The sequence below is a fragment of the Pleurodeles waltl genome, chromosome 3_1, assembly GCF_031143425.1.
Source record: "Pleurodeles waltl isolate 20211129_DDA chromosome 3_1, aPleWal1.hap1.20221129, whole genome shotgun sequence".
NCBI classification, from domain to species: Eukaryota; Metazoa; Chordata; class Amphibia; order Caudata; family Salamandridae; genus Pleurodeles; species Pleurodeles waltl.
This window is the reverse complement of record NC_090440.1, coordinates 567,055,431-567,127,519: the sequence shown is the minus strand read 5'-3', so window position 1 is coordinate 567,127,519 and position 72,089 is coordinate 567,055,431.

The window sequence follows — 72,089 nt, the reverse complement described above, 5'->3', positions numbered from 1 at the left end:
GTTTTAAAAAAATCAAATTATTAAAGGAATGTTTTGAATACCTTTCTCTGAATCCATGGAAAACAGTAGTCCTAGCAATTATAATTTCACGATTGGACTACTGCAACAGCTTTTATTTAGGAATTAATAAATGCCTGTTACATAAACTTCAAGTGGTTCAAAAGACTGCGGTCAGATTAGTTCTGGAACTTCCATGTAATCGTTCAGTTTCTCAGAGACTTAAGAAGCTGCACTGGCTTTCGGCCATAAACTAATTATTTTAAAGAATTTGATTTTGATCTTCAAAGCCTTCCATCATTTAGGCCCTCTATATATTTCAGATTGTTTTAAACATTACAAGTCTTCAAGGACCTTAAGATCTTCTTAACTTTATTTGTTAGTCACTCCTGTTATCAGATGCAAAACAAAGAAAGGCAAATGTTTCTCTGTACTGAGTTCCAAAATCTGGAATCAGCTCCCTGCTTCATTTGGATTAATTAATAGTGAAAAAGAATTCAGGAAACATATTAAAACGTGGCTTTTCTCTTCACCTGATGATTCTTACAGGCATTTGACTGATTGATTTCAATGTTCACTTCCTTTCTCTCGGGCCTTAATATTCCATCCTTCTGTGTGGGTGCTGGTCTACTATTTTTGCTTCTGAGCTAGCACCAGGATGCTCAGTCTTCAGTGACAGCGAGCTTTATTAATACTTCTTATCATATCCGTGGCCTCCCTTCTGTGGTGACTGTGACTTTCACAAAACGTCTCCTGGCATCTGTCATGGAGTCCACTACCACCTTAGGAAGGTTGTGCAGCAAGATAGCCATCCTGCTTCAGCCCCTAGTGAACCCTGCATGGTAAACTCTGGTAAAGCTGTAGCAGCCCAGTAAGTGCATTTCTTATAGAAATAGCACCATTAGGCCCATTTCTTTAGCTTGACATAATATTACTCCCCTCTGGAGCCTATTGTTTAGCCTGTGAGGTGAAGACCTGGGGGTCCCAGTCATGGTGTGTCACACAGTAACCAAACAGCGTCCGCTACTTGCATGCCCCCTGTTCCTTGTGTCAGAACCCTGCCTCCCTCAACTCACCCACACTTCTAAACATAACGCATCTGCTACCCACATAACTCCTTAGCCACTAAACCCACACAAGAAAAATTTAATCAATAGTTCTAATAATGTTCTACTGCAAAAGGAGGAAGAGTTCCCTGCCACTGCCATTGTTGTTCAACATCACATCTCTCTAACCTGTTTTACTCAACCATAGGGCCTCTCTCACCGCCCTCTTGAACATGGTCTGTCAGATCCTCTGGAGCACTGGTTAGCATGTAGCCCCAGTGTAGTGAATCCTAGTTTGTTTTAATGGGAAACAGGAGTGAGCTTAGCCTTTGGCTTGCAGACTTGTGGCCCTGTCACCTAGTGACTTTTACCCTACTTAGCTTGCTCTGTTTTAGCACATTTATTTAATTATATCTTTTAAGATGGCTGCCTGGCTTCTAGTTAGGCCAATGTTTTAGTTTTACCTTATCAGTGCCACCGCGCTAAGGCATCAATAATAATCGACAAAGATAAACAAACTGTAGGTGTTCACATTTGGTACTTTCCCTCTTCATGCCATCAAGGGAATTGTTTACATAAATTATCATCCCAAGCATGTCTTGTTATCTATTGTTTGGGAACAGACCTATGTCAGGGGTCCGAGTAGATCTGTATAAATGCACCTCACTTAGACAGATAGTCAGAGGGATTCTGACCAGATGCCAACGCTGCTATTGATGCTTCACGTCGCCTTGACGCTGACCCAGTCTTCGTGTCCCTACGGAGTCTGAGTTAGAGACCTCATTCCAAGGTAATGAGAGTTGGGGGACCCTTCTCATGGATATGGAATTGGCAGATTATATTTATCACACCTAATTCTCTTTTAAAATAGAGATTAGGTTCACATTATTAGGTTATTAGGACATATTTCACACTTCATGTCATTGCAAGATGGTGGGGGTCTTTGTATTAATGACTCTTGTCTTTACCATTTTTTTTCTTGCACTGTTCATTATCCCAATCATAGCAGCCCATGCAACTTATTGCAGATTGCAGTTTTGCTAATGAAAACCTATTGAAACTTTACTGTACGTTCTTCATTGCCTGTGTTTGATTGAGCCATGTTGTTAATGTAAAAAAGAGGTAATCTCCGTTTAACCACAACACTACCACAACACTCCCTAGATGTCACACTTTGAGTCCATGCGCAAAGGCTGCCACAAATCACCTTTTAATGTTTGGGTTTTTGGTGAGGTGCTGCTTGTGAGCCGGGATGTTTGGGATGACAGTTGCAACTTGTTGTAGGACTGGCATAGTCGCCTACAAACAGACGTACTATCATCCTTAAACCAGCAGCCTTGCCTAGAGCAAGAGTCAAACTATGACATGGTGCCACCAACAATGGTGTTTAGGCACTAATTTACGGATACCCTGACAATACCTGTCTCACATTCTACAGGTACCCTAAGTACCATTATACGGAGACATCCGTGGTCTTGGGGAAGATCCTCCTCAGCTGAACACGGAGCACCTAATTAGGCTGTAGGTTGTTCGAGCTTGAACTCTAAAAAGGACTTTGCTCCTCATTTAGTGTTCCATCTCTTTACCCATTTCACAATATGGCTAACGCCATAGACATTCCTAAAAATGCTAGACAAGCATTAACACTACACCCAGTAGCGCATGGCTTAACACAGATGAGGGCGGGGATGTCACATTAATAGTGGGAGCTAGTGAAGCTTACCAAACAGAAACATTCTATTCTTGGGTCACCTTTCCTGAGGAAGACTAAAGATCATTCACATTCCACGCATACAGAATTGCAAACGTACCAAGTATACCAGTATCCTGAGATTCCGATTACTTATCAAGAACATCAGAACTGGTTTAATGGCGCCCTACCACACGTAATACAACCCGTGAGATTAGGTCCCTTAGGTACTGAAGGACCAACGTGGCCTATGTTTGCCACATACACACCTCACCCAGGTATACAAAAAATACAGGCAGCAGACCTGCGAAACTTATCCCTTGAGCTAGTAACGCTTTATAGACTACTTGTTCAGTTGGTAATGCAAACTTTAAACACTACACCATTGTGTCCAGCACCACCAGCACCTGCTGGATATCAATTGGCTACTGGGATTAATCCACAAACAGTACATACTATCATTGATAAGTTACCCACAGAACAAGAGAAAATCCTGTTCTGGATAGCCCAGAAAACAAATCAGCTGGAAGCTGTGTTTCCCCATCCGGGACCACAGGAGAAACATAGAATTCTCACAATGTGCTTGCCATTCGGGTTGGTTCCCTCAGTGGATGACTGCACCACATGGGTTACAGTCTTCACTGCAATCTATACTACCTCACATGGTACTCTGACACTTGCCAATTTACCGAAAGTATTTAAACAAATTCAGAATGAGCTCGGGGCTGCTCCAACCCTACATTTGAGGATGAAATTAATGCTTAACTTCGACGCAGTCTCCTCAATAATACTCAGTAACATTAAAGGGGAAGCGGTAGCACTGGCTACACGCCACCGCCTCTGAGAGATTCCACATTTGGACCAGGAGAAACAGCTACCAAAAATTATTTCCGACACTTATTCCAGTATAGAATGGGATAGTTTGGGAGCCAAGCCGAAGAAGCTTGAAAAACAGAGTACCACCCCTAAGGAAGGTACTAAACAAGCACAGGAGGGTTCTAAGCAGCGCTGGGATAAGCAAAAACAATTTAAAGATAGACAAAATCAGAGGGCAGATTCTCCACACCTGGAGAACTCCGGCAGGAGATATACACTCAGAAATAGAGAAAATATAAAACTCCTGACAGATATACTGATTCATGTCCCAGGACGCACCGGATAGAACTAGCGAGAGAGGGGGCCGTCCTGATCGACGTCCTGAATACGTGAAACAGAAGAAAGACTCGCCACAGTCTTCAGACAAAAAATGAAGATAAGTCCCCACAACAAAAGCCACAGTTTAAAAAGAAAAAGGTGGCAGCACTGTCAGTTAAAATGTCAGTGCACTTGAGAACATTGCTGAAGAACAAGACAGGGCTCAAAAAAGGTTTAGCAGGAGAGGGACAAATCAAATAATTATTCCACGAAACCAATAATCACTCTTGGTTGAGAGGGATACATCTATTATCCTTATTTATTATATTTATAAATGTCCACACACATCTCAAGGTCAGAGGAAGACATGCTCTCTATAAACAAATGTCACTACAATGAAACTATATACACATGTCTATGCATATTTACAAAAATCACAAACATATAAAACACATGGAACATATGGTATACAAACAAATTATATGTGCCCTACTCCAACGATTTATAGAATAGTCACAACATAAAATACAATGAACAAGGTGATCAACAAATATATGGTGACCAAGGGTCTTGCACCCAGCTGTATACTGCCTTAATTTTCTTTTTACAAGGAAGCAAGTAGTGCTATATAACTTTTTTTTAACAATGAATTAATTGTTTGCTCAGACTCCTTGGACCCATTAGGAATATGTCGACGCGTTTCGGCCTAACCACTTAAGGCCTCATCAGGACTGTTGGAGAACACTGGCACCACTCTAAAAATTGAGAAAGCACACATTATACGCCACTCTTGACATTCATCTATTCCACCACCTAACACCAAATGTGCCAGGTATTCAAGTCAGAATACCTCTATTAGTCCCCTATTTAAGATTTCATATTATTTTAGATTTTTAGAACAAGACAGGGACAGTGACATTGTTAGACAGCGCAGCAGAGGTCACGATATGTCACCAGAGTCTGAAAGATCATCTGGATGTGACAGCAACTAGTAATTTCATTGCAGTTGAGACTACGGACGGCTGCATTCTCCCACCGACAGGGTTTATGAATTAAATATCCAAATTGAGAGAGACGTGGAGCGCACCATTGGTGAGATATTCTGGGATGAACTTAGTTGTGCTATCCTGCTGGCCGTAAGGGACTGGTCACCCGAGCACGTCCATAATCTCCCACATGGGGAATATGTCATTTTGCCTTCTTTGTATGATCTTCTTCTAGAAGCGGTAAAACAAGCCTATGCTGTCAATTGGGCTTTAGAGCAGGCACCTGCGTTGTAACGCAATCATGTTGGTTGGGATAAGGACTCTCTTGTCATGTAACACCTATCAGGTCTACGGCAAAGCCTCAGCCACAGTATCCTGTTAAACATGAAGCAAAAGCTCTGGTGAGGGAGATCCTCACTCAGCTCGAGTACTAGGGAGTAATTGAGACCTGTGTCTCTGCAATGAATAACCCATCATTCTTGTTGCAAAGCCAGACCATTCATATATAATAGTCTTATATTACAGACACTTAAACAGTCATACATGTACATTCGCTATACAAAATTCACATAGCACAGCACTGATTAATAACATAGTGCGTAAAAAATACAAAGCAACCTTGGATATTTTCAACAAAAAAAATTCTGCCAAAACTTAGCACATGAAAGTCATGACCTGAGTGCATTCTCATTTGGCTCACAGAAACAGTCTTTACTTGGTTTCTTTAATTTTGGCAGAACTTACATTCCTGACTATGCACAACGTATCAAGCTACTTTATGACTTAATACACCCTGATTTTTCTAGCAGACACTTGACAGTTGAACACACATGCATTCTTAGGGAATTGCAACAGGACATGCTAGAAGCAAAACACTTGCACACCCGTGACAACAAGACAAATTTGGCCATCAGAATAATTGCTGGTGCCATTGGGTTCACTTATGTCACCTTTAACGAGGGCGGCACAGTGCCCATAGCATATAAATCACATTTATACTCCACTGCAGAACAACGTTTTGCACCTACAGAAAAAATTCTAACTGCAGTTCAGATGGCTGTCATTAAGGAAAGACCACTTGCCCAAGGGAAACGCATTATTGTCGTTACCCCGGTGCCAGCCTTAGATGCTGTGACCAAAGCAAGTGTTCCTAATGCTAAAGCATTACATCCACGTTGGATTCAGTGGGCAACCTCCCTGACTGCCACCGATGTTGACTACATCTTTGATCCAAAACTCCTGACACAAGAATTTCTCCAATACGAACAGGAGTACCCCGCTCCTCTAGATAATTTGCCACTTGACAGATACCATACTGTCATATCCACGGATGGTTCAGCATAACCAGCTGTAGGTACCAAACATCAATACTCGGCCGCTTGCGCAGCTGTGAGTGGAAGGAGTTAGCTGAACTCAAAGCCCTTTTATTAGTGCTCGAACGTAGAGAGCCAGGATTACTGACCTTAATTGTCTGTGACTCATACTACTGCGTCCAGTCCCACAATGATTATCTTAATTGTTGGCGATCGAACGGGTTTAGAGACTCCAAAGGGACCACCATAAAACACAGAACTCTGTGGAGGAGGGTGGCTGATCTTAAGGATAAGCTACTTTGTGCCCATGTAGTACATACATTGGGCCACCAACATGTAGGAGTACACGTTATTGGCAATACATTGGCTGATGAAGCAGCTAAATCTGCAGTAGCTATGGCTTCTGTGGCTGCAGTGACTCGTTCTCAGACGAGATTGGATAATGAAATTCTGACTGCCGTGAAAGGTTTGACTGAAGGCAAGCCTCTTCCAAAAGCATACCCTATAAAATATTCTTACCACATCAGTGCACGGAATGTTGCTTATGCAACAATTCCTGGGGTTGGAGATCGAGCGATATCTAACCAAGACCAAAGATTAGATCTAATAAAGGCAGCGCATGAGGGTGTCGCTTCTGCTCATGCCGGTATTTCGGCCACAGTAACACTCTTACAGACACGCTTCTGGTGGCCCGGTCTATACAAACAAACAAAACAATATGTCTTTTGTTGGGCTCCAACATCAAACGCCCACCTCAGACATCCCTCTTAGTGTCCAATAGGCCACTACAATGTGTGTAAAAACAACAAGTGATGGACGGAATGCTGAACATTGTCAAACATTCACCCCCAGTACAGTGATCTGGGCCTAAATCCATTGTTTTTTTGCTGCCCATGCCATTCCCGTTTGGACCCAGCCATATGCAAATCAGTCTTGACCCTGATCCCCATGGGAACAGTCCAGCCCGAACTGCTAGGCCAGGTCTTCCCTGGACTGGAAACAAGCATCCTGGGACCGGTTTCGGGGTTTCACCCCTCATCAGCCAGGCTAGCTTGAATCCAGTGGCATGGGAAGCACGGGACCCACGTCTGGGCATACCCTTCCCACTTAGGGCGACAAATGCAAAAACAACAAGTGATGGACGGAATGCTGAATATTGTCAAACATTCACCCCCAGTACAGTGATCTGGGCCTAAATCCATCGTTTTTTTGCTGCCCATGCCATTCCAGTTTGGACCCAGCCATATGCAAATCAGTCTTGACCCTGTTCCCCGTGGGAACAGTCCAGCCCGAACTGCTAGGCCAGGTCTTCCCTGGCATGGTGAGCAAAAGAACGATGGATTAAACCCAGATCTGTGACTGGGGGTGAGTGTTTGCATTGTTCAGCACTCCGTCCATCATCCTTTTGTGTTGCTAAAGTTGCCCTAAGTGGGAAGGGTATGCCCAGACGTGGGTCCCTTGCTCACTGTGCCACTGGATTCAAGCTAGCCTGGCTGATGAAGAGTGAAACCCTGAAACCGGTCCCAGGATGCTTGTTTTTGGTCCAGGGAGGACCTGGCTTGGCAGTTCGGGCTGGACTGTTCCCATGAGGGAACAGGGTCAAGACTGATTTGCATATGGCTGGGTCCAAACTGGGGTGGCATGGTGAGCAAAAGAATGATGGATTAAACCCAGATCTGTGACTCGGGGTGAGTGTTTGCATTGTTCAGCACTCCGACCATCATCCTTTTGTGTTGCTAAAGTTGCCCTTAGTGGGAAGGGTATGCCCAGACGTGGGTCCCTTGCTCACTGTGCCACTGGATTCAAGCTAGCCTGGCTGATGAAGGGTGAAACCCTGAAACCGGTCCCAGGATGCTTGTTTTTGGTCCAGGGAGGACCTGGCTTGGCAGTTTGGGCTGGACTGTTGCCAGGAGGGAACAGGGTCAAGACTGATTTGCATATGGCTGGGTCCAAACTGGGGCGGGATGGTGAGCAAAAGAACGAGGGATTAAACCCAGATCAGTGTTTGCATTGTTCAGCACTCCAACCATCATCCTTTTGTACTACAATGTGTGTACCTGGAGCACTGTGGTCCCCTTCAACCTCATGGTGCATACAAATACATCTTAGTTGCTGCAGATTCTTGTTCTAGATTTCTGTGGGTATGGCCACAGCGGTCGGCTGACGCTCCAACTGTTATAAAAGACTTGCTGATCTTTATCTATACATATGCGGTTGCAGCATTCCATTCAGACCAGGGCCCTGCCTTTGACTCTAAGGCATTCAGGGACACCATGAGGACGATGGGTGTTGAACTCCATTGCTCCTCACCATACCACCTGAGGGAAATTCAGTCATGTAGAGGAGGAACCGTGATCTAAAGCAGTCCTTAACAGCTAGAGTATTAAGTTCTGGCTGCAGTTGGCTACATCACCTAGATGGGGTCCTGAGAGCACTGAATAATCTGCCAAGACGGTCCTTGGGGTGTTCCACTCCCTATGAGGTTCTCTTTGGGATACTTATGTATGTCCCAGATCTTGATGGCCCTGGTTTAGTGGCAGCAGATACACCTTTTGACATAAATGAATGTCTCACTGTCTTACTGGAGCTTCAGCAATTTTGTGATGATAAATCATCAACCAGTGCTGCCACCTTAGGAATAAAGGATTTACCAAATACTTCCACTGACTGGATTCCTAAAGTCGGGGATCTGGTTTGTGAGAAGATTGCTGTGAAAAAAGAATTCGGGCCATCCTATAGAGCACCGGTCCCAGTCCAGGGAGTATAAGGTACCAGAACTGTCATCCTACCACTGCTACCTGGTTCCAAAGCTAACAGATTAATTTCCATTGACGACGTCAAACTTCACCATGTGGTCAATCCTGCACAGTAGACCCAGAGGTCCCTTGGGCAGTTCCCGGTCCCCTCTCACTATCCAACAGGACATACCTCTTCAAAGCAGAAATAACAACATTACTTCTGACTATACAAGAATGTCAAAGGATGCTACAAATACCTCCTCGACCGTGGAAGGGCGGAAAATCAGCTCTTGCTGATTCTTGTTACTAGAACGACAACACCTGTCCAACATTTGGCTGTTTTCTACACCAACACAACACAGACTGATGGCACCATCTACTGTGAGCTTCCACGTGAAGTGAGCCAGGAGGGTTGGATTTGTTGTAGGACTGGCATAGTCTCCTACAAACATAAGTACTGTCATCCTTAAACCAGCAGTCTTGCCTTGAGTAAGAGTCAAACTACGACACCATTCGCAATCCTCAAGGGGGTCCATGACCAGTCTCCCCTCCAGAGTCTGCATAGGATGAGCCTTTATCCTTACCACAATGCTTCCTTGAGCCTTGTTGTCTCCATTTGGAGTTGCACAGTGGCAGGGGGTGGCCTGTGCTATGGCCTGAGTTACCCCACTCATCATGGGAGCTCTGAAGACTCTGGGGAGTGACGTCTGCTTTTCCAGCCAGTTGCAGGCAGACTTGGGGTGTCAAAGAAAAAGGCCTTTCTTTGAAATAATACCTTTAGTCTAGCAGAAATAGCAACATGTATTGCAACTGTAAGCTTATGAGCTTCTGTTTTACCTCCAGGAAGGATTTGCTTTGAGTCTGCACTTTGTTGGTATAGGTATTATTGAGGAACTTTCACATTAACACAGTGCAGGTTTGTTTGCAGTCTTGCCTGTTGTAGGATCACATCACTGCCGGCTTAACTGAGTACTCTAATAATGACTTGGTGAGGTGGAGCCCCGGGAGGAGGTCTGAGCATCAGTGCTCGGTGGCCCTTTTTTAGGATAAAGCAAGGGGACAGATCCACCACCCCAATCCAGGGTCTGAACCAGTCAGTGAAGAAGCCCTCTGGCCTTCTGCGGCCACCGGCAATCTCGCAATCCAGAGGTTATTACGATGTGACCTTCCCTCTCCACCTTCCGCCCTCCTTGTTGTTCCACAGCCATTTGATTTCCTTGAGAGCGGGGCTCACCTCCTGCTCCAGGGTCAAAATTCGGGTCTCCACCTCACTTGTGTAGACCAAGAGGTTCTGCAGGTCCTGCCAGAGGAGGGACAGCTCCACCCCTACTACCCCAATCTTTTCTGTAAGAACTTTATGTAAGTCTTTAATTGCCTGGAGTATCACAGCTGGAGAAATGTGTTCATTGGGCTGCATGGGAGCTCCCTACACCAACCCAGCCCCCTGCCCATCAGAGGGAGGAGTGGGCCTTAGCAAATGTATCTATTTCTCTTGGCTGAGGGACTGGTGCCCTATCCTCCACCATGGTGTGGGAAACAGTGCAACAGAGGAATGTGCGCTGCAGAAGGTCCAGGAGCCACCACCAGCCCTCCACAGGCCTCTCTCAATCCGGTGGGCCCAGGATATGCCTGGTTGCCCCACAACTCAGGGCAGCAGATGAAGAGAGAGGTCGGCCCGCTCACAGTCCACCTGCAGAGAAAGCGATGTTCATGATGTCTGTGGGCCACCGCCTGTCTCATGGCCCATACTGAGATCTACAATGGCCCCCTCGCTGCCCTTTCAGTGGGTCCTAGGTGTGAAAGAAATGCACCTCCTTCAGAGAATCTTTCTTAGTGTGGCACTTCCTTTCATATGGTCCAGGCCATTTTTGCCCTGTGTGCTTTTCACTGTTCCGTCACAATCACTTATTGTGAGAGGGACAAAGGGCCACCTGCCAGCTCTCTGTCCTGTACAGGCCCTTATTTAGGAGATCTCTCCTCCCTGCTCCAGGTCTTGTTGGGCCCAGACCTCACAGGGTCCCTCTCTGGCTCGGCTGGTAGGGAGGCAGGACTCCCCCACTCACCTTCAGTGTTCCTCCTGGGGTATGCCTGCTGTCTCTGCCTCATCCCTGCACCCTGTCCCAGTTCACGGGTCTGCCTGAGGCCTCTACTCACTGCTCTGGATCCCATGAGTAGTGGCCGGATGGTCTCCTGTGCCTCTGTCCTGTGTCAATTCATCCCAGGTAACCTCCTTGATTTCAGTAGTCCTGCACCTCTAGCCCCCTCCACGGCCCCTCAGTGCAGTTTTTGGGACCCAGTCGGGCTCGGATGTAACTTGGCCTGTTGGTATTTTGCAGGTTTAGGGTAGGATATTCAAAGGATATAAATGGCAGTGCAGAGCCTGCTCAGCCTGCTGCCACCATATCAGCTTCAAGCCACTTCCCCACTCATCAAATTTTCAGATGCCCACCTCCGTGCTCCACCAAAGGCACTGTGTTTGTTTCACTCATTCAGCAATGTTTTGTTGTTTTCATTAAATTCCCAAAGTGGAAAAAAGTAATTTACCAGATGTGGAGTGGCCTCTATTTGAAGGGTCCAGTGCAAGTTTTTCCTCCTTAGATGTAGCATGTCCCACCATGAATATGGCTATGCTATCAGGTAAATCATTACACCGGCTGAGCCAAAGTAGCGTCCACTGGTGTAATTCCCCCTAGACGGGCAATAAACTTCCCTTACGGCCCCACCTTCTTCCCAACCTCTCTCCTTCCAAACAACACTTTGGAGGCATTGTTGACTATACACGACTGCAGTACTTTATTTAACACAAAAGGTTAATGCTTAACAACACATGACATGATGGTTTATCACACGCCCCATGCAAATGGTCCTTTTCACTATTATCTGTTGAGCTCTTCGGGGTCTCAGTGTGTGGCAGCTGCTAGGCTTCCCTTGCTCCAAGTTCTTGTGGGTGGTCCTGATTTTTGCCTGGGCCGCAAGTGCTGTGCACACCTGCTGCTGCCCCTCTTTTCTACCAAGACATGTCTGCCCCTCACAGCCCCTGCCGTCAGGCATCCCAGAGGCACTGTGGGGTACTTTTTCCACTTTAAAACACTTTGGCCCTCATTACAACATTGGCGGTAAAAGCCGCTTATGGCCGTGCAGAAGACCGCCAACACACCGCTGCGGCTGCGGAATTCCGTCACAGCTATTAGGACCCACAGCTCGGAACCCGCCAAAATTCAGACACCCACACAAGTCCGCCACACCAAAGGTCAGTGATAAACTGCCGATGACAAAACCTCCACCGTCACGCCAACAGGAATACGCCCACACTATTATGACCCACGAATCCACCTGGCGGTCTTTCAACTGCAGTATTCATTTGGCAGAACACACTGCCGCGCTCAAAATACACACACATTTACAAAAAACTGCCACATTGGACAAATCGAAATACACACACCTGATACACATACACACACCACTCCCACACACCCATTACAATATAAAAAACACACCGAAATCACCCACAAACCCCTACGACCAAAATACGAAAGAAGGCCAGAGAGAGACACTACAAACTACTACCAATCATCCACAGGCACACAATACCATCACCCACATAACTTCCACACACCTCACACAACACACCACTAAATATCACCCCACACATCACTACACACACCAACCCACACATCACCCACACCACCCCATGGCACGGCAAAGACACCCCAGGTTCTCTGAGGAGGAGCTCAGGGTCATGGTGGAGGAAATCGTCCGGGTAGAGCCACAGCTATTCGGATCACAGGTGCAGCCCACCTCCATAGCTAGGAAGATGGAGCTATGGCGAAGAATCGTGGACAGGGTTAACACAGTGGGACAGCACCCAAGAAATAGGGATGACATCAGGAAGAGGTGGAACGACCTACGGGGGAAGGTGCGTTCCGTGGTCTCAAGACACCACCTTGCCGTTCAGCGCACTGGCGGCGGACCCCCACCTCCTCCCCCACAACTAACAACATGGGAGGAGCAAGTCTTGGCAATTCTGCATCCTGAGGGCCTCGCAGGAGTGGATGGAGGAATGGACTCTGGTAAGGCAAATCTTAACTATTACATCCCCCACCTTACCTGCATGCCATCACATACCCCCACCCGCGCCCTCACCCCCATCACTCCAACTCCTCACAAATGTCCCAATATCACAAACCACACATCCCAACACCAAGCCCTCCATGCAACAACAAAGCATGGACACCTATCACCAAAGCATGGCCACTGCACATACCCATACACCCCCCTAAATCACCATAACACACGGTCCCACACAGGAATGCAAGCACTGGGGTACACGGTCACCCACCCATTGCACACCATGGCACACACAGATGCAATAAACATCCTTTTATACCCCTGCAGGACCCTTACCCAATGTCACCGGACAGGAGGGTCCAGACATGTCCACACCACCAACAGAAGAGGGCCACAGTGATGACAGCAGCTCTGTCCAACTGGATCTAGATGAACAGCCCGGCCCATCTGGGACCTCGGGACAGTCGGTTCCCCTGACACAGTCACATGCCAGCCCAGAGCTTCCCCCCTCTGGAAACACCAGCACAGCACCCACCCAGCGGGCCCATACCTTTGTCCCCAGGACACGTCAATCAGCAGTGTGTCCACCACTACAGGGAACCTAGGCTAACCCACCACCTCAACAACAGGGACCTGGGGGCAGTGGCAGTGGGCACACGGTCCAGGGGACAGAGGCCCAGGAACACAGGGGAACTGGGAGGGCTGCTGTGTGACAGGGGGAGGACAGGCCCGGCACCCACTCTCCACGAGGCCCTCTCCAACATCATGGTAGCCTACCACCATTCCCACGAGACAATGGCAACGGTACTGGCCAAGTTTCAGGAGACCCAGCGGCTGCAGGAGGAACAGTATTTGGGCTTCAGGGAGGAACTCAGATCCATCAATTCCACCCTGGGCACCATCATAGGGGTGCTGAAGGAAGTCCTCAACACCAGAAGGGACACTGTGGCACAACAAGGGGCCCCTGACACTAGCCTGGACGATGAACTTCCCACCACCTCCGCCGGCGCTAGTGGACAGGAGGCACCGCCACAGGACCACAACCAGCACCCCACCCCCTGCAGAGGGAGAACCACCCCGCAAACGGTCCCTGAGATCCAGGACAAAGACAGAGAACGATGCCAAGACGCCCCCCAAGAAATGAGACCACCCTGATTGTCATCCTTCTGTCCCCCCTTGTCACCCTGTCCATCCTCAAACTGCCCCAGCTCCACTTCCTATGCCTTTTTGGGCGATGCACCTGTGAGACTAATAGACTGGACTCTGCCATGGACATTCCTCCACCATCACCCCTCACCATTTTACAGCACCCTCCAATACTGAGCACTTAAATAAACACCCTTAAAGCACAAAACAATCTGGAGTCTGTCTGTGATTTCCAAATAGTGTATTAGCAATTACAGTGACAAAATGCTCTTACAATTGTAATGTCAACATACCTATGTCACACAGCTCTAGTCCATGAGGAAACAAAGCAGATGTTACACAGTGGGACCCACATCTGTGAAATCATAAGGGAAAGTGACAACTCAGTGACCATACACTGGGTGAAAACGACAGACAGTAGAGAGGTAGTGGTGTTAAAGTACATGTAGTAGGCAGGTATGTATTCTTACCTGTGTCTCACTGGAAGTATTGCAGGATCACTGAGTTCCTGTTGTCGATGTCCTCTTCTTCTGCTTCCTCGTCTTCACTGTCCACAGGCTCCACAGCTGCCACAACACCTCCATCTGGACCATCCTCCTGCAGAAAAGGCACCTGTCATCGCAAAGCTAAGTTGTGAAGCATACAGCAGGCCACGATGATCTGGCATACCTTCTTTGGTGAGTAGAATAGGGATTCACCTGTCATATGGAGGCACCTGAACATGGCCTTCAGGAGGCTGATAGTCCGTTCTATAATCCTCCGAGTTCGCCAATGGGCCTCATTGTACCGTTCCTCTGCCCTTGTCCTGGGATTCCTCACTGGGGTCAGTAGCCATGACAGGTTGGGGTAACCAGAGTCACCTGCAAATGGCGAGGGACAACTGTTAGACACACACTAACCCGTAGGGACAACCCCATACCCAGACACCTATTCACACTGTATACCGTCTTTGTCCTCAACTATTAGCCACACACGGTGCCTCTGGAGTTGCCCCATCACATAAGGGATGCTGCTATTCCGCAGGATGTAAGCATCCTGGACTGAGCCAGGGAATTTGGCATTAACATGGGAGATGTAATGGTCTGCCAAACACACCATCTGCACATTCATCGATGATAACTCTTCCGGTTTCTGTACACCTGTTCACTCCTGCGGGGGGTACCAAAGCCACATGTGTCCCATCAATGGCACCTATGATGTTGGGGATATGTCCCAGGGCATAGAAATCACCTTTCACTGTAGGCAAATCCTCCACCTGAGGGAAAATGATGTAGCTCTGCATGTGTTTCTGCAGGACAGACAACACTCTGGACAACACGTTGGAAAACATAGGCTAGGACATCCCTGATGCTATGGCCACTGTTGTTTGAATTTACCCACTTGCAAGGAAATGGAGTACTGACAGCACCTGCACTAGAGGGGGGATTCCTGTGGGATGGCGGATAGCTGACATCAGGTCTGGCTCCAACTGGACACACAGTTCCAGGATTGTGGCACGATCAAGCCTGTAGGTGATGATCACATGTCTTTCCTTCACTGTCGACAGGTCAACCAGCGGTCTGTACACTGGAGGATGCCGCCATCTCCTCACATGTCCCAGCGGACGGTGCCTATGAAGGACAACAGCGAACACAGAGTCCACCAACTCAGAGGTACGTACCCACATCTTACACAGAACACGAATCATAATCCGAAATTTGGATGTAGGAGTGTTGAGGCAAGGCCTAGGTATGTGTGACACAGTTAAAAATTAAGCCATGTGGGCCCCTGAAATGGCGGCTGCCTGACCTGTAAAGTGGGACAATGGGATGTGAGGTAACTGCGCTGCCGTTGTACACCGTCGCGGTAGGTGGTCGAAGACCACAGCGCAATTCTGCATTGGTTAACATTGGACCCTATGGGTCCCAGGAACCAATGACGATGTACGCCGGCGGTGACGGTACGCACCGCCGCGGACGTGACCGCCATTTTCTGTCTGTTCAATCACTCGATACCTGATCTTCGACAGGAGAGGACCTACACTGCAAGTGCTGCTGTTACCTCAGTCTGGAAGAGACAATGGCTCGTGCGTCTGGGGAAAGGGCCCCTGCCTTCACATCGGAGGAGTTGGAGAAACTCGTAGATGGGGTCCTCCCCCAGTACATGCTTTTCTACGGTCCTCCAGACAAACAAGTAAGTACACTGGGAGCATGTTGTATGGGCTATGCCTGTGGGGAGTGGGGTGGATGAAAGATAGGGGGGGGGAGAATGAGGCGTTCATGGAACTACAGTGAGTGCATGTGCCACATGGCAAGGGTAGGGATGGGGGCCAATGACTGTGACAGTGCAGTTGGTAATAACTTCTCTTTTTCCCCTGTACAATTCCTGTAGGTCAGCGCCCAGCAGAAGAAGGATGTTTGCCGTGCCATCACCAAGGACGTCCGGACCCTGGGGGTCTACCGCAGACGGAGCACCCACTGCCGTAAGAGATGGGAGGACATTCGCCGCTGGAGCAAGAAGACAGCGGAGGCCCAGCTGGGGATGGCCTCCCAACGTGGGAGGGGTGCCCGTCGCACCATGACCCCCCCTGATGTTCAGGATCCTGGCGGTGGTGTACCCGGAGTTGGATGGGCACTTGAGGGCATCACAGCAGCCACAAGGGGGTGAGTACGCTCTCATTCAGCTGATTCAGCGCGCAGTGGAGGTATCTGGGTGGGGGAGGTGGGCTGTGGGTTTCCCTAGGCCAGGGCGAGTGTGCTAGTTAGGTCCCCTTCTTCTGGCAGACCCTGTGCCACCCCACCTGTGTACAGTGGCAACTACACCTAGTCAAGCTTCTGTGACATCCATGTGTGCAGATGTCGGCCATAGCCTTGTAGGCCATGTCCCAGGGATTGAACAGTGGACCCCAAGTGTGCGGCGTAGTGCAGGGGGCTTCTGTGTCTGTCTTGTTCGCCAACTGTAGCGGTAATGCATGCACTCAACATGTCTTTCTTCTGTCGATACCCCCCTTTTTGTGGTCTCCCTGTTCTTGTGTGCATTAGCATCATCAGGCGGAGGAGCAGTGGCACCGGAGCAGGAGGGAGCTGCATCCCACATGGCCCTGGAGGGTGACACTACAGAGTCTGAATACACCAGTGGGACGGAGGGCGAGGGGAGGTCCACGGCGGGGACAGGAGCTGAGACCAGTGATACAGACTCGTCCTCTGATGGGAGCTCCCTTGTGGTGGTGGCCACATCTCTGCCCCCGCATCTACAGGTACAGCCGCCACCCCCCCTACCAGCACCGCCCTCCCAGCAGCCCCTCAGCCTTTGCCCGTGCCCGCTCACCCAGGAGGGTGGGCATCACCTTCGCCCCAGGCACCTCAGGCCCTGCCCCAGTCACCCCTGCTGCCCTCAGTGAGGAGGCCATTGACCTCCTCAGGTCCCTCACTGTTGGGCAGTCTACCATTTTGAATGCCATCCAGGGTGTAGAGAGGCAGTTGCAACAAACAAATGCATTCCTGGATGGCATTCATTCTGGTCAGGCAGCCCTTCAGCGAGCTTTTCAGACTCTGGCCTCAGCACTGATGGAAGCTATTGTCCCTGTCTCTAGCCTCCCCCCTCCACCTGCCTCCACCCAGACTCACACCCCTGTACCTCAGCCTACCCCAAGCACACCATCAGACCAGCATGCACACACGTCAACACACAAGGGAAGCTCTGGGAAACATAAGCACCACACATCCCACAGGCACTCACGCAAGCATCACACACATGCAGACACGTCAACATCCACTGCCTCCACTGTGTCCCCCTCCTCCTCGTCTCCCTCCTCCCTCCCTGTCTCGTCTCCACTCAAACCTGCATGCACTACATCTATAGCCACTACTTCCATCACCAGCACACACACCACCACACCCCGCTCACGTGCAGTCACCACCCCCACTACCATTCACACGTCCCCTGTGTCCTCTTCCAGTGTGTATGTGGTGCCACCTCCCAAGATACACAAACGCAGGCACACACCCACCCAACAGCCATCCACCTCACGACAGCCTCCAGCGCATGCACCTTCACCCAAAGTCACCAAACGAACACCTCCTACAACCACAACCTCTTCCTCCACTCCCAAACCTCCTCCAGCTACCTGTCCCAGTGTTCTCCAAAAACTTTTCCTGTCCACCCTTGACCTCTTTCCCTCACCTCCCCCACCCCGTCAGTCTCCTAGGGCTCGACTCTCCAGGTCCCAACCTAGCACCTCAGCCACAACATCTCCGGGACCAGTGGTGCCAGTAGTCACCGGATTCTAGAGTGTACCAGGCAGCAGGGCAGCCAGTGTGGCAAGGAGCCACAGCACGGACAGTCCCCCACCTGTCAAGCATCAAAGTTGGCCAGTGCCCGGCGGGAGAGGGGGAAGACTCCAGCCACCAAAGCCGCTCCAAGGGATACAGGTGGGATTGTGGAGTCAACTGTGACACCTTCCAAGGTGGGGAAGGGGCACAAGAAACTCAGCAAGTCTGGGAAGAGCAGCACGGCGGAGGCCACCGCCATCAGCCCCGCTGCCCAGGAGGCCACTGCCATCAGCCCCGCTGGGCCAGAAAGAACCGCCAGCACCAGCCCCGCTGCCCAGGAGGCCACCGCCATCAGCCCCGCTGGGCCAGAAAGGACCGCCAGCACCAGCCCCGCTGGGCCAGAAGGGACCGCCAGCACCAGCCCTGCTGGGCCAGAAGAGACCGCCAGCACCGCCTCGCTGGGCCAGAAGGGAACGCCAGCACCAGCCCCGCTGGGCCAGAAGGGACCGCCAGCAGCTGAGTCGCTGTCAAGGACACCGCCGCCACAAACCCCGCTGAACAGGACACCGCCGCCACAAGCACCGCTGAACAGGACACCGCTGCCACAAGCACCGCTGCCAAGGACCCCTCCGCCACAAGCACCGCTGCCAAGGACACTGCCGCCACAAGCACCGCTGGCCCATGAGCGCCAAGGGCACTGACGCTACTGTGTCCGCCACGAGCAGGATAAAGCACTCTGGGCACAAAGCCCCCTCCAGAACCATTGGAGATTTACATCCACTACCTCAGTCCTTGGCAGGATGAAGCACTCTGGGCACAAAGTCCCCTCCAGAACCAGTGGAGAAAGGCATCCACTACCTCAGTCCTTGGCAGAATGAAGCACTCTGGGCACAAAGCCCCCTCCAGAACCAGTGGAGATTTACATCCACCACCTCAGTCCATGGCAGGATGAAGCACTCTGGGCACAAAGCCCCCTCCAGAACCAGTGGAGAAAGGCATCCACTACCTCAGTCCTTGGCAGGATGAAGCACTCTGGCCACAAAGCCCCCTCCAGAACCAGTGGAGATTTACATCCACTACCTCAGTCCTTGGCAGGATGAAGCACTCTGGGCACAAAGCCCCCTCCAGAACCAGTGTAGACTGTTATCCACTTGAGAGACTGTGGCTTTGCACTCCCCAGGATTGAACAGTGGGCAACCCACCCACTGTAGAGACTTGAGAGACTGTGGCTTTGCACTCCCCAGGATTGAACAGTGGGCAACCCACCCACTGTAGAGACTTGAGAGACTGTGGCTTTGCACTCCCCAGGATTGAACAGTGGGCAACCCACCAACTGTAGAGACTTGAGAGACTGTGGCTTTGCACTCCCCAGGATTGGACAGTGGGCATGTGGCCCCCTCGTGGATTTGGCGTCGTGCACTCAACCGGCTGAGGTGCCCCCCCTTTCCCTTCCCCCTGAGGTGCCTGTTTTATTGCTATCTGATGCCCCTGCAGTGTTCTCTCTGTCATGTATGGGTATTGAGTGTAGGGCTCGTCCAAGCCGTGTGGGCCCAGTGTTCCACGGACTTCAATGGAGCAATACCTGGACTACTGTTCTTGGTGTATATATTTGTTAATAGTGTATATATATTTTTGCGTACTGGATTTTAATATATTACAATGGTTACACTCATTTCCTTTTGTCTTTGCAATCTTCCGGGGGGTTCGGGGGTGTAACTGTAATGTATCATGCTGTGTTAGTGTGTGTGTTGTAGTGGATGAGGGTGGGGGTGTTGCGTGTTGCGTGTGTGTGCCTGTTTTTTCCCTCCCCCTCCCCTGTGTAGTAGGTGCAGTACTCACTGTGGTCTTCGCTGCCGCCGTTCGTGCTCCTGGAGGAGCAAGAAGATAAGGGCAGGGAAAATGTGAAGCTCAGGTTCCATGGCGTCCTGGTTCCTCGTGAGGTGTGTAGAGGTGAGCGTTTTCCCTTCGAAGTCCTGTTTCCGCCGTGTTTTTGTTTGCGGTGAATCCGCCCCGGAATAGGTGGCGGATTGGTAGGTTGTGATACTGTGGGTGGTACATTATCCTCCGCCTATCTGCTGGCGGTGACTGCCATGCTGTTTGTTTGTACCGCCGTGGAGGTCGGAGCGTTAAAGTGGCTGTCTTTGTTGGCGGTTTCCGCCATGGTCGTAATTTCAATTTTTTTTCCGACGGCCTGTTGGCGGTCTTACCGCCGCTTTAACACCGTCCGCCAGGGTTGTAATGACCACCTTTATCTCCTCCTGCTGACTGCACCCTTCTGCCACACTGCCAGTGGTTTCCCCACAGCGGACAGCTCCCCCTTTCCTGCTTAGGAGAATCCCTGATGCTCCAGTTCCCCTACTATGTTAAGGAAAAACATATCTATCCCTACTACTGACAGGTGTACAGCATCTGCCGCTCGATACCCCGTTGACCGCAAATTGATCAGGCCATGCCTCACAAACCCCCACCCGTTAGCCCTGCACAGCTTGGACATGGTGATGTTTAGTTTCTTCCTCGACCGCTCTACCGCCCAGGCATCCCAGGCCCCTCGCCACGTCTCCCTGGCTATGATCTCTGACCATATTATCTCACCCAGGGGCACCAGGCGTGCTACTTCTGTTAGCCCTGCCTTCATGTCCCCCAGTAGCTCCCTTCTACCAAGTCTACAAGGTAATTTTCCCCCATTTGTATCATCACTGCGTTTGGCTGCCTTTCCGTGTTGAGTGCCTTAGTTAGAGTTGGTAACAACTGTGCCCACCTCATGTCTGGCTGACCTAATCACTTTACCTTTGTGTTATGCAACAATAAGCCCCTATAAGTGTTCCGTGCTGCTGCCCACTTCTGTGCTCTGGCCACGAATGAATGACCCACGCTGTCCGGCACTCCCCACCTGGGTCTGTAGAAAGAGAAGCAGGATTAGGAGCTGGAAGGCCTCACATATACTTTAAAAGCTCTTGATTTCCAATGCTCTGTGCATTTGATGCTCCTTTCATCTAGCCGTGGGCTGCTGCCGTGTTGCTGCACCTATTCTGAAGGAATGGGAGCTGTAACTTCTGGGGTTGAGGCCGATCTTTTCCAGTGCCATCCTCGTGACTGCCACAAATTGGAGCCTGCTCAGGTAGGTACCATCCTTGTGCTGAAATAACAGCTCGTTTGGCGGGGGTCTTTACCTACATAAGGCTTCAACAAGCATAACGGGCATTGCCTGCTGCACTCCAGGCAATTTAACCTTACATTTTTCCCTTTGCCCAGGTGATCAGTTTTTGAACGCCTCACATGTATTACCATCCAATCTTGCCCAAACGTAATGCTCCATGCTGCCCATCCTGCTGCGCAATTGTTAAGTGGGCCCTGTGACGATCCGCTTGAACTGTCGTGCGCCTTCCACACCTCGGACCACTGCATCCTCTGTTGCTGCCTGGAGTGTTTCTTCTCGCTTCCTGCTTATTTTGTGCTTGGTGTCATGATTTGACTTTCTTTTACCGCCTCTGTCAGATGTAGGTGGAGTACGACTTTGGGTGTTGCGCATCCTGGTCTAGCCAAGATAGGGGTGACCCTTTCCAGTAGCAAAATGAAAGCCAAGGCAGTTCTTGTCTTCCAGAAGGAGCTCCAGAGGAAAAACCACCAGGGAAAAAAACTCCAGGAAGGAAATCCAGAAAATCAGAACAGGCACAGCAGAACTCAGGACTCCAAGAACTGGAACAACAGGAAGCTGCAGAAAAAATAAGGCAGGAACAATCCACAGAAGGAACAAACAGGAGTGAGGACCACCACCAATCAGGAGTGTTGCAACTCAAAGAAGAAAGAAACTCAAGCCCCTTATATACCAGGAAACAGGAAGTGAACAAACAGGAAAAAGGAAAAATGCCATATTAAGTTGGGAAAGTATCATAGGAACAATTAGGTAAAACGCCATCTTGGAAAGGGACTAGTAAAAGGAAAGAACAGTGCATGCTGGGATAGACAAGCATTCTGGGGCAAGGAAAGCATGGCCCCCATCACCAGAAGGACGGACAGCAAAAGAACCAAGAAACAGATAAGTATTATATATGAGTCGCGAGGGGCACCCGCGACTCAAGAACAGAGCAAACCACACCCACGGCGAGGTCCGCGACTCGACCTTGCCGCCACACCAGAAATTGACGCTGTGGGGTAACAGGCATCCCGTGGCAGGCAAGATGAGCTGAAAATCAGACCGTGGGCCTCCCCGCTGAACGAGAATGAAGCACCGCAGGCGGATTACCGACCCACGGCAAAACAGTAGGTTCCCCCCCGCTAGCCCTCCAGAGCCCCAGGTTTAGCAGGAAAAAGAAGGAAAATTTTACAAACAAGAAGGGGAGCATGGACAGAAGAGGCATCTTCCCAATAACAGTCACTAAGAGGGTAACCCTTTCAATGTATCAAAAATTGAAGACAGTTCTGAAAAAATGTGAATCACATATCTCTTGTACCTCATTCTCAGGCTCATTATCCACGAACAGCGGAGGAGGACCAGCGTGATGTCTATGAAAAGGATCAAAAACATATTGTTTCAATTGTGAGACGTGAAATGCTGGGTGTATCTTCCACATCCGAGGCAACTTCAGATGGAAGGAAACCATATTTACAATATGTATGATCTTAAAAGGACCATAATATCGAGGTTTAAATTTGTTTGTGGACAAATGAAGGGGCAAAAGTTTTGATGAAAGTCAGACCCTATCCTGAACATGATACAAGGGAGAAGGACGTCGTCTTACATCAGTAGCTTTCTTCATGAGATGTTCTGCAGCCAGCAAATTAGAACGTATCTTCTTTCGGACACTACAAAGACAACGGGACAAAGAGGTCACAGCTGGAACAGATGAAGTCTCCATATTCACTAAAGGGAAGGCCCTGGGATGACACTCATACGTACAAAAAAAGGGATTGCCTTCAATGCATTGTGCACCGTATTGTTGTATGAAAACTCTGCTAAGGATAGATATTGGGACCAGTCACTTTGAATTGCATTACAGAAACAACGAAGATACTGCTTGAGTCCCTGATTTAGATGTTCTGTCTGCCCATTCGTTTGAGGGTGGAAACCAGAGGCTAAGGCTACCTCCATATGCAATAATTTACAAAATTGCTTTCAAAAACGTGAAACATACTGGGGGCCTCGGTCAGAAATTATGACTTCAGGGAGACCGTGAAGATGAAAAATTTCCTGTAAAAATATGTGACTCAACTCCTGAGCAGTGGGTAGTTTCTTTAATGCTGTAAAATGAGCATCTTTCAAAAAGAATATACAGTGACCATGATCACAGTATTCCCTGCAGAGGATGGTAGGGAACATAAGAAATCGGTAGATATAGTATGCCATGGGAATGGTGGAACACGCAAAGGTTGTAATAATCCAGCAGGTTTAATATGAGATATCTTGGCTTGTGCACACACAGGGCAAGAAGAGACATTGGTCTTAACATCTTTTATAACTGTAGGCCACCAAAAAGATCGAAGGATTCGTTCTTGAGTTGCCTTGATTCCATGATGACCCGGAACAGGTGAATTGTGACACATCTTTAATGCTTCTATTTGCACTTTTTTGGAAGGGACGACTAACGCTCTTTCATGGTGATAATATCCCTTGGTTTTCCTCAATTGGTGATTCAATGTCTCCCATTCTTCTTTACTAAGTACAACGTATTCAGATAACACTCGGTCCATCAAGGATTGTACCACTCAAATGATCCGATGGGGTTCTATAATGTGCTGTGTATGAATAGTCACACCCTCTGGATACCAATGAGATAAGGCATCTGCTATGACATTCTGTGGTCCAGGGTTGTAAGTAATGGAAAAATCATATTGGCTAAAGAAGAATGCCCATCGTGCCTGTCGACTATTCTGGCATTTAATGTTTCGAAGGCATAGTAGATTCTGATGATCAGTCCTGACCTCAAAGGGTTCTTTGGTCCCCATTAGGAACTGTCTCCATTCAGTCCAGGCCACGTTTAAGCAAGTAATCCTCACTCCAATACCGAGTAGTTATGTTCAGAATCTGTCCAGAATATGTGATAAATAAAAAACTGGGTGTTCTAATCCATCTTCATCGTGTCTTTGCAAGAGTACAGCCCCTATCGCTCTGTCAGACGCATCAGTTTCAACTACAAATCTTTTAAATGTATCAGGGGGCTGTAAGATAGGAGTCTGTGTAAAGGTTAGTTTCAGATCCTGAAAGGCTGCCTCAGCAGATTCAGCCCAACAGAATCCATTACAGAGACTTTCTTTCTTTAAAGTGTCTGTGAGAAAACTTGTTTGCTGAGCAAAATCTTTAATGAATTGCTGATAAAAGTTGGCTAAACCTATGAAACATTGCATCTCCTTTATAATGAAAGGGGATGGCCAGTCCAGGATGGCTTTGACTTTTTGGGGATCCATAGCGATACCAATTCTGTTAAAAGGCATCACTGGATATTCAAAATTGCCAAAGGGGGTCCTAAAAGCGGTTTTCTGGGGTGTGGCCAAGATGGCGGTGTAAATGGATGTGCCACTGGGGTGCTCCGCCACCTGGGCCTAGAAAGAAGGATATAGCGAAGCCCGGAGCCCCACAGCCAGCCTCTAGAAATAAGAATTAGCAGCAGATGAGAGGGTGCCGGTGAGGAGGTGACCCTCCTGGCAGGAGGGACTAGTGGAGAGGCCAGCGTCCGGACGCGCACCAGCAAGAGGGCCTGGGGCTCGAACACTGCGAAGGCCCGAACACGCTCCAGAGAGACACTGGTGGATAGCAGGAGTCTGGAAGAGCAGTTGAGCTGTGGGCCTGACACCGGAGGTGAGGGCTGTGCGCGCCCCGACTAGGGGGAGCAGATTGGCAGCACAGATCTGATCGGCCCGTGGCAAGGGCCTCCGGGTGCAAGGCCTGAGACCGGGCCTCGCGTCTGAGGCGTGAGGTGCGGTAGGCCCCCAGGAAGCATTGAGGCCTGGGTCCCATAAAGTGAGGAGGAGTCTCCTCCCCCATAGTGGCCACAGGGCGGGCGGACAGACACATGCCACCAGGAGGGCCTAGGACGGGCGGAGGACAGAGGCCCTTCTGCGCCCCAGTGGGACAACCCGGACATAGGAACAGAAGCGAATGGGCCCGACGCTAGAGCAGGGTGCTTTATGGGCTCTAGGTGTGAGTCTCTCATTGGTGGCATGGACTCTGGTGAGGCCTAGGGGTTGGGTCTCAAGGCCCATGGTGAGAGAAGAAGGGCACTTGCAGATTCCCCTCCCATACAGAGACTGCAGACCGAGAGCAGGGGGGAGCACCAGGGCAGCGCAAAAGCCTGTTCCAGTGAGGAAGCCTGGAGGGCTTCCCCTGACCAGCCTAGCGGGAGCAGGACCGGTGGGACGGCGGCATATGGCACAGAGACATTAGGCAACGCGGGGGAAACCTAAGGCACCCAGGATATCGGGGCATGCCCACAGGGCAATGGAGAAGGGGCTTACTGAGCTGACGAGACCCCCCATGTCGGAGTAGCTGCGAGGAACAGGTGAAGAGAATCCCAGCGACAGGCCGCCTACCTGGGCCGTGGCCTGCAACACCTGTTTTACCCGACGGACGTCCCACGCTGCGACAAAGCAGTTCAACTCTAGACAGTGACAATCAGGAAGAATAAAAAGGACCAGATCTGCACCAGTGCAAAACAAACATATAGATACTCCCTTGCAACCTTCAAAGATTGTAGACAATGGAGGCCCGGGAGACAGTGAGCTTGCGCCAGTCACAAGAGGATTCCTTACCTCCTTGTTCGACTCCCTAAAGACTAACCACCAGGACCTGCGAAAAGACCTCTCCCACGAAGTACGCGAGCTTCCCACCGACCCCACCTCAATAGGGGAGCGGGATTTGGGTCTGGAAGACAATGAGGTTGCAAGAGGAGAAGATGTTGAACAACTCCAACAAGAGGTCCTTAGATTATGGGAACAGCAGGAGCAACTACAGGTCATGACTGAGGACCTGGAAGATCGCTCTCGTCATCATAGCATACGAATCAGGGGGGCCCCCAACGGGGCTGAAAGTGACGATATCCGGGAGTACACCACAGCCTTGTTCCGATCACTCTTGGGACATGAGGACAATCAAGAGATCTTGATGGATCGTGTGCACAGAGCGGGTCACCCAGGGAGGACCGGTTCACGTCCCCTGGACATTTTAGCCAGTGTCCACAATTTTATGAGTGAAGAGGACAACCTCCGACGAGCGTAAAATCAACCTCAAATCCACTTTAGAGGACACGCCTTGCTTCTATTCCAGGACCTCTCTCTGCTCACACTGCAGTGACGCAGGGAGTTCAAACCTATCACTGATCACCTCAGGTCTCTTATGGCTGGGGACACCCCTTTAGACATACATTTTGTTGGGACAATCAATTACGACAAGTAAAAACAATCAAAGAGGCCCATCAAGTATTGGACATGGCGGAGGACTTCTCGGACTCAGAGGCAAGAGTTTTGGGGGGAGGCCCCACCCGGGAGCTAAACCAGATGGAAAAGGGCAGCACAACGGCAGAAACACCCAAGACCATCATCTGAGGAATAAACACATGAGCAGAGGCTGTCCTGAATATCCTCGTTTCGGGCACCAAAGCATAGACACTGAGTGACAAAACCAGCTTAAAAGGAAAACCTGACAGCTGGCCTTTGGGTTCTGGTCTGACGAACTGTGATACCTGGGCCTGGGGTGGCAGAGCCCATGGACGGCTTACTCAGACCCCACTGAATGCCCTTGAGCCTCGATCGATGCCCCTTCTATGGATTACTTTGAACAGAGGACTTGGTTATTAGTTTGGTTAGGCACCTGTTGTGCCACACTGTGGTCATTCTCCCCCACGCCACACAGCAAGAACCATGTGTTTGAAGATCCCACCATAGGCATGCTGCACAGCATTGCCCTTTGCTCCTTATCACTCATGACATGCAGATGTAAATGGCTTTCCCTACCTATCAACACACTTGACAGTTAAATGTCTGAGCCTCTGTGTCAAAGGCCTCAATAACCCTGCAAAACGACTGCCAATTCTTTCCCTCCTCGAGTGTTCAGAGAGTCATATATGCATATTACAGGAAACACACCTCCTATCCAAAGATATCTACTGAAAGCGTTCTAAATGATTTCCCTAACAGTTCTGGTCGTCAGCGCCCACGAAACAAGGGGGGGTGGCGATTCTGGTTTCTAAAACATTCCCAGGGGAATTCCTCACCAAGGTACACAAGATAAAAGGTAGATACTTAGCCTACAGAGTGCAGATGGATTCATTCCACTTTATACTAGCCACTATCTATGCCCCCAACATGCACCCAGAAGCATTCATAACACAAGCTCTTATCTAACGTTGACTACCCCAACAGCAATCCTTGTGGGAGGTGATCTTAACATAGTTATGGACAACGACTTGGACCTTTCAGGACACAGGCGAGGTCAGACATGAACTCTCTCCCCCGCAGGGCTTCAATGGCTCAAGGATTGTGGATTGACAGATGTATGGAGGGATACAAATCCAAATACCCGGGATTACACCTACTATTCAGCAGCGGCAAATACATATATGCACATATATTATTTCTTAGCCTCTGCGGCCTTTCAGGCTCACATCCGAGAGGTTGCCATTGAACTCTGCACTCTCTCAAACCACGCACCCATCACATTAACATCCCAAATAGCCATAAACCACTTCTGAGCCCCTAGCTGGAGATTTAGGAACACTTTTCTCCTGACACAGAGCACAGTGGAGACTCTGACATGCACAATTAAAGACTACCATAGCCAAAATGATGATGAGCACACCTCATTAGCAACTGTATGGGACGCACTTAAGGCAATGATACGGGGGTGATCTCTCTATCCGCAATGGATAATAAAGCCCAGAGAGAACAGCGAGCTCTGCTTGAGCAGAAGGTGGTTGAATGGGAACGCATTCACAAACACACAGGAGCGCCAAGAGTCTGAAGGGAACTAGAAAAGCACACCTCCAACTGAGGCGGTTGGACTGGCGCCATGCTGACTACCCCATTGTATGACTCAAACATAAATACTATGTGGGGGGCAACCGCAGCAAAAAGCTCCTAGCCCACAAACTGAGAGCGTGCATCCAGGCCAATACGATTAAAATGGTATGCTCATCCTCCCGGGGGAAAGCGCGCACAGATCCCCAAATTGCGACGGTCTTCAACGAGTTCTATCAAGCATTATATGTGGCCAATGTCTCTATCAACAAGGATCCCTCCACATACTTAGAACATTGTGCCCTTACCTCGCTCCCACCAGATGATGCAATTCTCCTTGACCAGCCAATTCAGGTTGAGCAAGTGCTATCGGCTATTTCCTGTTTACAAACTGGCAAGTCCCCAGGCCCAGATAACTACACCCCACTCTTCTATAAAACATTTTGCTGTGAATTAGTCCTCATACTCACGAAGCTATTTAACTCCTTCGCAGATACCTCTTCTCTCCCTACCAGTATGCTCGACCCGGCCATCACTGTAATCCCCAAACCAGGCAAAGACTCAGAGGAATGTGGCTCATACCGTCCATCTCACTTCTAAACATAGACGCCAAGCTGTTCACCGCCTTCTTAGCGCATCGCCTCAATCCCTACATGCCTGGGCTTGTGGACCCTGATCAGGCGGGTTTCATACAGCACCAGCAATGTGGTGATAACGCAAAACAACTCCTACACCTCATGAACAAAACGCAGAGATCACAGGAGGAGGCACTACTACTTTCCGTAGACACCGAGAAAGCGTTTGATAGAGTGCGCTGGCCATACCTATTCAAGGTACTGGAACGCTTTGGCCTTGCACCGACGCTTCTGAAGTGGATAAGATGTGTCTATAAAGAGCCCAAGGCAGCTGTACGGGTTAATGGTACACTGTCTCAGTCTTTTCTGATTCGGCAAGGAACGAGACGGGAGTGCCCACTATCCCCACTCTTATTTGCCCTCTACATGGAGCCTCTAGCTCAGAAAATACATACAAATCCCCTCATAACTAGCATTAAATGTGTAGTTAGCCTCTATTCAGATGACCGGATTCTGGCGCTGTTTGGACACCTCATGGCTACATAAACTATGGTTCCTACTGGAGATGGAGAAACTTTCCCTAGCAGCGGAACACTGAACAGCAGATGTTTCTCCATTATGGGCACCCTTAATACAAATGCTGTCTACAGAATTCAATGAAAATACATGCCCCACATACTTAAAAGTCCTTCTCCTGTTGAGGTGACTATTGAATTCATCAATTACACTTAAAGCTACTCACTCAACCACTAAGCCAAGAGGGAGGCCAGACAAAATTACTAATACACCTATGGGGAAGGACATAGGGGATACACTATCATAGGCAGGGCGGGAGAGGACCAGTTTCTCACCGTACTGTTCTGTTGACTGTTCTAGTAAAGCAGCAGCTGCAAATTGAAAAATAAAAATGATAATAAACAGTGTTTATTATCGTTTTTATTTATCAGGGAGGGGGGCCAAGGGCGATGACAGGGACGGAAGGGGAATGCACAGCACCCTCAGTGCACAGGCAATGTTTGGCCGGCCACACACACATGCACACTGGGCTCTCTCCAACTCGGCACTGTGTTGCTGGGTTGGAGAGAGCAGACAGAGGCTCCCAGTCTGCCTCGGAGCGCCAAGCCAGGGAGCTCTGGCCACAGGGCAGGCTGGGAGTCTGTGCCTGCAGTGGAGGCAGAAGAACGGCGCGGTGGAGAATCAGGTAAGTGTTTTTTTTTTCAATCTTAGATGCTGGACCATAATAAACCTGGTCAATATATTAACCTGTTTGATGCTAGGCCTTCACCGCCCCTCCCAGTGCTGAGCCCCTTTTTTGGCTCTTTGGGGTTGTTTGTGCATAGGGCTCCATAGCATTTTTTCTAGATAAGGTATTCACACCAAATTTGCATCTTTTTTCCAACATCCTGGGAATTCGAAAGATACCCGGGGTATGTGGATTCCCCTGGAGTAAACCTAGAAAATAGGCAAAATATAGCAATTTGTTTTAGAACAAAATAGGGGAAAGGTGCCCCAGATTAAAGTGTCTGTTTTTTCCCCTAAAAATGCCATCCACAAACAGTTTAATGTACTGAAGTCACCATCTCACCAGCTTTCAGGAGCATGCAGGGCTCAATAAAAAATAAAAAATAAACTCATTTTGTACCACAGTTTTGGCATTTTTCTAAGAGGTAGCCTATTTTCCCTATGTTGTGTGCTCTCAACTTACTTTTACTTTGTGGTGGAAACCAGTGTGGAACCCATGGGTGAGCCAGAAAAGCTATACATTTCTTAAAACTAGACACAATTTTGAATTCAGCAAGGGGTCATATGTGTAGATCCCGCTAGGGTTTTCAAAGGAAAATAACTGTTGTCATAAAGAAATATTGAAAAAGGATAGGAAAGAACAGGCATTTGTGGCAACATTTTCATCTGTAACTTTTTGTCACTTTTGCCGATTGACAAAGCAATATACTATTATGTCCACTAGACCCTTCTTGTTGTGGCGATATATTGGATTTGTACTTTGTCCTAGAACGCAGGGTACTCAGAGCAAACAACTAAGCTGCAATGTACAATAGTTTTTCATTGAATACCAAGTGTAGACCAATTCTTATAGCAAATTAGGCAGAGTGAAAAATGGGTATCAAGAAAACGTATGTATTAGGCACAAGATATAGAGTTTAGAGCAGTGGTTATTTCTACATTTCTGAATTTGTGGCTACTAGTTCTAGCGTATGATTTCGAAGGTATTTTTCAAAATGTCATCTTTCTTATACATTGGTTTACATTTGAATGGCACAAATCCAGCAAAATCAAATTGGTAATAACAAATGTTCTACTATTCTATACTCACACAAGATAAAAATGGTACCTCACTTATGTGGGTAGGTCTAGTTCTCACGACAGGAAACTGCCCAAAACCCAACATGGACTCATCATTTTTGTCCACTGGACACTGACCCTGTTTTTCTAATATGGGTAGCTCTAGATTTTGGACTGTAGCTCAGCTGGCACCTAGAGAAACCTAGCCAACGCATATCAAGGGTGGGCTGACTTGCATGGCTCTCACCATGTTTTGTTATCCAGAATCTCTTGCAAACCTCAAACTTTGACTAAAAAACACATTTTCCTCATATTTTTGTGTTGGAAACTTCTAGAGACTGTGTGTGTGAGGGGGGGCAAAACTTTCCTTCCTCTTGGCATTTTCCCAAGTCTCTTGTTAAAAATGGCACCTCATATATGTGGGTAGACGTAGAGCGCGCAACAGGAAATGGCCCAAAATGCAACTTGAACCCAGCTCATTTTTCCACCTAAAACTGACCCTCTTTTTCCAATGTTGGTAGCTCTAGGTTTTGGACCCTAGCTCAGCTGCTACTTAGGGAAACCTAGCCAATGTACATTTTTAAAAACTAGATCCCTAGGGTTATCCAGGGTGGTAGGACTTGCATGGCTCTCACCATGTTTTGTTACTCAGAATCCCTTGCAAACTCAAACTTTGACTAAAAAACACATCTTTCTCACATTTCTGTGATGGAATTTTCTGGATTCTGCGTAAAGCCACACAATTCCTTCCACCCAGCATTCCCCCAAGTGTCTTGATAAAAATGGTGCCTCACTTGTGTAAGTAGACCTAGTGCCTCCAACAGGAAATGGTTCAGAACACAACATGGATGCAGCACATTTTTCGACCGAACACTGACCCTCTTTTTCCACTGTGGGTAGCTCTAGATTTTGGACCCTAAATCAGCTGGCACCAAGGGAAACCTAGTCAACCTGTACATTTGCTCCATGGGCTCCAGGGAGGTCGGCTTCAATTTCAAGTTCATCCCGGACGAAGATTTCTGTCATGAAAAATCATCTAATTCCGAACGTAGAGTTCTTAACCGAGGTCTCCTGCGACGCGTATCTGAAGAGGGCTCCAGGGAGGTCATATCCAACTTGTGACTTTGTCCCGGTGAAGAAAATCTTCAAGAAAAAGACGAAGGCCCTCATTATGACATTGGCGGTAAGTCCCACTTACCGCCGCGCAGACTGCCAACAACATACCGCCGCGGATATCCATTCACCATATTATGACACACACACACCAATCCGTCACTATTCAGCCAGAGACACAAGTCCGCCACACCAAAGATCCAGACAGAAGCCAGAGACACTTGCCAAGACCCCGCCAGGAAATGAGGCTCTCCTGATTTTCACACTTGTGTCCCACTCAGTCGCCCTGTCCACCTTGAACTGCCATTGCTCCCCTTCCTATATTCCCTTGGACAATGCACCTGGGCTACAAACAGACTGGAACAATACCCTGGACTTTCCTCCTTCATGACCCCATCCCATTGCATTTGCCCCTCTATATTTTAGCACTTCAATAAACACCATTGAAACAGGAACAAACATTCCAATTCAACTGTACAGAAAATGAGCATAGATTAATGACCTGTTGCTGGCTGCAGTGATCACACCAGGAGCATATGTGAGGTCACCAATATCTGCAAAATGCAAAGGTACAGTAAGTGGGCATAGAAGTGTGAAAAAACAGCACGCCAGTGCTACAGATAATCAAACAAATGTCATAGAAAAGTGAAGTAACACTGTCTTACCTTTGGGTCATTGGAAGTATTGTCTGATCACTGATGTTCTGTTGTCCTCATCCTCATCCTCTGCCTCCTCATCCTCACTGTCCACAGGGTCCACTGCTGCCACACAGGCATCTCCAGCCTCCTCCTCCTGCAGAAAAGGCAAATGGTGTCTCAGGGCTAGGTTGTGCAACACGCAGCATGCTACTACTATCTGGCAGACCTTTTTAGGTGAGTAGCACAGGGATCCACCTGTCAAATGCAGGCATCTGAACCTGGCCTTCAGGAGGCCGAAGGTTCTTTCAATTATCCTTCTGGTTCGCCTATGTGCTTCATTATACCGTTCTTCTGCCCTTGTCCTGTCACTCCTTAAAGGGATCAGCAGCCATGATTGGTTGGGGTAACCAGAGTCACCTGCAAATTTTGAGGGATAACGTTTAGTCACACACTATCCCATATGGCCCACACCATACCCATACCCCACCATCTACTGGGTGGGAACCAGGGCTCACCTATTAGCCACACCCTGTGCCTCTGTAGTTGGCCCATCACACTTGGGATGCTGCTATTCCTCAGGACAAAGACATTATGCACTGACCCAGGATACTTAGCATTGACGTGGGAGATGTACTGGTCCGCCAAGCGCACCATCTATACATTCATAAAGTGGAAACTTCTGATTTCTGAAAATGCAATATGTGTTCCATCAATCGCCCCAATTATGTTGGGGATATGTCCTATTGCATAGAACTCGGCCTTCACTGTGGCCAAATCTTCAAACTGGGGAAATACAATGTAGCTGCACATACGTTTAATCAGGACAGACAACACTCTTGTTAGCACTATTGAGAACATTGTCTGTGACATTCCTGCTGCCAAGCCCACTGTCACTTGGAAAGAACCAGTTGCCAAGAAATAGAGCACTGATAGAACTTGCACAAGAGGGGGGATCCCAGTGGGGTGACGGATAGCACATATCAGGTCAGGCTCCAATTGGGCACACAGCTCTGTGATTGTGGTCCTGTTCAGTCTATAGGTGAGTATAATGTGCCTGTCCTCCATTGTTGCCAAGTCCTCTAGGGGTCTGTACACGGGGGTATGTCTCCATCTCCTATTCATCCTCAGCGGTAGCAATCTATGGGGCAAAAGAGTGACGAGCCGGTCAAAAACTGAACAATGGGTCTACAACAGAACTTTACATGCTGTTAACTTGTAATGGGTCAGTGTTATTTGTACAGTATGTCCTAATTTCACCAGTAACGCAGCAATTAACCAGGGCCTGCCCCCCCACCCTGAAATGACATCCGCCTGTCCTGTGCGGAGGGACAGGTGGAAGTGAGGTAATTTTGCTGACGATGTGCGCTGTTGCGGGAGGCGGTTGGGAACTGCTGTATAACTCCTCATTGGCTAACATTGGGCCCTATGGGGTACAGTGGCCAATGGTGATCTGCCTGGCGGTGACGGTGTGCACCGCTGCAGATGTAACTGCCATTTTCCATCTGATCCCTCACTTGCTGCCTGATCTTCAACAGGCGAGGACCTACACTGCATGTGCTGCTGTGACCTGTGTCTGGCACCTACCATTGCCCGTCTGACTGGGGAAAGGGCCCCAACCTTTATTTCGGTAGAGTTGGAGAGACTGGTGGATGAGTTCCTACCCCAGTACGGACTTCTGTATGGGCCTCCAGACCAACAGGTGAGAACAATGTGGGCACGATGCATGTGGCATGGATACATGGAGTGGTGTGTGTGAAGGCCTCGTGTAAGGGGGGTGGGTGGATGTCCTCTGGGCAGTGTATAGGTTGTATGCTGGGCCATGTGTGTGTAAATGGGGATGTGAAGGGGTATGGTGGGTCATAAGTGTAACATGTAGGACTGTTTGACTAATTCCATTTTCCTGTGTGAATTGCCTCTACAGGTCAGCACCCATCAAAAGAAGGGTATATGGCGTGCCATCACCAAGGACATGCGGACCCTGTGGTTCTATGGCAGGTGGAACACCCACTGTTGGTAAGGGTGGGAGGACCCGAGATGCTGGCCATGGAAAACAGCAGAGGCCCAGCTGGGGATGGCCTCACAACAAGGAAGGGGTGCCAGTTAAACCCTGACCCCCATGATGGCCCGCATACTGGCGGTGGCCTATCATGAGCTGGGTGGGTGCTTGAGGACATCACTGCAGCCACAAGGGGATGAGTACAGTGCCCATCATTACAACTTACGCATGGTAGGGTGGTATCCGGGTGAGGGATGTGTGTCAGTGGGTGCCCCTAGGCCAGGCCTGACATTGCAGCATAGGTCCCCTGGTGGCTAGGGTTCAGAAGGGAGGATCTTGCTACCTAGCTCGTAGGCATCCACAACTGGTCAGGGCTGGGTGGGTTCCAGGTGTGCTGCATTTGGCATTGTGTGCCCCTCCCCATGTCTTGACTGCTAACTATTTCTCTGAAGGTGCTTTGGCATATCGCGTGGGGCTGTTCCCTGTGTGTGAGGGTGGTGTGTACGCCAACGGTGGTGTTGGTGCAGCCACTGACCCAGTGTATCCTTTGTCTATCTCCCCCCTTTCTTGTTTTGTCATCCTGTCCTTATGTACATTAGCATCATCTGGCGGAGGAGCAGAGGAACCGGCGATGGAGGGAGCTGCATCCCACACGACCCATGAGGCATAGTCCACCAACGCTGAGGGCACCAGTGGGACGGAGGGCGAGAGGAGCACCACGGCGGGGACTGGAGGAGACAGTTCTGACACAGAGACCTCCTCCGATGGAAGCTCCCTGGTGGTGGTGGACACCTCTGTGACCACCCTAGCTACAGGTACCACCGCCACCCCCATACTAGCACTGCCCTCCCAACAGCTCCTCATCGAGTCCCCTGTGCCCGCTCACCCAGGAGGGTGGGCATCTCCTTCGCCCCAGGCACCTCAGGCCCTGCCCAAGTGAGTCCTGCTGCCCTGAGTGAGGAGGCTATTGACCTTCTGAGATCAATCTCTGTAGGGCAGTCAACCATTGCGAATGCCATCCAGGGGCTGGCAGCCCAGATGCAACAGACTAATGCATTCTTGGAGGGCATTCACACTGGCTTGGCGGCCCAACAGAGATCTATCCAGGTTCTGGCCTCCTCTATGATGGCAGCCATTGTCCCTGTTTCTACCCTCCCCCTCCAACTTCCTCTTCCCAGTCCCATTCTCTTCAACCCCAACCCATCCCAAGCACACAGCCAGACGAGCATGCACACAAGACAACACAAAAGAGTGGTTCAGGCAAACACAAGCACCACACTTCATCCCACGGGCGCTCACACAAACACCATCCAGATGCAGACACACCAACATCCACTATTTCCACTGTCTCCCCCTCTGCCTCCTCCTCCACCCCCTCCCAGTTCTGTCTACACTCACACCTGCATGCACTACATCATCATCCACTACCAGCATCATCACCACACCAAGCAGACACACACCTCACTGGCAGACACCTCCACAACAGCCATGCACACGTCCCCTGTGTCCTCTCCCACTGTGTCTGTCCCCCCCCAAGGTACACAAACGCAAGCACTCAGACACCCAACAGCCATCCACCTCACAACAGCATCCAGCCCATGCACCTGCACCGCAAATCAGCAGACAGACACCTCCAACAACCACTCCCTCTTCCTACACTCCCATTCCTTTGCCCTCTTCCCACCCCAATGTCCCTCAAAAACTGTTCCTATCCAACATTGACCTCTTCCCTACACCCCCCCCGCCCTGCACATATGGTCAAGGAAGGGAGAACCCAGCAAAGCACCTCAGCCTCCCAGTCCACGGGCCCAGTCGTCACCACACCCACTTCTGGTGGAAAAGGATCCAGGCCACATGTCCTGAAGGTGAAGGAGCCTGCACCAGGCAGCCTCAAAACAAAGGAGCCTGCCCCAGCTGCCAGGAAGACCAAGGAGCCTGCCCCAGCAGCTGCTAAGAAGGTTAAGGAGCCTGCCCCTGCTGCCAGAAAGAGCAAGGAGCCTGCCCCAGCAGCTGCTAAGAAGGTAAAGGAGCCTGCCCCAGCTGCTATGAAGAGCAAGGAGCCTGCACCATGAGGCAGGAAGAGCAAGGGGCCAGGGGCAGGAGGCAGTAAGAGCAAGGGGCCTGGGGCAGGAACTCCAACAGAGCCCCCACGACCAACCATGTTTGTGAAGCCGTCCAATGTTGCAGGGGATGGGCAGGAGCCTCCCCCCACCAGCAGCACCACCACCTCCAGTGGGCAGCTGTCCGAGGTTGCAGTGGATGGGCAGGAGCCTCCCCCCCAGCAGCAGCACCACCTCCAGTGGGCAGCCATCTGAGGTTGGAGGGGATGGGCAGGAGCCTCTCCCCCAGCAGCAGCACCACCACCTTCAGTGGGCAGCTGTCCGAGGTTGCAGGGTATGGGCAGGAGCCCTCCCAGCAGCAGCACCACCACTGATCAGCTGTCACCGACGGCGGGCGGTATGTAATCCTGCCTCCATGGCCTGCTGTGCGGCCTGCCCCCTGCAAATCCAGTGGGTATTACACCCACCTGAGAGACTGTGACCTTGCACTCTCCAGGTTCAAGAACACAGGGCACAAGGCCCCCTCCAGAACCAGTGGGTACGACACCCAGATCGCCAAGACTCCCCAGGATCAAGAACACAGGGCACAAGGCCCCCTCCAGAACCAGTGGGTATGACACCCACATCACCAAGACTCCCCAGGATCAAGAACACAGGGCACGAGGCCCCCTCCAGAACCAGTGGGTAAGACACTCACTTCAGAGACTGTGGCCTTGCACTCCTCAGGATCACGGACAGGGCATGTTGCCCCCTCCAGAGCAAGTGGGCAAGTCACCCACTCAAGAGACTGTGGCCTTGCCCTCCCCAGGACCAGGCACAGGCTATGGAGCCCCCTCCAGAACCAGTGGTGTTGTTCTGTCTCCCGGCTGAGGTGCCCCCTTCCCCCGACGTGCCTGCCTATTTACCAACTGAAGCCGCTGCAGTGTTCTCTCCATGTTGATGCAGGTGACATGTGTGGCCTTGGACTTTGGCCTGTGGCCATTTGGCCTACGAACATTGTGGACTGGGCTGTGTCCCTTTTTGTTTACATATGTATATATCTATTATCTTGCCTAAGTTATTTATCTTGATGTGTTGCTCTCATTACATTCCCTTTTTCAAAATCGATTTATCCTTGCATTATTTATCCGATTTACGCGGTAAAAATGTTTTTGTGATGCAGCTGATTGTGTGTTTGGTGTTTGGGGGGGTGCTGCTTGTGTGTGTGTCACTCTCTTTTTCCTCCCTCCCCCCCTTGTGTGCTAGACGGCTGTACTCACCGTCGTCCTCTTCGCCAGTGTTGATGTTTGTGGTGGAGCAGCACATAGAAGATCATGAGGAAGACATGCAGCTCGAGCTCCATGGCGGTGTGGTTGTTCCCTGTATCTCCAATAGTGAGTCCTTTTCCTTCTGAGCTCTGTTTCCGCCAGGCTTTTAATATCCTTTGGTACTGCCCCAGAAAATACGGCGAGCGGAACATTGACTTTCGCCTGGCTGTAGGTGGCTGTTGTTTCCGCCCTGGCATCCGGTGTGGTACATTGGCTGTCTATCGGAGATCTTTCCGCCATGGTCATAATTTGGCGGTAATTGCCGCCGGCCTGTTAGCTGTATTACCGCCACTTTAACATCAACCGCCAGGGTTATAAGGAGAGCCTTTACTTTTTTTAAATAAAGTCTCCCAATGTTAGCCTATGGAGCCCAGTCACTACAGTTGGGAAAACAAATGTGGCTATTTTTCTCTCACCAGGGCTTATAAAACATCTTTCATAAAGTCCCTGCTTATAGTTACATGGCACCCAACCCTGGGGGCACCTAGGGCACACCTTAGGGGTGGCTTATATGTAACAATAAGGTATCTTAAGGCTTTTAAAGTACTTTTAATTCCAAATTTGAACTTGGGGTTACTTTTAACTTAAAAGCAGCCTGCAAGGCAGGCCTGCCTTTAAAATGACACTGGGCACCTCAGCAGTGCTCCTATGGGTGCACTTTCTGCTGGGGTCCCTAACCCTACGTGCCCTTCCATATACTAGGGACTTATAGGTAGGTTGACACTGCCAATTATAATTAGCCTAATTTGCATATCTATTTTAATCAGAGCACAGGCCCTGGGACGGTTCATCAGAGTCCGAAAAACACCAGCATAAGTGAAAAATGGGGGCAAAAAATGAGGGTGCTTCTGCAGTCAGCCCAGTTTTCCCACAACATGCGGTGCCTAACAAGCGCTACTGCGAGTATAATTCATGCAGACCAGCGTGCGCAGAATGAGAAGCCACCTCTGATTTAACATGCCACAACATAGACAAGTGTTCCGAGGTGATCTCACTTAAACAAATGTTTCCTAAAAAGGCCTCCTATCCCCCCTAAGGTTACAGACCTGCATGCACACGCACATCAATAACACAAATTAAACATACCTGATGCCACTCAATGCAGGTAAATGAACAGGATGAAGATGCCGAAAGTAAATAAAAATGGCGCAGTCCAGAGGTCAAGATAAATACAAATATGCTGGCGTGGCAAATGTAGTCCTGTACAAACAAGTAACCAACCGCACATTAATGTTTAATTTACTATTGAAATAATGTTTGTGACCTCGCAGACACCAAGACACCTACCTTACTGGACAATATACTATTTGCATCATAATAAACAGAATTTTACTACCTCTTATTAGAGCATGATGAATTGTTGAACTGTTGCATCGATGTGTTAAAATGTAATAACATTTGTGATTAGCCTTCAGGCTTAACAGTTGTGTGTGCTGGGACTAGAGTACTCCACGGGACTCTAGCTTGTACATGATCTTTCAATCTGGCCACATCCTCCATCACTCCAACTCTAGGAACACTTGCTTGTTCCGCTACAACAAGGCTGCCTATCCCAGACTGCTGAACCTGAACAAATGTCATCTTTGAATCAGGATAACAATCCTTGAATACAATAAAAGCATTGAAGGTTGCTAAATTGAACAAATAGATAGCCACCTTCTTATTCCAAATATAAGCCTTACAAACAGCAGTTTAGGGTTCCAACCTCTGATATACTCTATCTACACCACCCACATGCTTATTGTAGTCTAAGATGTGCACAGGTTTGCGGCCTTCAGCAACCTGACCCTAAACAGTCACAGATGAAGTACTTTCTTCATGAATGGTTTTCAGCATGTAGACATCTCTCCTGTCTGCAAATTCCACAGCTAGAAGTTCAACGCTACGCAAGCCACTGCACTGTCCACTCTGAAGCTTTTTACATACAAGCTCATTAGGGTAACCTTTACGGTTAGGGTGGATTGCGCCACAAGCACAGTGTCTACTTTGAACAATTTCCTGAATAATTGCACACCAATGTAGAAGTTATCTGTGTATAAATGGTGACCTTTGTTAAAAAAAAGTCCTCTATCAAGTTCCCACACAATTTTCTCAATAACTCCGCAAGTGGACGGACAACTAGGTGGGTCAAAAGAACAATCCCTACCAATGTACAACCTGAAATTATAGACCTATCCGGTACTACTGTTAGAGAGCATATCCATCTTAATTCCATAACGTGTCCTCTTGCTAGGAATGTACTGCTTAAAAACCAAACGGCCCTTGAACAGGACCAAAGACTCAGCCACATCTATTTATTTCCCTGGAACATAGATCTCTGAAAATTGCTCTACAAAGGGATCAAGGACAGGCCGAATCACAATGGTCACAATCAGGGTGATCTCAAAATGCAGCATCCGAAGCAGAAGCAAATCTGATCCCGATTTATAGTTGCAGGAAATATAGCTGTTGCCATCAAGGTATTAGTAAACCAATATGAAGACAGCGATGGCTTCCTTATCAAGACCCAGCAGCAAAGTTAAACCCAAAAACGTTTTCAACTCCTCTAGATTTGTGGATGTCCACCAGGTAGCTTTAGAGTGGGGCTTAAGTTTGGCACTGTTGTACCTCAAATACTGTTTAGCATACAAATTAGTCTGATCAAAAATCTCATCCAAAAATACATAGTCCATAAATAACTGAGAGAAATTTATAAGCAAAAGGTTTTCAGTATTCACTCTACACCATGCAATACCAGTAAAAGCAGACAACACTGGCTGCACCATGTTTGGGGCAACCTGGAGTTCAGCACTTCCAATTAAAAGCCTTTCAGCCCCAGGCTGCAATCCAGATGCCTCTTGCTGCACTTCAGTGCCCTCCTCTAAAAGAGGCGCGTTCTCCACACTGAGGGTGGCTTCATCATCAGATGATTCCTCTCGGACAGAAAATTCAGTGCCAGAATTTTGGACTTCCTCCTCTGCCTCAAATGCAGAGTAAGTCTCATAAGCATAGTCAGAGGAGGATCGAAAAGCATATCAACAACCTGCTGAGCGGTAATCCTGCGCCTAGCCAAAATCCTTACTAATAAAAGTAACATGACAAATAAGTCAACAATAACCAACACTGTGTAAAATAATTAAATACTGTAAGTGTGGCTTTGTCAAACAGAATGTTAAGCTACTGGCATACAGTAATCTGGAAGGAAAAGTCAATCAATGCAAACACACAAAAACCTATATACTCAAAAACAATAGCACTCACTTGCCAGAGACAGCTAGACTCAGGATCACCTGCACCTACTCTGCACAGACACAGCAAGCACTGATGATATCCCATTAGAAAGGAAAAACAAAAGAAAATTACACAAAAGACAACACAATACATATTGTGCACAAATCCCAGGAAAATACCACACACAATAAAACAGAGGCTAAATATGATGCTGTGATTACATCATTTACAAAAAATGTGTTCATGCCGGGCAATGATATGCATTTGGAGTAAACAGTACAAAAAAAAGTTTTTCTTACCAAACACATGTAACTACCCAAACTGTAGATCTACCAGTGCCGAAACCGCAAGCAGTCACAGCAAAGGAAATCAAAAGCGTTGCACTAGAATAAAAAGGAAAAATAAAACATTACATTCACAAATACAAATGATAAGAAATAAAACAGTTAACATGATAAAACATAATGAAGTCTGCCCATCACCATCCAAATGCCAGCCACACACATCGCCAGCCAGAATCCAGTCAACACACACTATCAGCCAGATGCCAGTCAACACAAACTGCCAGCCAAGCGCCAGTCCACTCACGCTACCAGGTAAGCACTGGTCCACACGCACCACCATGCAAGCATCGGTCCACACACAACGCTTGCCAAATACCAGTACACACACAACCAGCCAAACGCCGGTACAGGCAGACTGCTAGCTGAACTCCAGTCCACACACACACGCACACACATAGAAAATGTTCCTGGTGTCTAGTGATTTTCTGCTTCCTTTGGGGCATTACGGCCTACAAATGTGGACGATCTGCCCACAATGGGGGCAGAAACAACCAAAATACATGTCCCAATAAAGGGGAGTGACCCTTGACAAAGGGGTCGCTCCCTGACATACAAATAAATAAAACCCTGGTGGCTAGTGCCTTTCTGCCCCATTGGGGGCAGATGAGCCTAAAAATATGGCCATTCTGTCACCAAAATAGGCAGAAACAGCCAAAATACCTGCCCAAAATAAAGGGGAGCGACACTTGTCAAAGGGGCCGCTCCCCAACATACAAATAAGTAATAAGTAATATCCCTGGTGTCTAGTGGCTTTCAGCCCCCCATTGGGCCTAAAAATATGTCCGATCTGCCCCCCAATGGGGGCAGAAACAGCCAAAATACATGCCTCCAATAAATAGGAGCGACCCTTGCCAAAGGTTTCGCTCCCCGACATTCGAATTAGCAATATCCCAGGTGTCTAGATGCTTTCTGCCCCCCTTGGGGGCAGTTGGGCCTACAAATATGGCCATCCTGCCTCCAAGAGGGGCACAAATGGCCAAAATACATGCCCCCAGTAAAGGGGAGTGACCCTTGTCTAATGGGCCACTCCACGACATTCAAAAAATTTATATTGCTGGTGTCTAGTGACTTTCTGCCCCCTCCCCTTGTGGGCAGATCAAGCTAAAAATATGGCCGATCTGCACCCAAGGGGGGCAGAAATAGCCAAAATACATGCCACCAGTAGATGGGGGGGTAACCCTTGCAAAAGGGGCCTTTCCCTGACATTCAAATAAATAATATCCCTGGTGTTTAGTGGCTTTCTGCCCCCCTTGGGGGCAGATGGGCTTACAAATATGGCCAATATGGGCATAATGTATACCCCCATAAAGGGGAGCAACTCTTGCCCAAGGGGCCGCTCCCCAAACAAAAAGTGCACAAAGAAATCCTTGGTGGGCCAGTGGGTGCATTCCTGCTCAGCAATCACGGCCTCAAATCGCAATCGCTCAGCAGGAATACACTGCAAAGGGACACTGGGGGAAAGGAAAAACCCTTTCCTTTCCCATGATGCTTCTTTGCCTACCCCAAACCCTCCCTCAAGGAAAAAACTTCCTTTCCTCCATCTGCGCTAGAAGCCAATGGCTTTCAGGGCAGCCCGGCAGCTTTTGATGACTTCGGTGTGCCCCATGTGTGCCGATGTCATCAGATCGCTGGATCTGGTGGCAGCTGAAGCACTTCCCTTGCCATCCCTGGAGGTGGTCCTTACAGGGGCGGCCTACGAGGGGAGCACCAGCGCTTCTCCCATGGGTGGGTGCATGGATGGCTTGAAGCCGTCCTATGCACATGCCCACTGTGTGTGCAGACAGCTCTAAGCGGTCCAGCGCACCAAAAGGGTTAAACAAAATATCGCCAGCAGGTAAGGTTGTTATCTTTCCCACAGAAACATACTGGCCATATGTTCATGTTGTGAGATTGTGAAAAAGCCTGGCCTATACCCTGAAACAGAACTTTATGTGAAGTTGTTTGTATTCATTTTTAACATGGTCTTTCTGATTGTGTTTGCTTTAATTACCAGTCGGGGTCATTAGGGCAGATGTGAAGCCCATTTTAAAGGGTTTTTGTCTGATTTTACCGTTCAAAGTATGTACTGATAAAGGGAAAAATACCAGCTTTATATGTTTTTTTCTAATTGTTCTGCTGTCAGGGACATTAAAATACTTTTCTTGCCCGTATAAAGCCGGCCAGGTGTCAACCCTACCACCAGGTAAGGCCAGACTGTTTTAATAGAGTCTTCATAGGTGGGCCTATAGTTTTCATAGATATTGACGTGTGGGTTCAACGTCTTACATGTTGAAAGCCACCTTAATTTCCAGTAGCGCCCTGTTTTTAATCCTTTCTTTTGGATATACATCTGGAAAGAGCTTTAATGGGAATTTCTGCAGAAGATTTCTTTATGCCTACTCACCTGTTTGCGAATTTTCTCTCCTATCTGCATAGCTGCTCAGTTATCCAGGTCCATGCGTGATGTGCTGCTCCAGTCCAGGTTTTTTCTTCTGAATTCTGAGACTTGTATTCCTGTTTTATAATGGAATAAATAAAAATACAAGTCCCAGAATTCTAGGAAAAACCTGGACTGGAGCAGCACATCATGCATGGACCTGGGAAACTTGGCAGGGCTATTTCTGTTGTCCACAAGATTTTCTGTCCCTTTTCATCTCTGCTTTCTGACTCCATGTGGCGTGGGGACTCTATCAGTGCAGTAGCATGGTTGCAAAAGGTTTTGGAATTAGTACCAGAGGGCACTCTGAACTCATGTGGTCCCCAGTGAAGCGCTGAAGTACTGTTCTATCTTGCCATGCAAAGCAGCTATGGGGATTTCAGATGGGACTCCCAACACCCTTGGTTGCAACCCTTCCCTGACATTATCCAGTGTTTCACCAGGGGGGTCCAATTTGAGGACACAATTCATCACACACGTCTTAAGCCACCCATGTATTTCTGAGAAGAATCAACTTCCACCTTGTGTTGCTCAGAGGTGATGTAGGTTTTTATAAAATATATAATTGCATTAACACAATGTAAATAATATATAATTTGAAATATTCTACTGAAAAGTGGTTTAGTTTTAACATAGGGTAATGTAGTATTCACTTTCAAAATGGTTGTTGCTGTCTGCAGCAATCTTATTTTTGCATGCAGTTATCTCTCTACATTTCCTCACCCTACTCATGATAGTTTGTAAACAATGTTTGAAATAACAATGTCATTCTCTTGTGTACCACATGATGCTTCGTTGTCAAGGTTTATTTCATGCTGTGTTAGCAAAGTGGATGTTTCCCAAGGTCTCACCGTTTTTACGAGAACTTAAACTTGATGTGTAGTAAGATTTTTACTAACTATTGAGGTGTCACAGGCGATGTGGGCAACATTATGTTAGTCTGTGAGACAGTGTTGAATAATGTGATTTTAGAAACTGTATGGTTCTTTCTCAATTTGTATTGAGTTTAATGTGTGAGATCTTAATGTAATTGTAATCATGGACAGTTTCCTTTGTATTTTTTCATTATAAAAGCTCAATTTTCTGAGGGTGTTGGACTCACTCATCTGATCTTTAGAAGGTGATACTATATTGGTCTGACATCTGATTTTTGACTTATTTACTTGAGCTGAAATATACTTTGTTCTGCTATTTCATTAATTACATTTTATTCTGAACTTCATGCTTTTATAGTGACTAACTAACTGACCTCTTGCTGCTTGTTTTGCTTTATGTAATGCCTTTAATTTTTAAATAACCCTTCATAGTTTTCATAATAATACTTGTCAGGCTTTTAGTGAAGCCTAATGCCCTTTACCTTTCATTCAATTGTTGCTGGATATTGAAGTTATATGCTGACCAGGTCCAGTTGAGTAAGAAAATTCTTAGGACATTAACATCACTCCTGATGCTTTAGAAGTGCTTTAAATTTACTCAATAGAACAGCACTACATCAAGGGCAATAGGACAATGTTCAGTTTCCTAAGTACCTGTTAAAACACCAAAACACTCTGTGTCACTATTTCAAATTTACAGGAAACAGCATGCACCACTTCTAGTTTCCTCATTGAAGTCGCCACGGAGTGCACTTATGAATTTCGCCACTTCTACACGCAGCTTCATCAATTTGGGATTCATATGAGGCCAAATCTCAGAGGTCTTTACAGAACTGAGAGTTTCAAGACTTAAAAATTCCTCTTTTTAGTCCTTTTTCTTAACATACATTTTCTCTTTTATGGCTTACAGCTCAAAAGCAGCTGCCATTATAGTCACACCACAGATCGAATCCTGATCCAAGAAATATAGTAGTGTTGACTTAGGCTTTGGAATGACACGTCTCAATTCACCTCACCTTTGGGTTTGCTAGAGACTTTTATAGAAAATAAAAATCACTTACTTAAATTAAATAAACTCACCTACAAACTTGATTACTGGTGGAGTATTCACTATAGAATGTGTTGCAAGGTAATGTATAGAGTATTCATGAAGTATGTATTTCTTGTAACACGTACTAGGAAGATGTTAGAATGTAGTGAGATAGAAAATAATATAGAATGTGATGTAAGGAGATGAAGAGAGGTGTAAAGGCAGCACTTTGCAGTGCAGGGGTATATACAATAAACTCAATCACTGGTGGGGTATTCACTACACATAGTGGCAACAAGGATGGGATCCGAACCAAAGCGTGCAAAGCACAAGCAGAGAATACTAATTTTATTAAAATACCCCACACTTATTAGGGACCCCAAGAGGGAATTTTGGGAATGAGAAAGGGCCTTAATCTGCAATTCTAAAATCAACAATAGATTTAACAATCTTTCAGTAGTCAATAACGAACGTTTTAATTATAGTTTAAAAGGTTTATTTTCTCATAAATGTTTAGTTCATCTTTGACATTCAAAGTTACAGACCATTGAATAAGTAGTATCCCGCAATCTATCCCTATTTCTAATATTCTAAATCATTCTGAGTAAAACATTTAGTCCACGAATAGCTGAAAGAACAAAATTTAGGATCGGTCTAGTCTGCAAGAAGTATCAGTATTCATAAAGAATCTTGTAACAAACTGCTAAATAGAGAATAGTCTAGGCAGAAAACAAGCAGTCTGTGCCATGAGTTCTTAGAAAGAGTCTGGGTCTGAGAATTAGTCTGTAGCTGTTGTCTCTCCTGTGTCCTATCACACCCTCCTAACAGCCCTCCCACTCAGTCCTCTACTTCCAGCCTTCTACCCCCGCTAGCCTTCTCACACTTTCCCTGGGAACACATTTTACTCACATAATATGCAGAATACGTTTTAGCACACATGTTTCTTCTAAAATATTAAAAATCCAAATAGGTGTCTGGATTTCCATATGAATAGAATGCTTTCTGTTAATGTGACTTTCTGAACAAAGTGCAGTCTGATTATATAACATAAAATGTTTCACAAAGAATTATTCTGGATACATAGGCATTCTTTCACATACAATTTACTTTTCTGAAAAAACAAGACACTTGCATCATTTTAAAATTAATTTATACTTATTATTCTCACATCTCTCTACATTACTGGCTTACTCATATGAAGCAAGTTTCGGATTGGTTCAGCACGTTTTGAAATTCCAAAGCAGGTCAGTAAGATAGAAATGAATAATGTAATATAAATTTCTTTATTAAACGGAGGATGTTTGTGTCATGCAGAGGCCATATAAAGTTTGCTGCAGAAACATTTCTGTTGGATTTATTTTGAATAAAGCTTAATGGAGTTTGTCAATGTTAGCAAAACAAGCAAGTCCAAAAACATGGGTCAGGCAAAGTTTAGAAAGGAAAGGGTACGTTTAAATATGGCTTCTGGTTAGGCCCAGTTTTCACTTATAAATTTTAATTAATTATAAAAATCTCTACCAACCTCATTTTGATTTTGTCACACCCATTCCATCAAACACAGGCCATTCCCACACAGAATAGGGTAAATGTGGATCTCTTCCTCTACACTGACTGTGCCCCAGAAGGGGGGACTGCCAACAGCTGCACCGGTTCTACTGGCAAACACTTGTCTTCTGTCTGCTTTGGTCTCTTCCTGCCTCAGAATGTCGTGATGCTCTTAGGCAGACCCTACATAGGAGATTGACCACTATCAAGGTGGCCAGCAATAACTCCACATTCTCCTTGCTAGTGTGAGTTGCAGGTGCAGTGATAAATAAGGAGGCCACAAATAAGGAGTCCACACTGGGGTTTGGAAGTTGTGACCAAACACTTGTCTTGTCTCTGGTTTGGTGTTTTCCTGCCTCAGAATGTCTTGATGGTCTTCAGCAGACCCCACATGGGAGAGTGAACACTCACAAGGCTGCCAGCAATGACTCTACATATTCCTTCCTAGTCTGGGTTGCAGGTGCAGCCATAAATAATGAGGCCACACAGCGGTTTGGGAGCTGTCACTACCGTTGATCACAAGTCACAGCTCTGCTTTTTATGAAACCCCTGATGCACTTGGCATCATGATACATGTGTTCAGTGATCTACATGTGTCACATGACACACTAATTCCTCCTCAAAATTTTAAAAGAAATAAGGCTACAAACCTTGGGCCAACTGTCAATGAACATATAGTCCGAAACAAAAACTTCAAGTCCACCTTCTCAACAAACATAGACACCACCCCCAGGATTAGTGGGAGTGGGGCATGAGGTTGTACATGTGGCCCCAACGGAGTTGTGACAGTTCCTGTTGGATCAAGCCCCTGCTACCCTTTCACTCCCTCAGAGTGTGTTTGTCTTTACCCTCCTTCAACCAAGATGACCACCTGTCCTCGGGGCTACCAGCATTACCAGACCATTCAAACTCCCAGATGTTAGCATCCTTTGGGATATCACGTGTGCGTCTCCTTGCTTCACTTGACTGCTATCCCTTCCACTTTTCAAATGGTGACTCGTTCTAGTTAAGGGTATCAGAGTTTCTTGTTGCTGATACCATAGTGATTAGCTGCTGCTCCACTATCCAGGGGAGCCTTTCAAATGTCAGGCAAAACTTGACACCTTTCTGTTTTGCAACAGTACAAAGTCTTCTATGTTGGAGTCTGGTGGCATCATTGACAAATTTTCTCTGTTAGCTTGCATCCACATCCATAGCTATTGGGGCCCAAGAGTTTACTTGGGATATTATGTCTTGAATTGCTCTCCCGCACAGTATTGCAGCCAAGAACTGTTGTGTGGCTCTCTGCTGTGTGAGCCTGTAGGCCCTTAAGAATGGAAGGATTGTGGCAACCTCCATATCTTATTGTTTTTCCTGACCAATACGAAATGCTTTGTTCAATGTCCTAATCAGTCTTTCAGTTTCCCCATTTTCTTGGCGCCACTTTGGTGTAACCTTTCCATGAGCAATTCTCAGGGACTCTGAATTTTCCTTTAAGTCACTGCTGTTGAATGGCAGCCTTTTGTCCATCTTCAGTGTTTTTGACAGACCAAAAATGTGAAGTATTTTCTACAGCTTGAACCTCATCTTCTCCAACTTGGTGCTGGTAAGGATTTTGGCCACCAGGAGCTTGGAAAATGTGTCCTTTGTCTGGGAGTGATCCAGAGTCGACGCTTTTATCTCCTCTTCATCTTGTGATCATAGAGGTTAGTCTATCATGTGGGCTGGTGGCTTAACAAAAGTGGCACCTGGCTACTAGTTCCTCATCAATCGGAGCCAGACTTTCTCCTGAAAGTGAATGTTAGTTTTTCCAGCCATTTGGTGGCCAAGGTGTGCCAGTTGGAAACTTTTGTCACAGAGAGTTCTGGGAATAACAGCTTTGTATCCCCTGAGGAATATTACTTTTTCTGTAGTTCTGAGTTCATCTTGAATGTTCCACAGTGCTTTCAAATCTGTTCTGTTATCGTCTCCAACAGTTTGTAAGAAAGTCTTCCATTGATTTGTTTTTGCCACAGCAGTGACCTGCTGATGACAACTGCTATTTCTTCTGGCTTGACGGCCTTGGGACAACTCACAGTGGTGATCTCCTTCACATACTCATCAGCTCTACCTACTACAGACGCCTTTGCTGCCTGTCCTGGCCTGGGGTGTCACAAGAGACAGTCGGTGGCCTTTGTGGATCAAGGCATGAACACTAGTACAAACTGATACTTCTGGAGCTGGAGTACAAATGTTTTGATTGTCACTGGAGAGTAAGGAGCTGCACCTGTGAACAGGGGCATGGGGAGCTTGTAGTTGGTTGTTAGTTTGATGGACTATCCATAGATGTATAGGCAGAAGTGTGAGAAAAGGCATAATTTTCCATGTGCACAAATCTCTTCTCTGTGCTGGTTAGTGCTTAGCATACAAAATCAATTAGTCTCCAATAATATCTTCTGGTATGTTGTATCAGAATGCCCCCAACCCAATGGGGCTTACATTCACTATCAACTTCCACTCCTTGGCTGGATCAAAATATGCTACTGTTGTGCGCTGTAATATTCCATCTTCATTGTTTTGTTTGGAACTCCATCTGTTCTGCATTTCCCCAAACCCAGGGGTTCTTTGTCTGGGCAGCTTCCCAGAGGTCCTCACAGCATCGCATGATTGGGGTTGAAGTGACCCCAATGGGTGGGTAAACCAAGCAAGATACACAATTCGATTGCTGATTGGGGAGGCTTTGCCTTCCTGAAGTGAACCTCTTTTGCTGGGTCCACTCTTATTTCATCTGCTGAGAAGATGTTCCCATGTCTCTTCTGGTGTTTCTTTATTGTTGTGGCAAATATTAGAACATCGTCACTGACATTGTAGACTCCTTTTGGGCCTAAGAGGACCTCTTTTATTGCATTTTGGAACACCTCAACAGACAAGGAAAAGAAAAAATTAAGACTGTGGTATCTGCTGAGGTCAATATGTGTCGCGAAAGTTGTAATATATCTACACCCATCGCTGATTTTCAGCTGGTGGTGGCCAGTGTTCAAATCTAATTTGGAGAACTAACAACCAACATTTAGTTCTCCAATGAAGTCGTCAATGGCTGATGTAGTGTGATGTTCTCTCCTTGTGGCTCTGTTAGGCAGGCAAAAGGTGAAAATACCCAGTTGTTTAGGTTTGCTGGCCACTACCACTGGGGAGGTTCAGGGAGTCAAGCATGTGACTTTCTTGATCACACCAAGATCTTCCTGCTTTTGCAGTTCCAACTCCACAGCAGGGTGTAGTTGGAAACTGATTTGCCAATTTCATAGTATGAGGAAAACGGTTTATTATATGATGTGGTTGTATGGCCTCACTGTATTATAAAGGCACAATTCCATATCATGTCCAGTCAGGTTTGTTTGTAAAACCTTAGCTCATTCCTGGGTACCTGTGACTATGAGCAGTTAGACTTTATCAAAGGACCAAGTAACAAGTATAAAGCATTAAGAAGAACCAAAACAGTTGAATAAAAAGAAAACTCAACACAACAAAAATTTGACACCAGTTTATAAAAATAGATTGTATTTTTTAGCCCATCTCAATCACAAAAATCCACCAGAGGATTCTGGAAATGTGAATTTTTAAAGAAACAAGTCACAGCTTTTTTTGGGGCAATAAATCATTGTTTTCTATGGCAACTCACATTTCAAGGTTAACCACAACAAGTAACTCGAAAACAGCTATAAGGGCACTCTTGTGGGGACCAACTCCGACAGTGAGCCAGTTTTAGGGACCAATAAGGTCCAGTTGCACAGTTAGCTCACAGTTAAATCAGTTTCCAGTACAGTTCCAGGATTTATGGGTGAACCAGCATGGGAATCACCAAAGTGGTCCTGATGCAAGGGATTCATGTTGCTGAAGATGCTGAGCTGGTGTTGGGGGTCTTCCTGTGGCCAGCCCTCAGTCTACAACCACAGTGGAGTGACTTTGTCCTCAGTACTTGATGACCCTTGAAATGGGGATGAGGTCCAGCCAAAAAACAGCTGCTATTGATCTTCTGGCCTCTGGTTACAGCAAAACCAGCTGTTCCCTTTAACTGGCAGTAACTTCCTTGCTGGGTGACTAAACTGTACTGCAAGGACTCTTCTGGGTCCAGCAGACTCGGATGCAACTTTTGAGGGTCAGACTTGGTTTCTCAGGCTGCAGCTTGGTGTCCAGTAATGATCAGGCTTATTGGCACTGGGCTTTCAGAGGATCAGGCTTCTTAGCATGTATGGTCTGAGGCTGCAACAGTGAGTCATCTTCTGTGTCTGGGTCTCAGGGACCACTTTTACCTGATTGGAACACCACAGACACAGTCCTTTCGTTGCTATCCCAAGATGTCCCATTCAGTCTTCCTTGCTGGGTGCATAAAACAGAAGGACAGTCCTTCTTTGGTCCTCTCTCCAGTACAGACAGATGTGATCTGAGGTCTGGGTTTAGTGAGTGACACTTTTATGCATATATGACACTAGAGGGATGTGTTGACTAATCAGGCTACTAGATCCTGTTGCGTAAATGGAGACTTAGGCTTAGATCTACAAGGTTTGTTTTCTCACCCCGGGTGACTAGGTGAACTTAGTTCAATGCATTGATGACTGAATGTGAAAGAGGTTATTGTAGCCTTGCAGAACCCCACCCTATACATAGTTAAAGTGGTGTCAATGCTTTTGAGTTACTAACAATCCCTTAGCAGGAATGCAGGGACGCCCTGGTGATTGGAAACAAGCCTATTTTGTTCTCCAAAAAACCACACACACAAATTGCACTAAGAAAAAATTAATTTTAACTAAAACTGTTTTATTTTAAGAGTCTCATCCGGTTGCTTAGCACATCTAAAATAATCACACAGACTATTATCTTAAAAGCAGAAATGAATGTTGCAAACAAGAAAAAAATGAACATTTCTACTATAGTTAAAATGTCATCTAAAAACCTAACACCCTAAAACCTACTTCTATGACCTACGCTAGGAGAGAATGGAATAGTGTAACTTGGGGCTGGATTTTCGTTAGGACAATAAGCGCACTGAGTACCTGTTGACAGCAAAGCACTGTAGTTGTCAAAATGTCTTGAAGGCTTTGTTCCCTTTTGAAAGGCAAACACAGGTCTTGTCAGCTCCTCTCCTCCTGGACTAGGCTCAATATCAGCTTTCAGTAGAAAGTGCGAAGTGGCAGCATTTCTGGAAGTCAAGATCATCTCTGGCTGTATCTGGTGCAATAATCTTTGGCAAACTGCCCCTCTTCCCAAGTGGTCAAGTTGCAGCTATTTTATACTGTATATTATCTAAGATGGGAATTTCTGACATAACTTCAGAAATGTCTGACATAGCCTATGTGCATCAAGATACGAGTCTTAGACACATTCTTATAAACAAATAAGGTAAAACCCACCAATTCAGGAAACTAGGTATTGTTCTTTTCTGACCTTGAAATAGAGATAATATGGCACTTGTACCAGACTGATGTTGCATAAGGTCCCTTATCAATGGCATTGTCTGAGTGACGTGATACTTTCACAGGTTTTACTGATGACAACTTTCTGTGATGTGTGGTATCTACTTATCCCAGGGTACACTATTCTGCCCACTGTCAACATGGCAGAACCCTTTTCTTGGAGTGGAGCACACTAGGCCAACCCAGAGATGTGGCTACCCGGGGTTACACAACCCTTGAAGAAATAGCATAGCAACGGCTTTTCCCTCTCTGTCCAAGGTGCCAGCCTGTCTGCTGACCAAAAGAGCCAGCCTTCCAGCGTGTGACTACCGTTTTCCCTTCAACGGCGGCTTCCCCTTTGAAGCTCGCTTTTTGGGCTCACTCTGTGCTTGGCCATCCTGGCAGGAGGTTGTTACACGTTTTCCCTCCGCAGATGCTTTGTGATCGTTCTCATGAGTCATTCACTCCTCATCCCGGGGGACCAGAAGGCTGTCTCAAGGACAGCAGCTTGTGTGCAACCTTAAACGATCTCTGGAAACTTTGGGCAATAGAGTGGTAACTTTCTAAAGTTGCCATTTGTGCAAACATTACATTAAATTCAACTTGACCAACTAGTCTAGTTTAATGCAACAGTTCTGATTCTTTGAAGTATCATACTTGGCATTCCCATTCAGAAGTTGGTACTGCTGTGTTGCTGGTGTGTAACTTTGTACTAGTAGCCATTCCAAGGTAAAAATGACAATGTTGGGACATGTGAAATTTACAAAAACACATGTCCATCTTTTTAATATAATGTACCCTGCCTTTAGTGCTCAGTAGGCCTACTTAGGGGTGACTTACAAATATTAAGAAGGAAGATTTGGGCGTTGCCATAAGTTTAAATAGCAAAGTTGAGTTAGCAATTTAGAAACTGCTCTAACTAGTCTGCAGTGGCATGTTTTACCTTGTCACACTCATGGAGGTACAACCATGCTGCAGTCTATGAGCAACATTTAACTTACAGGCCTTAGGTACCCCCTAGGTACCTCCTTTGCCATAAAATAGGGACTTCTAAGTAAGTTAACATATGCTAACTGGGAAAAAGCCAATTAAACATATGTCTTTTATGGGTTAGAGCAGCGGTTCTTAACCTTCTTACTTCTGTGGAGCCCCACTGAATCATTACTGGAATCTGGGACCCCATACTGAGTCATTATTAGAAGCAAGGGATCCCCAGCCTAAACATCTTCTATGATTTTACCCTCAAAACCATACACACAAATTTAAAAAACAAGTATACACCTAACAAATGCTCAACTATTTAAATATTTTATTTCACAATTAAGTAGAGAAAAAGTTTCACATTTTCATTGCTTCTTAATTTGTATAAACTTTAGGAGTTATAATTAATTAGTTGTAATAGTATTTCACATTGTAAAACAGCCACAGACCCCCTGAGCAGGCCTCGCAGACCCCCAGGGGTCCTTCCTCGGACCACAGGTTCAGAACCACTTGGTTGCACTGTGGCCTGGTCAGCAGAGTCCAGAGCATCACAGAGTCAACTCCAGCATGAAATCCAGCAAAAGTAGGGCAAAAAGTGGGGGGAGAGCCTGCAAAAAGGGCATCTCCTCATACGTATAATGAGACTGGGGATGTTTGAAGCCAACCAATTTCACAGAAGAGATGCTGGAAGCTGCCTAGTAAATCATCTACACTTTAATTGCACTGCAAATTGTATCAGTTGCAGTTATTCTGTGGTGGAACAGCTGAGGAGGGTCTCTACAACTGTAGTGCCAACAAAGATCGTGGCTTAGCATTCTAAGAGTAGAGGGTCTGCTCCTACATACACAGATATCTTCATTTTGATGGGTTGCAATGTAGGCCATTGAAGTGCTTCTTATTCATGATGTTTGGAGAGGCACCTCTCTCTATCAGGGTTGTCATTGAGGTTCCTGATATTGTGATTTGACATGTGGATCGTAGCTTGCCATGTTCTTTCTGCCTTCCTATTGTATATGATATTAGGAACAGTATGTTATCTGTACTTTTCTCATGAGTATTTTTGAGAGGGGATGGGTCCCATTTGTGGAAGGCAGTTTTCTCAGGTCTTGCATCTTGGTGCTGCTCATTGCCCCCCTCTGCAAACCCTTGCAAAGAGGTTTGGGTGTTGGCACGCTTATCACGTTTTACCTTTGGCTGGGCAATCCTGGAAGGAAGGTGCAGGAAGTCCCCAGTATACATGTGCTTTCTTTGTCATGTTCTCCTTCATCAGTTTGGAGCAAGTTCTGTCTTTATCGGTCAATGTTCGCTCAACTCCTCTTTAACCGACATCTGGCTGGACAGCCCTGTATTTAGACAACTCGTATGATTAGGCGAGGGTGAGGATTTCATTCAGTGGTTTTGCAGGGTAAGTGCTGTTTGAGGGCGGCTGACCTACATCCCTGGATGAATTGAACCCTGACTTAAGGGTCATCTTCAGTGCAACAGCTTACTAGCTCCCACAGTATGGCATAAAACATCAATTGACTCAACCTTATGCTGATGGGCTGGGTGTAGTTTAAAGCATTCAAAACTGGGATTCATTTGGGTGTCAAACTACAGGTTGAGGGCTGCGATCACCCAGTGTGGTCTTGTTCACCTTCCCTTTTGTGTAAATTCCTGAAGAGTTCCTCTCCCACATAATGAAGAAGACCATTTTGCTTCCATGTCTGTCTCTTTTGTAGCTTTAAAATAGTTGTTGAGGCAGCCAACATGCACCTGTGAGGTACTGCCATTGTAGGCTCACTCAGCTCACTGAAAGGAGGTAAAGGATTGGCTGATCCTCCCACTGGATGTGTGGGTCTCTACAGCTGGGGGAGGAGGGCATCACAACGTTAACTTTTGGGGGTCAGGAGCTGGGGAAGCTGTTTGGGCAGCGCCGTCCCTTGATATGCCTGGCTCACTGTCTTATGGTGCAGCCTTTTTGTAAAATGCAACAACTGGGGTGAAATGTCCACAGTACCTTTTCATTTTTTTATTCTAGTCCTTCTTATTATGACCTTTTTATGCACATTTACAGTCTCTCTCTCCCTCTCTTTTACTATACATAAATATTCTGGGGTGTAGTGTGTAGGCAGTCTCACTACACATGTTTTTCAAGTGAAGCAAAATCGAAGAAACTATGGCCCCAGGTAGTGTGCTAGTGACAATGGATCTTTGAACCGGTGTGGTTGTTAATTCATAAGAGCACTGTGCCACTGCAGTGCAGGACTTTGCTTCGGATTGGATCACAGTTGGGGTGGGGAGGGGCTGTGGGAAAGGGGTTGGTAGGGGGCAGGCCCGTCACCCACAGATGTAGTTGGTTGCATTTATTAAGAAAAATATACCAAGATAAATGCACTCAAATTCATAAGATCATTCGAGGAACAATAGTACCATTTTTTTTAGAGCCATGTGTGTGGGCATGTCTAGCCTTAAATTTATTTCGATAATTTATTTATAAGGTGACACGTGTAGGGTAACCATCAATTACCCCTACAGGTCGACACAAATCTTTGGACTCAGATAGGAGTGAAATACCATCCTAACAGTCAACATCAACAAGATTAAATCAATAAACATCACTTTCCCTTTGGAGTTAATAACTTTACACGCACCATGACCTATGTGGCCATGAATCACCACACCAGTTTAATAAAGTCCAAACTTTTTTTGCCCTTTAGATTAACACTGCTAAGATCACATAAATCAAACGCAAGACCAAATGATGAAAGCACAAGAATAACACAGGTTGACCAAATCTTCTGTAGAATCTTAACCTAGACAGAATATTTAACATTAAGCATTCAAGAACCACCATGCAGAAAAATAACAGTAACAGATGAATGATGGAAACAGAATACATTTAGTTATCGCAGATGAATTTGTTTACAATCAGTTTATAGGAAACAGTTGGATTTGGAATTTGGCTTCCTTAACTATTACTCCAATTTGATAAGCATGTTTGGACTTCATGCCAAAAGAAACATCTGACTATGGCACTAACCAAAAATAGCGTTTGGGTCATCTAAAAGAGGAAACATAAAATCTACAAGAAAGACAAATGCACATTTGGTTACACCTCTCCTAAATGCATCAGCAAGCAGCAATATCTTCATCAGTGAAACATCTTCTGGTATTCTTCATTGGGCAATTACATATTAGGAACAGTTAAGTAATGTTTGGGCTTCATGCATCTGAACTGACAGAATCATAAGAAAAGAGCTAAGAAACAGGAACACAACATTTCACTAGCAGAGTAAAAACAAAAGTCTGACTCACTAGCAGAGTAAAACAAAAGTCTGAACTTACATCACCTAATGTTGTTATATTAAAGTCCTAGAATGCAACTAACTAAGTTTCTATTGGTCAGTCTATGGGGTGGGTTAGGTCAGAGCCAATTACATAGACTCCACATTTTAGTAGTATATTTTCTTCATTTTCTACATTCATGATTATACCATCATCTCCCACTGCAGTCACCAGTTTCACTTCAAAATACAATTATTGCAGGTTGTACATGAACACTGAAGACTACTGTTCCTGGGTACACATTATCTCAACCCAGGAAGACAGACAAATGTTACAACATAAGAAAATAACTTTTCCACAATGAGCAAGTCACTCAGGATGCTTAGAGAAACATCTTTTGCAGCGTTAACATTTTAAAACATTGCCTCTGGAAAATTATTAAAATGTGAGACCTTTTTAAAACCAGTGCTAGAACATGAAAAATAAAACATTGCATAATATTTAAACTATTCATCCTTTTAGTACGTCAACATCATCATCATTCAAGCTTTATTTCAGCAACAACAACATAAAAGCACTACATATACATGCATAAAACCATGATTCGTGGAACAACATATAAAAATACAGTAAAATCCTCGAAATAAGAGGTTCCACATTACCGGAGCCAAGGGCATAAAAGTCGCACACTAGGTGCTCTATCAGTATGTGCTTATGGCTTAATTATTCTTGGAGGTTCGTGGGCCTATACCATAAAATGATTAAACAAAATTGAGCTCTAAGTCATGCAAATGAAACAATTGGACTTCACCAGGTAGGTTTGGATTCCTAAGAGCTTTACATTCTCCTACCCTAGATAAACAACACCTAATATAATGCAAATATGTAAGTAAAAAAAACAAAAGTAAGAAGTATTAAAAATTTTGGTTAAGAAAAACAGTGTGTGTCGTTTAGTAAGAGGAGTGTGTTAAGGTTTAAAAATCTTACTCTACTGTAGTGTGCCATATTGCTGCTGAAAACTTTGCCACAGCACATACCACAGGCCTGTGGGTGCTAGTTCTTGAGATCCTAAGGGTCAGATGGCGGTCCCTGATGCCTATGGTATTGCAGAGAGGTCTTATCCAACAGGCCCTTTGCTGTTTATAAGCGGGACAATGAAATAGAACGTGACTGACTGATTCCCTGGTCTTACACCCCATCGGACAAAGATCTGTTAAACTGGCAGTTTGCTTCTTCCTGGAGGTAAGATCGTGTACTGGTAAGGGTCCTAATCTAAATCTTGTGTAAAGTGCACATGCCACAGGATGTGAAATAATAAAAAAAGTGCTCAAACTCATAATGACACTTAAATGATAAAAAAAACGTTCCTCATGCTACCCGACAGAACAGCTGCTAATATTGACGTTTGCACACTCACCCAGTATGCATCCTTCAAGTTCTGTGAGGCACTTTTAGGAAGATGCAAAGGATCCGAACAGTAGGAACCCAACCTGAGTTTGAAGAAACCGCTTTTTACATAATCGCACCATGGGATTTTCTCAACTTCGGAATCTCTCAAAAGCACTCCTAACCATGCCCTATTGGGATGTGCGGCTGCTGTGGACCAAATCCGAATCCAATATTGCAACAGTCTCAAAGCAGCAATCTCTACAATAGAGTACAGGTTCAGATCCATTCGATAGGCAAAATAGGAGAACTCAAGGTAACCTTTCACAGGGTCTTAATAAAAGATAGCTCTACTCTTTCTATAGCATGGAGTTTACCATGGCCCCACAACTCAGCACCGTATAAGGCACCCACTCTAGCTTGCATTTTGTAAATATCTACCACTGGTGTGGCAGAAAAGGTAGGCGTTCTAGCAGAAAATCTTAAAATGACCCCTGTGTTTTGTTTGAGGGACATGGTACATTTTGTCAGGTGCGCTGACCATTTATGGGAGTTTTCTAATCTGACTCCCAAATAGTTGAAATCAGTTACACGTTCAAGGGCCTTGCCATCCAGCACTGGTAGTACGTATAATAATTATTTTTTCAGTACATTTAATTATGAATAAACAAAATATATTTTCATTAGGCAGTTATTTCCATAATAATGTGCATGTTGTTTATGGTGCCCACGATAATAGTTGCACGTTTTTATTTATTAATACATGATTTTCAAACAACCTTCTATTATATGTTATTTTACACTATATTTTAATGTCACAATTTTATTAATAATATTTGGACTCCATCAATCCCTCCTCTGACGACTATGTGTCATCACAAAATGTACTTACTAATTCTTGTATTAATACTTATGAGTCCGTTTAAAATTTAGTTTGTCTAAAATATCTATTGTTTCTCAGTTTTCTCCAGTTTTCAGTTTTTCTCAAATCATTAAAATATCTACTTCTCATCTTTTCTAGTTTCATTTCTTCCATCCTTTGTTCCCTTTTCATCCTTTGTCTTTTTGTCAGTATGAACAGTTTGTAAAATCCGATTATACAGATGACACATACAATCACAATTTATAATGGTTTCATATTTTTCCCACAATATCCTGACCAAGATTACCCGCCATTTTTCACTTTAGTAACACCTTTGCCAATATTTTCCCATACCACTGGCTCTTTCAGATCTTTTAAGTCTGGGTTTGAATTTACCAGGTTCTTAATAAAGTTCCTAATTCCTTTACTACTGTCAGGAATATATTTACAACAATGTTTCGCTTTCAGCATCCTACAGACTCTGCCTTCCTTTCCTAAAAATATATTTAACGCAAGTCTGTTCTGGAGGACTATAGAATGGACTGCAGTCATTTCAGTATCCATTAAAATTACAGCTCCAGAAAAATCAGTTAGCGAGTTATCGATAATAGCAAACAACTTTCTAATTTTCAAAGCATTCAGAACCACTCCTACAGAAGGAATAATTGCTTCAAATATATCCCCAATTATTTCAGAATAAGTTGCTCGTTTTGATCTTGATTTTTGCAATTCATTCGAGTCATGTGTGTCATGCATATTGTCAATCTGGTAAATCTTTGGGAATACAACTCCTAAATAACAAGTCTCAAACCATCCCCTTGGGAGACAATAATAAACATTTTATAACCCAGGAATCACAGGATCTTGTCCATTTAACATAAAGTCCCATGTATTCTTAAAATGAAATACATGTCTGCACTCACTCGTTCCCACAAACTTAGTATCAGTCCTGGATTGAGGTCTATAAATAAAAAGATTTCCTATATGTTGAAAATCCAAAGCAAGCTTCTCTTGTGTTTTCGTTTCACTGAATGCATAATCATTTCTAAATGTCCTTTTCACTAACCCATTCTCAATTTTCTCCTTCAATGCTTTTCTCCTGTTGGCAGTTTGATCTAGAAAAGATTATTCTCCTGGCAAAAGCAAGCATGTAAGGTTATTCCTATGAGCGTAAGCTGTGCCAAATGTTAGTGTAGGCTCAAAGAAACCTCTCACAATATCAATATTTCTCTCTTTAGCTATGTTACTCAAGTGTTGGTTAATCGGAACAAAAGAAAACACTAAGGCCCTCATTACAACCCTGGCGGTTGGTGTTAAAGCGGCGGTAATACCGCCAACATGCTGGAGGCAAAAAAATTGGAATCGCGACCATGGCGGAAACCGCCAACATAGACAGCCACTTTAACACTCCGACCGCCACGGCGGTACAAACAAACAGCGTGGCGGTAACCGCCAACAGACAGGCGGAAGACAATGTACCACCCACCCTATCACAACCCGGCAATCCGCCACCTTTTCCGGGGCGGAACCAACGCAAATAAAAACACAGCGGAAACAGTACACAGAAGGGAAAATCACTCACCTGTCCACACCCCACGAGGAACCAGGACACCAGGGAGCCAGAACTGCAGATCCTTCTGGCAATGGTCTTCCTGCTCCTCTATCAGGAGCTCCAACGACGGCGATGACGACCACGACCACGGTGAGTACTGCACCTACAACACATATCCAGTACACACAATTATGTACACCAACTACACAAGTCCGGATAGTGCACCTATCATTGTCCATGGACCACTGGGCCCAAAATGCATGGGCGAGGCCCACACTAGATACCCGACTGGAAACGGAGAGAACACTGCAGGGGCATCAGATCTAAATGAAACAGGCACCTCAGGGGGAGGGGGAAGGCGGGCATCTCAGCCTGATGAACGCACAACACCACTGCTCCACGAGGGGGTTCCATGTCCATTGATGTATTCTGGGGAGTGCAAAGCCACAGTCTCACAAGTCTTTTCAGTGGGTGGTTTGCCCACTGCTTTATCCTGGGGAGTGCAAAGCCACAGTCTCACAAGTCTTTTCAGTCGGTGGTTTGCCAACTGCTTTATCCTGGGGAGTGCAAAGCCACAGTCTCACAAGTCTTTTCAGTGGGTGGTTTGCCCACTGCTTTATCCCGGGGAGTGCAAAGCCAGTCTCTCAAGTGGATAACAGTCTCCACTGGTTCTGGAGGGGGCTTTGTGCCCAGAGTGCTTCATCCTGCCAAGAACTGAGGTAGTGGATGTGATACTCCACTGGTTCTGGAGGGGACTTTGTGCCCAGAGTGCTTCATCCTGCCAAGGACTGAGGTGGTGGATGCCTTTCTCCACTAGTTCTGGAGAAGGCTTTGTGCCCAGAGTACTTCATTCTGCCAAGGACTGAGGTAGTGGATGCCTTTCTCCACTGGTTCTGGAGGGGGCTTTGTGCCCAGAGTGCTTCATCCTGCCAAGGACTGAGGTAGTGGATGTGATTCACCACTGAAAGAGATGCTTCATGGAAGCTGCCCAGGCTCCTGGAGCTCACCACCAGCCTCGGACGACTGACCACTGGGGATGGCAGTCATGTCTGCGGTGGTGCCACTGGCTCAGGATGTCATGGGGCCGCTGGCGGTGCTTGCGGCGGTGTCAGTTGCGGCGGTGCTTGCGGCGGGCTCTGTGGCAGCGGTGCTGGTTGCAGGCTCTGTGGCAGCGGTGCTGGCGGCGGGTTCTGTGGCACCGGTGCTGGCGGCGGGCTCTGTGGCAGCGGTGCTGGTTACGGGCTCTGTGGCGGCAGTGCTGGTTGCGGGCTCTGTAGCAGCGGTGCTGGTTGCGGGCTCTGTGGCAGCGGTGCTGGTTGCGGGCTCTGTGGCCGGGGTGCTGGTTGCGGGCTCTGTGGCGGCGATGCTTGTGGCGGGCTCTGTGGCAGCGGTGCTTGTGGCAGGCTCTGTGGTGGTGGTTCTGCCGGCGGGCTCTGTGGCAGCGGTGCTGCCGGTGGGCTCTGTGGCAGCAGTGCTGGCTGCGGGCTCTGTGGCAGCGGTGCTGGTTGCGAGCTCTGTGGCAGCCGCGCTGGTTGCTGGCTCTGTGGCAGCGGTGCAGGTGGCGGTGCAGGTGGTGGTCTTCTCCGCCGTACACGTTGGCGTCAACGTGGAAAGAAGGTGTGGCACTGGTCCCTCAGTCTGTGCCACCGTGCCCTCTCCTGACCTGCCCTTCAGTTTCTGGCCCTTCCCCACCTTTGATGATGGCGCAGCTGTCTTGCCACTATCCCCTTTCGTTTTCCCTGACCCCTTGGTGGCAGGTGTTTTCTGCTTCTCCCTCTGGGATGTGGGCAACTTTTTTAGCTCGGCAGGTGGCGGAATGTCCTTGCCCTCGCTCCGTGGCACATTGGCAACCCTGATGGTTGGCGCACTCCAATAGCCCGCAGTTGCTGGCACCACTGTGCCTGGGGATGTGGTGGCTGAGGTGCTGGGTTGGGACTTGGAAAGACTGGCCCTAGGGGACGGACGGGGGGAGGTGTAGGGAAGAGGTCAATATTAGCCAGGAAAAATTTCTTAGACACACTGGGATGGGTAGATGGAGGGGGTTTGGGAGTGGAGGAAGAGGTAGTGGTTGTTGGTGGTGTACGTCTGCTGAATTTGGGTGAAGGTGCATGGGCTGGAGGCTGTTGTGAGGTGGATGGCTGTTGGGTGGGTGTGTGCTTGCGTTTGTGTACTTTGGGAGGAGGGCTCACTGACACACTGGGAGAGGACACAGGGGATGTGTGAATGGTAGTGGGGGTGGTGAGTGCACGTGATCGGTGTGTGGTGATGGGCGTGCTGGCGATGGAGGTAGTGGCTGAAGATGTAGTGCATGCAGGTGTGAGTGGAGACGAGACAGGGAGGGAGGGAGGAGATGTGGAGGAGGGGGACACAGTGGAGGCAGTGGATGTTGGTATGTCTGCATGGGTACGAGGCTTATGTGAGTGCCTGTGGGATGTGTGGTGCTTATCTTTGCCTGAGCCACTTTTGTGTGTTGAGGTGTGTGCATGCTGGTCTGATGGTGTGCTTAGGATAGGCTGAGGTACAGGGGATTGTGTCTGGGTGGAGGAAGGTGGAGGGGAGGCTGGACACAGGGACAATGGCTGCCATCAGTGCTGTGGTGGCTTGTGCAAGTGTCAGGGTAACCGACTGTCCTGAGGTCCCTGATGGGCCGGGCTGGTCATCTTGACCCAGTTGTGCAGAGATACTGTCATCACTGTGGTCCTCTTCTGGGGGGGGACTGGATATGTCTGGAACCTCCTGTCCGATGACGTTGGGTAGGGGTCCTGCAGGGGTGTAAAGGCATGATTATTGCATCTGTGTGTGCCATAGTGTGCAATGGGTGAGTGACCCTGTACTCCAGTGCTTGCATTCTTGTCAAGGTCCTTGTGTGATATTTGGTTTGGGGTCTGTGTGGGTATCTGTAGTGGACATGCTTTGGTGATGGGTGTCCCTGCTTTGGTTTTGCATGCAGGGCTTGGTGTTGGGATGGGTGGGTTGTGATAGTGGGACATATGTGAGGTGTTGGAGTGATGGGGGTGAGGGTGGGGGTTTGTGATGGTATGCAGGTAGGGTAGGGGATATAAGAGTTAAGATTTGACTTACCAGAGTACATTCCTCCTGCTACTCCTGCGAGGCCCTCAGGATGCAGTATTGCCAAGACTTGCTCCTCCCATGTTGTTAGTTGTGGGGGAGGAGGTGGGGGTCCACCGCCAGTCCTCTGTACTGCAATCTGGTGTCTTGAGACCACGGAACTCACCTTCCCCTGTAGGTCGTTCCACCTCTTCCTGATGTCATCCCTAGTTCTTGGATGCTGTCCCACTGCACCTGTCGACGATTCTGCACCATAGCTCCATCTTCCTAGCAATGGAGATGTGCTGCACCTGTGATCCGAATAGCTGTGGCTCTACCCGGACGATTTCCTCCACCATGACCCTGAGCTCGTCCTCAGAGAACCTGGGGTGGTGTTGTGGTGCCATGATGTGGTGTGGGTGATGTGTGAGGTGGTGTGTCTTGTGATGTGTGAGGGGATGTGTTGTTGTGTGTTGTTTGAGGTGCGTGATGTTGTGTAAGTGATGATGTTGTGCGTCTGTGGATGCTCGTATTGTTTCTGGTGGTGTCTCTCTCTGGCCTTCTTTCAGAATTTTTGGTAGTAAGGGTTTGTGGGTGATGTGGGTGTGTGTTTTATATTGGATTGGGTGTGTGGGAGTGGTGTGTGTATGTGTATCAGGTGTGTGTATTTTGAATTGTCCAATGTGGTTGTGTTTTGTAAATGTGTGTGTATTTTGAGCGCAGCAGTGTGTACCGCCAATGGAATACCGCGGTTGAAAGACCACCGCGTGGATTCATGGGTCGTGATAGTGTGGGCGTATTCCTGTTGTCGTGACGGTGGAGGTTTTGTTTTCGCCAGTTTATCACTGACCTTTGGTGTGGCGGACTTGTGTGGGTGTCTGGATTATGGCGGATTCCGAGCTGTGGGTTGTGATAGCCGTAGCAGAATTCCGCTGCGCAGCGGTGTGTTGGCGATCTTCTGCACGGCGGTAAGGGGCACGGTAAGTGGCATTTCCCGCCAATGTTGTAATGAGGGCCTAAATCTAAATTAGAGTAGAAATACTGTATGTACTCTTGGTTATAGAGCCGTGTTAGCAAAAGACTGCAACTAATTCCATATGTTAATGGCAAGCTATGATAAGTAATTCCTTTTTGCACTGATGAAGGAATCTGCATGCATAGATTCTCACATTTCTCGTCTCAACATATTTATACAGCAAGCGATAGAAAACATTAGAAGAAAGCTCTTCTTGTGAGTTATCTAAGTGCGAGTATTTCTCATCCCTGTTCAAATATTCTGACTTCGAAAGTGTGGTAGTTTCTAAAGAGGAAGTGTATAATTAGTTTCAGCCTTGCTAGAAATACTCATACTCACAATCAATAAAAAACTTACTACCACACATACGATTCCCAAACCAATACACATACATTTGCAACACATAGGGGGTCATTCCGACCCCGGCGGTCAAGGACCGCCGGGGCCGGGGATGCGGGAGCACCGCCAACAGGCTGTAAGCCAGTAAGAGGGCCCCACAAAGAATTTCAGTGTCTGCTCAGCAGACACTGAAATTCGCAACGGGTGCAACTGCACCCGTCGCACCTTCCCACTCCGCCGGCTCCATTCGGAGCCGGCTTCCTCGTGGGAAGGGGTTTCCCGCTGGGCTGGCGGGCGGCCTTCTGGCGGTCGCCCGCCAGCCCAGCGGGAAAGCCAGAATGGCCTCCGCGGTCTTTTGACCGCGGAGCGGCCATATGGCGGTTCCCTCCAGGCGGGCGGCTCCCGCCGCCCGCCGGGGTCTGAATGACCCCCATATTGTTTTTCAGAGGATTGTGATTGTTATCGATGGCATGTAAAGAATCAGAAAGCGAAAATATATTTTAAAAAATTAACTATGCAGCCAAAAATCAAACACAAAAATAATCTTCAATCTTCTTTGCAGTTATGTACAGCATCTTTCACAGGCATCTCGATAAAATCCATTTGCATTCTGTTGAATGGACCTCCTGCTCTTACAATGTGACTCAAATTGAAAATTGTTCTTTTCCCCACATTAATTTCTTGGCATGTAACACATCTGTGACAAATTGCTTCAGCAGCCTGTCTAAACTTTGGATTGAACCAGGACTGCTTATGTCATGACTACACAAACTTGCCAAGTCAAATCAAAGAAGTGCATGAGAAAAGCAAAGAGATATCCTCAGTGGAGACAGCAAAGCCCAAACTGGAAGAAGGTTTGCAGAGTAATCTTGCGCTTATTTCAAAGGAAGAATCAAGAAGAGAAGATCCAAGATGGCCGCTGTGAGTCCTGAAGGTTAGTTACAGTTCTAGTCTTGCAATTGGTTGGTTGCTAGGTTACGAGCTCTCCAGCTGGAAGCCTTGCACTTCAACTGAGGTCTGACAGGAATCAGCTGTGTGGAGAGAGAGCGCGCTTCAGAACAGAAACTCCTGTGAGGTAAAATTACATTTGAAGATTATATTACAGAAAACGGATAAATATTGTCAAGGTTTATTCGAAGAGTTTGATAGTAGACCGTTCCCGTGGAAGTCGGCAAGGCTACAGAGTTAATGTATGAATTAACCTTATGTTTACAAGGTTCTTGTTTACGATATTAAAGTCAAAGAAAAAATGAACTTTAAACGAGCAAGTATCTACAAATGTCAAGGTTATAAACGAAGGCCAAGTTTAAAGGAGAAACGAACTGTTAACAAATAAGCATTTCCAAATTCAATGGTAATAAACCAAAATAGAGTTTAAAAGAGAAACGAACTTAAATAAACAAGCATTTACAACTACAAGTTATCGACAGATGTCAAAGTAAGGAAGGAGAAACTAACTGTAATAAACAAGCATTTACAAATACAAGTTATCAACAAATGTCGAAGTAAGAAAGGAGAAACGAACTTTAATAAACAAGCATTTACAAATACAAGTATTGACAGAAGTCACAATAAGACAGGAGAAATTAAATAACATCAGCTGATTTGAAGAACGCATTATCACCAACTATATATATATATATATATATATAGCAACATAAAACCAATCTCTAACAAAGGTTGAGAAGTTCTTCCAGAATCAGTAATAAGCATTTTTTTAAGAAGAGCTATCATTTATAGAGAGAAGCAAGGCTACAGAGAACTCAGGGTGAGTGAAGAAATAATAGAATTAAAGAGAATTAAGTGTTGAGAGTAGAAAGTGAAAAACTGATGTTGTATGTCCCTAGTAATTGCGACTGTGACTCTTGCAGGTGCTGTATCCAATCTTAGATGTGAAGAGGCAGACTGAGTACTGGCGTTCATCATCTCTGTGGCAGTCTCTCTACCATCCCATTCCCCCCTCCGGGGTACTCAGCACGAAGGATTAATATTCGTTGTGAGTAGCTCAGGTCGGGACTGAGGAGTTATCTTCTGCTTCTGAGGAAATCGAATTGAAGTATCCTGACAGATTGAAGTGCCGTCACCCTAATTTTAGGGAAAAAAACAGATTTCCTCCTGAGCAGAATGGCAGAAGGAATTGATATAAAAGCATTAGCCACCCTTTTGGAAGGGTTACAGAAACAATTAAATAACACCATAGAAGAAACAGTCCAAATAAAACAGCGAATAAATGAGTTAGGGAACACCGCTAAATCAAATGAATCTGTGTTTTCACAAATCCCTAGCCCTTCACAGTCTGCAGGTATATCCACTCAAGTAATTCATGCAGTTTCCCCTATTATTCCTTTGGCTCAACCCGAGCGCTTCGGTGGGGATCCAAATAAGGCGCAGATTTTTCTGACCCAATGCTCATTGCATTTTTTATGTAGACCAGTCATTTTTTCCAAAGACCAGTCCAAAGTGGCATTTATATTGTCTTATCTGACAGGAGATGCGGCCGCATGGTCCATGCCAATAATTTCCAGAAATGATCCTGTTTTATATAATTTCCAAAATTTCAAGGAAGAGTTCTTAAGAATATTTGATCGGCGAACTGCAGCTCAAGCCACTGACTACTGGAAATCAGGCAAGGTAATAAAGATCTAGTAGCCTATCTGACTCATTTCAATAAACTCATTGTAGAGACTGCCTGGCCGGAGTCAAAAAGAGCCGCCATATTTTATCGTGGACTGAGAGATGAATTGAAAGATACCTTAGCACAAGTTCCAAATAGACCCACCGAAATTTCAGAGTTAATTGATCTTGTGTTACAGATTGACCACCGGTTATCTGAACGAAGAGCAGAAAAGAGAAGAGAGTATCGACCATTTCCCCTGAGAATTGATTGTGTAAGAAATTATCATACGAGAGCCGGAGAAGGGATAACGATAGAAGAACCAATGCAAATTGGTTCCATCCGAGGTCCTTTATCTAAGGAAGAAAAAGAGAAAAGAAGAGTGAATCAACTATGTTTATATTGCGGTGCATCAGGGCATTTTGTTAAAAACTGTCCCAAGAAACCCAAAGCTCTTCAGTCGGGAAAAGGCCCGCTTCATCAGTAGAGGGAGTTGCCCTGATGAAAGCAGAACCCAAGACAACTCCTTTAGATCAACGAGTGGCGAATACCTTACAAACCGCAGCGCCACATTTGGTACAAACAGTATCAGTTAAGACCCTTGAGAAGGAAATTCAAGGGATCTCAGTTATGATAGACTCTGGAGCTACGGGCAACTTCTGTGATATCAAATACGCTCGTAAAATGGGTATTCGATTTATCAAGAAATCTACTTTGGAAGTAGTAAGAGCTGTGGATGGAACCAATCTTTCTTCAGGACCCATTTCCCATGAGACCGAACCAATTCAGATGCAAGGTTTTGGTGGACATCAGGAGCAGATAATCTTTAATTTGATAGATGCTCCACAATTTCAACTCATTTTGGGTCTGCCCTGGCTTACAGAACATAATCCACAAATTGATTGGAGCAAAAGAACGATCAAGATGAATTCCTCTTACTGCAAAGAGAATTGCTTTTATGATGGAGTGGAAGTGTCCACCAAGTCCCAAGCGGCCTGTTTATCACTCTTCAATGATCTGTGCACTAAAGACAGCAGAAATCCCAAAAGAATATGAGGATTTAGTCGCCATTTTTGATGAAAAGGAGGCTGAGAAATTGCCACCACATCGACCCTACGACTGCAAAATTGAACTGGAGCCAGGTGCGATATTGCCATGTAGCAGAATATACGCATTGACCGAAGCAGAGAATCAACATTTAAAGGAGTATTTGGATCAATATCTTGCTAATGGTTTTATTCGTCCTTCTGAATCTCCAGTGTCATCCCCACTATTTTTCATACCAAAGAAGGATGGGAGTCTTCGAACTTGCATTGATTATCGAGCCCTCAATCAGGTTACCATCAAGAATCGATACCCACTGCCTTTAGTGTCAGTTTTATTAGATCAAGTAAAGAATGCTAGAATCTACACCAAATTGGACCTGCGAGGAGCATATCATTTGATTCCAGTGGCTTCAGGGGATGAATGGAAAACCGCTTTTCGGACTCGATACGGATTATTTGAATATCAAGTGATGCCTTATGGGTTATGCAATGCTCCCGCTGCCTTCCAGCATTTCGTTAATGATATATTACGAGAATTCCTCGACCGGATTGCCGTGGTTTATATAGATGACATTTTAATCTTTTCCGACAATCTACAGGAGCACATTTCCCATGTTCGATCCATCCTCACAAGGTTGCAAGAAAACCATCTCTATGTAAAATTGGAGAAGTGTGCATTTCATGTGGAACGAGTTGAGTTCTTAGGATTCATTTTGTCACCAGAAGGAGTTAGTATGGATCCTGCCAAGATAAAGACAGTGCAACATTGGCCTTCTCCTTGCAATGTCAAAGAGATCCAGAGTTTCTTGGGGTTCGCTAATTTTTATCGAAGATTCATATCCAATTTTTCTCAAACAGTTACACCCATTACTCGATTGTTGAAGAAAGGAGTGAAGTTTGAGTGGACAAAAGAAGCTGAAAATGCTTTTAATTTTTTGAAGAATTCCTTCGTCTCAGCTCCAATCTTGCTCCACCCCAATCCAGATGAGCCATATTATGTGGAGGCAGATGCTTCAGATGTTGCCATAGGAGGTATCCTTTCCCCGCGTCCTAAAGATACAGGACAATTACATCCAGTGGCCTATTTCTCTCGAAAATTAACACCACCAGAGATAAATTATTCAATTGTGGATAAGGAGCTATTGGCAGTCAAAGAAACTTTTCGTGAGTGGAGGCATTACATTTTGGGAGCTAAGCATAAAGTGACCGTTTACACGGACCACCGAAATATACAGTTTTTAAAATCAGCTCGAACTCTAACAGCTAGACAACTGCGTTGGTCCCTATATTTTGCAGACTTTGATTTTGTTATCACTTTCAGACCAGGAAAAGTAAATGGGAAGGCAGATGCTCTATCTCGAATTGATACCGGTGCAGTTAAAGAGCCTCCAGAAAAAGAATTGATTATTCCACAGGAGAAGTTCATATCTGCCATATTGTATGAAAATTTAACCAAAGAAATTCAAGAAAACTTAACATTCGAAAGAATGATGAGGTGGTCCAAAGAAGGCCAAGGAAGAGAAATCAAAAAAGGTTTGCCATACTTTAAAGGTGCACTGTATGTTCCGACTGTGGAGCTGCAAGAAAAAATTCTTCAGGCTTATCATGACAATCAATTGGCTGGACACAAAGGAATTCAAAAGACTCAAGATCTAATACAACGAGAATTTTGGTGGCCAAAAATGAAAACTCAGATAAGACAATATGGCCCTCATTCTGACCTTGGCGGTCTTTTCGCAAGACCGCTGAGTTACCGCCGCGGTGAAGACCGCCGACCGCGGCGGTGTGCCGCTGTGCGCATTCTGACCGCTGGGAGCGTTCCGCCGGAAAACCGCCAGCAGCCACACTGGCGGTCGGCGGGAAAGTGGAGACTGGTCAACCTCCACCGCCACGCCAGCAGAACACCGCCCACAGAATTACGACCCACATTTCTGTGTGGCGGTCTTCTGTTGGCGGTCTTCTGTTGGCGGTCACGTCCCTATGGCTCCCGTCGCCTCCCGGAGGACCAACGCACAAGGTAAGTTGATCGTCCGTGAGGGGAGGGGGTGGGGGGGTGTTGTGTGATGTGGGCGTGCATGGGGGTGTGCGTGTGAGTGTGTAGAGGGGGTGTGTGAGTGCGTGTATGCGGGCGGGGGGGGCTGCTGTGTCTATGGGTAATGTGTGCTGTTCGGCAGGTGCGCATGTCGGCATGTATGTGTGCGGGTATGTGTCCCCGTTGTGTATGTGTGTGTAGGGGGTGTGTATATGTGCATGTTGGGGTGTGTGCATGTCGGGGTGCATGTATGTGCATGTCGGGGTGGGGGTGGGGAGGGGGTTCGTACCACCTCTGGGGGGTGGCAGGGGGGTGGAGGGTGTGGGGGGAGGACTCGGGTGGGTAGTGGGGGGTGGGGGAGACCCCTATCAGTGCCAGGGAAGGAATTCCCTGGCCCCGATAGTGCTTACCGCCATGGTTCGCACGGCGGTTCCCGCCCGCAAGAAACCGCGGCGGTAGGCAGGGTCATAATACCCTTGGCGGTCTTGGGACGACCGCCGGGCCGGAGTGCGCAAACTCCAGCCCCGCGGTCATGACCGCCGTGGCGGTCGGAGTGGAGAAGTAGCGGTCGGTCGCGGCGGGGACCGCCGCGGTCAGAATGCCATTTTTAATACCGCCGGTCTGTTCGCGGTCCGACCGCCGTCTCTCCGCCGACCGCCAGGGTCAGAATGAGGGCCTATGTGTCAACTTGTGACAAATGTCAAAGAGGGAAATCAAATAGAACAGCTTCACAAGGTCTGTTAAGACCTTTGCCCACTGCACCCCATGCCTGGCATACTGTTACTATGGATCTTATAGTGGACCTCCCTAGTAGCC